This window comes from Thamnophis elegans, chromosome Z, assembly GCF_009769535.1.
Source record: "Thamnophis elegans isolate rThaEle1 chromosome Z, rThaEle1.pri, whole genome shotgun sequence".
Taxonomy (NCBI): Eukaryota; Metazoa; Chordata; class Lepidosauria; order Squamata; family Colubridae; genus Thamnophis; species Thamnophis elegans.
In genome coordinates, this window is record NC_045558.1 from 130,457,028 (window position 1) to 130,529,116 (window position 72,089).

Consider the following 72,089-nt stretch of genomic DNA (forward strand, 5'->3'; position numbering starts at 1 on the left):
TAACACAGGAATACTTCTTTAAAATATTTAATGATTTTAAACAAGAAATTAAGGAATTTGTATTGGAACTATATGATGATTTAAAGTCTAAAATTAATCAAATGAAGGCGAATACGTTCGCAGCCGTGTCTGCCCTGTCAGATTATTCTGCTGAAATAGAGAATAAATTGGAAAGCTTGGAGAAGGCTAATTTTAATTTGACTACTAATATTCAAATATTACAACAAAAAATTAGGGACACTGAAGAACAGCTCGTGATGATGAATTTTAATAGGAAGGCATTTGCAATAAGAGTTAGAGGATTCCGTGAAAAGGAGCAAGAGAATCTGAAACAGACCTTTGCTGAAGCCTTCAGCCATGCGGTGGGAAGCCCGGGACTTAACTTTGATTGGCAGATTCGGAAAATTTATCGCCAGAACTCATTGGTAGCGGAACAGCGACAGCTCCCGAGGGACATAATTATATATTTCTCCACAAAAGAATCCAGAAATGCGATTGTGCAAAAGTTTCATAATAACAGTCTCCGAGTTGATGACCAGGACCTGATTGTCTTCAAAGATATTCCTTTCCAGATGTTGAGAGCAAGAAGGGACTACGCCTTTTTAACCAAAGAGCTTAGGAGTCAACAGATTCGATACAGATGGGAGGCCCCTGCCGGCATTACGGTCACATTTGAGAATCAAAGATTTCGTCTTAACTCTGTTTTGGAGGCCCGAGATTTCTATCGTAGGACTTTGAAGGCGGGACTTCCTGACTCACTTGGAAGAGAGGAGGAGAGACAAGCGGAAGGAGAAGGCAAGCGGCAGGCCGCGTGGATGCAAGATGGAGGGGGTAGCCTTTCCTCCCTCGGAGAAGCAGAAAAACGGAGATCGAGAATTTAGACATTTTAAAATATTTGCCAAAGTTGTGGACTAAATGGGGGTTTGCGACCTCTCTCCGGTAGAAAAAGCGGACTAATTCTTATTAGAAGGGAAAGTTGGGTGAAATTACTTTGAGCTAGATCTTAAACTAATGTCAGCATAAATTTGATAGTGGTAAATATTAGACAAGCAAGGGATGAGGGTAAAATATATGCGGAATGATTTACGTTGTTTAAAGCTTATTAGAAGAGGAGAAGCCGGTTGGGATTATCTTAAGATAGATGTAAAATGAATGCGGAATGAATTATGTTGTTTAAATTTTGTTAGAAGGGACTACTTTAAAATAGAAGGTTAACTGACTCTTGCTGAAAGTATTATTTGAATATGTGGAATGATCCATGCTATTTAATTCTTATTAGAAGGGAAAGTTGGTTGAAATTACTTTGAGTTAGATCTTAAACAAATGTCTGCACAAATTTGTTGGTGGTGAATATCGGACAAGCAAGGGATGAGGGTAAAATGCATGTGGAATGATTTACGTTATTTAAATCCTATTAGAAGAGAAAGTCGGTTGGGATTATCTTAAGATAGAAAATGATTTCTGTGTAAAGTAATACTTGATCTATGCTGCTTAAACTTTACTAAGAAGGGGAAGCTTGGTTAGATTATTTTGAATTATTGTTTGGAAAGGAGGTTAAGAAAGATTATTTACGCTGTTTAAATTTTATTAGAAGGGAAAGCTTGATTATTCTTCTGTAAAGTAATATTTGAATATGTGGTATGAACCACGTTGCTTAAATTTTATTGGAAGGGATCAATTTTGGTTAGATTGTATATTGATGTCTACACAAATTTGTATAAATGTTTATCTGAACATAAGGTTAAGGAAAAGGAACGGGAGAGTCTACAGAAAGTTGGGGTAAATAACAAAGAAGTAAGAGACGAGAATAAAATATAGATAGAATGACCTATACTATTTAAGCATAGATAAAGATGGGGGGCTGAGCTCAACACAAAGAGTGGTTTCTTTTTTTTTCTTTTCTCTTTTCTTTTCTTTCTTTTTTTTTTTGTTTTTCTTTCTTTTGATATATTATTTTTAATCCATACGAACATAAGATACTTTAGACAGAAGGTAGTGCCAGGTGTGGGCCCTGGGAAGTCGGGAGGATTAGGGATGGGGATTTGTGGGGGTTGGGTGGGTGGGTGTTAACATAGTCTCAATAAGAACAAGAATGTATTTATATACGGTGGGTTTTTTTTTTTTTCCTTTTCTTTCCTTTTTCTTTCTTTATATATATATATATATATATATATATATATATATATATATATATATATATATATATATATATATATATATATATATATATATATTTCCTTGGTTTATTTTACTTTTTATCAGATTAAACAACACTCGAATAAAGGCATACACCAAGGAGGGAGGTAGAGGGAAAGAAGAGGGAGGAGTAAGGAAGGAGTAAGGGGAATGTAAGGAGGGTGTGTGGGGAGTAAGGGGAGAAGGAAGGTTTGAGGGGAAAGGGAAGTAGGAGGGGAGTGTTAGAGGGAGAAAGGAAAGTTGGAGGGGGTAGATGGGGTGTATGGAGGATGGAAGTGTTAGGTGGGGTTGTGAATGAGTTGTGTTTCCTTTTTATTTTTTCGTTTTATTTCTTTTTTTTTCTTTTTTTATAGCAAATACCCTGTATATAAGTGATTGCAAATGGAATGTGAAAAATGAATAAAATATATTTAAAAAAAAAACAAAACATTGTTTTGTGTCTTTCCCCCCCTTATCTTATGGTACATGTATTCACCTTTCCCTTTTAAGAGTAAAAAAAACTAAAAGTAGCCTAAAAAGTAGAAGATGAAAAAAGTATGGAAAAAGTAGAAATGAATGAATGAATGAATGAATGAATGAATGAATGAATTTATCAGCACAAATACAACACAAATGTAACAAATGCAACAATAACAAATATTGGGTTTCTGTCTGGATGGTCTCTTATGATGAGCCGATGGACAGAGAATGGAAGCAGTGAACTTCCTCCCATATTTGGGCATACCAGGGGTTGTGACTTTAAATATATACCTTTCTCCCTGTCTCAGCTGATAAGGAGAGGAACTATGTGGCTTAATGGTTAACACATCTGCCTAAGATGCAATACAACACAGGTTCCAATCCCAGTAAGGGTATGGCTAGCTGATGAGAGCTAAATAGCTTGAAATAGATCTATACTAGTCTCCCTTTATTTATTTATCAGCACAAATACAACATGTATGTGTGTGTGTGTGTGTGTGTGTGTGTGTGTATACACACACACACATACACATACATACACACACACACACACACACATATATATATATATATATATATATATATATATATATATATATATGTTTGTGTGTTTGTGTGTGTGTGTGTCTGTGTACTGTATATATGTGTGTGTCTCTCTCTCTGTGTGTGTGTGTGTGTGTGTGTGTGTGTGTGTGTGTGTGTATGTATGTATGTATGTATGTATGTATTGTGTCACAACCCATGGTATACCCAAATATGGGAGGGAGCATACTGCTTCCCTTTTCTGTCTATCGGATTGCTCTGGGAGCCATCCAGGCAGAAAGCCATTTTTTTATGTTGCCTTCTTATCAGCACAATTCTGATTTATACATACATACATACATACATACATACATACATACATATTGATGAGATTTTATAGATTTACTATAGTAAACGGTATATATGAAAAAAATGAGAAGCATGTAAAGAATAGACTTTCTTCACAACAACTATAGTAAATCTATAAAATCTCATCATTTCACTCCTTTAAAAAACTTAAAGAAGATAAAATACAAGAACATGGGGAAAAGTATTAAAGTCTGATGAGCACATGTGGGTGATCTCAAATCCTCTCCTTGTCCAGAGAGGAATTATCAAAGATCCTGTCTACTTTCTTCCATAAGTTATAGGCCACATTAATTAATTAATGTTCTTGTTAGATCTTATATTTGAGGCTGATTTTGTGTTATTGTAATGTAGGTACTGATGAGTCCATACAAAATGTTTGCATCTACCTCTGTTCATTTTTTGAATGTATTGTTTTAAAACAGAGTAGTTCATAGCCATTGTTTAACTATGCAAACTACTAAATCACTGCATTCTTTCTTAGTTTTCAGTAAGTTTTCATTCCTTAAGTTTTCATTAACATCCTACCACCATGCTTCCTCTGCACTCTCTCTCTCTCATTTTCTTTCTCTTTCTTCTTAATCCCCCCTATTCTGTTTCTCTAATTAACACAAAATATTCTCTAATTAACACTAAATATTAAACCATACAATAGGAAGTAATATGAGGTAAGTTTATAAATATTAGTCTATCTAGTCTGGTTCATTCAGAAGCATTTTCTGACAATCACATTCATTCTCTTCTTTATTATGGACAGTCCCAGCCACTTTCTCTCTGTAATAGCAAATGTCATTCAGGATATAGTAAGAACAAATTAGAAGGGAAGCCATTTTGCTGCTATGATTGCCTTAAGTGTCCAGAAGGGAAGATTGCCAACCAGGAAGGTAAGAGTTGTCATATACTGTAGGATGCTAATATATTACTTGAAGTTTGGGGATCATCCCTCACTTAGAAAATAAATTATTGCTTTTGCTTATGAACTGTATAGCATGTAGCACTACTGTTACTAATTAGTTTTCCAGATGAATTTTGATTTCACCTCTCTGCCAGTTTAACAACCAGTTCAGTGATAATGTGCTTCGCACATGCCCATTCTACGTGTGCATGCACCTGATGCACGCTCCCCACACGTGCATAGTTTTAACAAAATGTACCTTCCATGCTACTTCTGGGGAGTAACACAGCTAGGGCATGGCAATCTGCTGTGCTGTGTGAATCAGCTGAGAGGGTATAGGTAAGTAAAGGGCAGGGATGGGTGGGTGAGCCCACCTGATCATTAGAATGAACTGGTTTCCTCCCCAGCTGATTGTCGGAGCTACCAGTTTGCCTGACCCGGTCCGACCTGGCTGAATCTCACCCCTGACTATGCAGGTTCTTGAACTACATCTATTAGCATCACGAGCAAGGGTTTGCATGCATGTCCTCTCATCTGTTTCAAAGAAAGAAATAAATACAAAATTATTTCAACTAAATTGGTACATAGATGACTTATTCTCTGGAAATAAATACTGTGGGGGTAAGACACCGCTAACACCTCTCGGTGTGTGTGTGTGTCTGTGTGTCTCTCTGTGTGTGTTTCAACATAACTCTAGAACGTCAGGGCTGCTGAAATGAAAACGACTGTATTATATCTATAGTTGCAAGTCACAGTACTTTTGACAGTGATAATGTGCATTTTGGATTCAAGTTCTGTTAAGATAAGCCTGTTGTACCTTAAAATGGCTTGTCCTGTACAGCACAGTGGAGTTGCCATAGTAATGGCTTCACAGTACTCCACAAGGGGGCTCCCTCTAATATATGATTGGGATAAATACATATCTAGGCTTCACCAGGTTATCAGTTAGTGACTAATAAAGCACAAATTCATAAATATAATACACCTATGTCCATGTCAACCAGAATTATTAAAATCAATGTTTATCTACAATCATGTGTAAAACAACAAGTTATTCTTTTTCTTTTTGTTTTCATAAATGAACTTAACCTGCTCCCATTTGGCCTCCCAAAATTCTTGAATGGCAAATCTTCTCTTAGTCCTTTCTGACTGCAGAAACTACAGAATAGTTTAGGAAAATTACAAAACTTCATCTTTTAGATATTAAGCTAGCTGCCCTAATCACAGGCCTTTCATTTGCTCCTTTTAATGCATCTCCAAGACCATCATATTTCTAATCTGATTTTCTTTGCAGACATGAATGATTGTTTGGAATGTCAACAAGATCAGTATCCAAATCAGAATCAGGACTTATGTCTCTTCAAAGCTGTAACATTCTTGATGTATGAAGAAACTTTGGGAATAGTTTTGACCAGTTTTATTCTCTTCTTTTCTTCAATCACTGCTGTAGTTCTTTGGATATTTGTTAAGTATCAAGATACTCCCATAGTCAAAGCCAACAACCTAACTCTCACCTATATCCTCCTTGTTGCTCTCATTTTGTCTTTCCTTTGTTCTTTATTATTCATTGGCCAACCTTCCAAAGTGATGTGCATCCTTCGTCAAACTGCTTTTGCCATTATATTCTCAGTGGCCATTTCTTGTGTTTTGGCCAAAACCATCATTGTGGTTATAGCTTTCATATCCACCCAGCCAGGTTCCAAGATGAGCAAATGGGTAGGGAAAAGACTAGGCTTCTTCATAGTATCTTGCTGCTCCTTTATTGAGGGTATTATATGTGCTACATGGCTTTCCACCTCTCCCCCATTCCCAGATGTTGACATGAGATCCATGGCAGAAGAAATAGTTCTGGAATGTAACGAAGGATCTGCCTACATGTTCTACTGTGTCTTGGGATATATGGGCTTCCTTGCCTTTGTTAGCTTTACAGTGGCTTTCCTGGCAAGGAAATTGCCTGATGCTTTCAATGAAGCTAAGTTTATCACCCTCAGTATGTTGGCCTTCTGTAGTGTCTGATTGTCCTTTATTCCAACATACTTGAGCACCAAGGGAAAATATATGGTTGCTGTGGAGATCTTCTCAATTATAACTTCCAGTGCTGGTTTATTGATTTGTATCTTTTCCCCTAAATACTACATTCTTATGTTGAGGCCTGATCTCAACAAGAAAGAACAGCTAAGAGTAAAAAATATAAGGCAAGAATATAATACTGGATAGCCTTTCCTTTTTTAAAAAAAGAATCACCAATCCTATACTCATGTATTGTTGTAAGCATTGTTGAACTTTTTGGAGTATATTCCTCAGTATGTGTGAATAAGGATGTTGGAATTATTTATTGCCTAGCTTGTAAACAAAATGTCAAAAAATGGAATTAAATAGAATGCCTTGAAGATTTGAACAGGGCACATTTTCAAACATTCCTTGGAACTTGCAATTCTGTAAAAGAACCTGCTGGCGTGTGGAATTCCATGTTTTTCATACAAGCTTCCAGGTTCTGTAGAAATTCTTTTTCATTTCCATACCTGCTTTAAGAACCCCAGAAAATCAGAATCTAGGACATATACTTCTATCCACAAAATGACTCTACAGGACACTGCACACGAGAACAACTAGACACAGTTTAGTCAAGGACAGTTTTTTTCCCGAATGCCATCACTCTGCTAAACAACTAATCCCCACAAAAATGTCAAATTATCTACTGGCTGTATTACCATTATTCTAATCTTCCTTCCTAGTATCTATCTCTTTTCACTTATGACTATAACCATGTTGCTTGTATCCTTAAAATGTACATTGTTTTATTTGTTTCTTAGTATAAATTGATTGCTTATTACTAACCTATGACTATCACTAAGTGTTATATCTTATGATTCTTGATGAATGCATTCTATTTTATTTTCCTTATGTATATTGAGAGCATATGCACCAAAGACAAATTCCTTGTATGTCCAATCACACTTCGCCAATAAAGAATTCTATTCTATTTTATATTGAGTATAGCTGGTTGGTAATACTTTATCTCAATTTGAAAAAACAAACATTAAACTTTGACTACTGAATAATACAGCTCTGCCTTTCTGTTACTTCAAGAGCAACCAATTCATAAATGGAAACCAAGTACATATTGTCAAAGATTATAAGTTTGAGGTTTAGGTCATTTTAGCATCTGTCAATCTGTCTGTATCCACCATTCTCAATAAATTTAATTTTTGATATAATTGTTAGTTATACACTTTTTGCCACATAAGCTGTTATCTTCAGGTCATTGAAAATACTGAGAAGATGATTGATATTAAGTCAACTGAGTTGACAAAAGGACAAACCCACATCATATGAGTAGAAGTTGTTCTTCCAACCTAGTGCAGTTTCGAGCTAACCCTTTAAAATATTGCTTACATTATCTAAGAAATATAAAATAAACACTTGGATTGAATTAATGCTAAGAAAAGAGGAAGAAGCTGGAAATGGAAGAAAGCAAATAGAATGAAGAGCAGGGAGGTGAGTGTCATACCTGGAATCTTTTGCATTGGGCCTTCAGGCCGGCCACATTTAATGTTGTGAGAAAATGGGAGTGGGGATTATATGGAGTATGGCAGATATAAAGTCATAATAACATTCCTTTCTCAGAGAGTCAAGGACACCATGCCCTGCACCTGGAAGGATATGACTGGGAGGCATCTCCAGTTGGGAAGGTGCCTGATTGGGCCATGTGATGGACATGTGGGTGCTGGGCAGGGATTTGGACTTTCATTTCGGTGGGGAAAACCTGGAAACTTTCAGATTCGGGTTTTCCCAATATGACCTCTCTAATAAAATGGAACTTTGAGGAACTTCAAGCCTCAGACTCTTCTTTTGTTGGGGGTGTTACTTGACAGTAACCCTGACAGTGAGAATAACAGAATAACAGAGAGTTGGAAGAGGCCTTGAATATCTTCTAGTCCAATTCCCTTGCTCAAGAAGGAGACCCAATACCATTCAGTCAAATGGTTGTCCAATCTGTGTTACCATTAGAAGACATGGGAGACCAGATTTGAGGCAGATCATCATTGGGAGAATATATCTATGCATTTACTAAGAATTGACAATGACTTGGTAGCACAAAATAAATCAAATTAGAAACACACTGATTATTATTTAAAATATTTAATATAAATATTAAAATTGTAATATTAAAAGATGTCCAGATTTGTCTGATATGTTAAAATATGCATGCCAACATATCCAGTGCATTCTTATTCTTTCCATATTAGTTTAGTTTAGTTTAGTTTAGTTTATTTGTATGCCGCCCTTTTCCCTGGAGGGACTCAGGGCGGCTCACAATCAAAAGGAAGGGGGGGGGGACAGACTTTTACATATAAGACAGTACATGGTTAAAACGCAACATTCATACCATTCGGGCGGGTTACAATCTTTAGCCCCAGGCCTGACGGGATAGCCAGATTCTAAGGGCTGTGCGGAAGGTCTGGAGGGTGGTGAGGGTACGAAGCTCCAAGGGGAGATCGTTCCATTGGGTTGGGGCTACCACCGAGAAGGCTCTCCTCCGCGTGGTGGCCAGTCGGCATTGGCCAGCGGATGGAACTCGGAGGAGGCCTAAACGATGAGATCTAATGGGTCATGTGGAGGTGATCGGTGATCGGCAGTAGGCGGTCTCTCAAGTACCCAGACCCACTACCATGAAGGGCTTTATAGGTGGCAAGTAGCACCTTGAAGCGTATCCGGAGATCGACAGGTAGCCAGCGCAGCTCGCGGAGGATAGGTGTTACGTGGGTGAAGCGAGGTGCACCCACGATCGCTCGCGCGGCTGCATTCTGGACTAGCTGAAGTCACCGAATACTCCTCAAGGGCAGCCCCATGTAGAGCACATTGCAGTACTCCAGCCTAGAGGTCACAAGGGCACGAGTGACTGTTGTGAGAGCCTCCCAGTTCAGGTAGGGGCGCAACTGGTGCACCAGGCGAACCTGGGCAAATGCCCCCCTGGTCACAGCTGACAAATGGTGTTCGAAGGTCAGCTGTGGGTCCAGGAGGACTCCCAAGTTGCGGACCCTGTCTGAGGGGTATAATGTTTGACCCCCCAGCCTGAGAGATGGAATATTTGCCAAATTGGCGGGAGGGAAACACAACAGCCACTCGGTCTTATCCGGGTTGAGCACAAGTTTGTTGATTGATATTAATCAATCAATCAATTAGAATAGAGCTGGAAGGGACCTTGGAGGTCTTCTAGTCCAACTCCCTGCTCAAGCAGGAAACCCTAAACAATTTCAGAAAAGTGGCTGTACAGTCTCGTCTTAAAAATCCTGTGTTGAAGCACATGCAACTTCTGAAGGCAAGCTGTTCAACTAGTTAATTGTTCTCACTGTTAGGAAGTTTCTCCTTAATTCCAGAAGCATGAAGACACATTACACAGAGAAGTCTCCTTTGTAACTTAGATAAACTGATACTAAATAAATGTCAGTGTTTTATATTTCTTTCAGTTCTGTTTTCTTTCTTATTTTGTAGAACTTTTGATTACATATTGATAATATCCTCAATGTAATTACTAATTTAAAAGGGACACACTGGCTCGGTGGCTAAGATACTGAACTTGTCGATCAGCAAGGTCGGCAGTTCCGTGGTTCGAATCCCTAGCACCGCATAATGGAGTGAGCCCCTGTTGCTTGTCCCAGCTTGTGCTAACCTAGCAGTTTGAAAGCCCATAAAAATGTAAGTAGAAAACTTTGCTGGGAAGGTAACAGTGCTCCGTGAACCTTCGGCATTTAGTCATGCTAGCCACATGACCACGGGGACGTCTTCGGACAGCGCTGGCTCTTCGGCTTTGAAACGGAGATGAGCACCGCTCCCTAGAGTCGGGAACAACTATCACATATGTGCAAGGGAAACCTTTAAATTTATCTTTAATTACTAGTTTAATTATACTTCAATGTCCATTTTCAATTCCAGGAATCTGATTGAACCACTTCAAAAAGGGTTATCACCTAATTCCCTGGAAAACAAAAAGAAAGATTTTTGATGGGAAATATCCAATGAGCTTTCCTATTTATGATGTATTTATAATGTTCAGTTGGTAATTCTTCCTCTATAATTATCCATTTAACCATAATAACTTCTGAGTGCCTCATGGCCCTCAAGCAGGTTGAACAGAAATGAAATACAACAAAATAAAAAGGTAATGAGAAAATGCAACACAATATTCCAAACTGGATTCTGAACTCTGAACTCAATATTCCAAACTGGGTTCTGAACTCTGATCATTGTGACTTATGCTGGGACTTGGCCCATCTGAATTAATGAAAGACAGATCTGGGAGACATGAATTGGCTTAAAGAAAAGCTGCTTCATTCAGAATGGTGGTATTTGAAGCATTAATTATAGTGCTTTTACCCCGAATGGTGTGCATGATTTCCAATGCTAAATGCAGCATAAGTGAACCTCTCCCTTTTCTTCACCAGCAATATGAACCTGGGGACTTCGTTGTCATAGGCATTTTGTCTAAGATCTACATATTCTATACAGAGATGGACTTCAGTGAAACACCTTCTAGTAATCTCTTTGATGAAATCCTGTAATTTTATTTGAAACACAGATACACATATTCATATGGAATCTTGTCTGAGATGGTTTCCTCATAGGCAGTGAATAACATTCAGAAATCAGAAAAAATTATATATACAAATTTATATTTGTTGAGCTGTGACTTCCCATCACCCTAACATTTTGTGGGTCCAACAGATATTTTCAAAGAAGGGAACACATCTGTGTCCCTTTCATAAATCTAGATAATGAATTATATTTTATTCAATATATACTAATGTTTAGAATTTTTTACTGTAATGATGATCAGGATAAAATTGAAAACTAAACAGATAAAAATAAAGAATCTGGCTAAATTGTGATTTCATGTTAATATGCAAAAAAAAATAATGAACAAAGTATTTTAAGAAACCACTGTGCTGGTATGTGCTTCAACACCATGTATTTCAAATATTATGTGCTCCAAAGTTATTTTCCAGTTGAAAATAGCATTACAAAAGAATTTATGCAGGGGGAGGGGGACAGAAATCATTAGTTTAACCATTACATATCAAATGTTTACAGTGCTGAGCTTGTAAAAATTGGTGAGAAACGTCCAGCTGAAAGTGACAATATTTCCCCACATTCATGGACATGAATACCAATTCTTTAAAAATCTGTTACACTTGAACTCTGCTAATTGTCATTTCTTGAACTATGTGTATGATTTTCCTTTCAGAGTGATGACACCAATGTATCAGCAATTCTTAGCTTTGCAATTTGCAGTCAAGGAGATCAATGAAAACTCTCACATTTTACCCAATCACACCCTGGGCTTCCATATCTATAACAGCTATTTTAATCCCACGTGGACCTATCGTGCCTTGTTAGAACTGTTCTCCAGCCAGGATAGATTCATCCCAAACTACAGGTGTGACATGCAGAAAAGACCAATAGCTGTCATTGGAGGACCAACATCTGCAGTTGGAGACCACCTGGACACCATCCTATCCCTCTACAAGATGCCACAGGTACAATGCCATCAGAGAAAAAATGAAGTTTTTGAAGTCATTCATTTTTTCCTTCCTGTAATGTTCGTTTGTCATGGGGTGAGAGAGTCAGGGAATAAATGAGTCCATTGTATCTTGCAAAGGCTTAAACTATTTAGTTTGCTTGATTTAATTAGTTATATATTATTAATAGACTTACTTAGGCCCAGTTTATTCTTTTTATTGTAAATTGTTTACCTGTTTGATATCATTCTTTTTGGGTTAGAGATGCTTAGACTTCTCATAGACTATCTTACCTGATATTCCTTGTTTTATATCTCCACTTATTTCAAGGGTTATTATATAAACAAACTGTGAAATAAAATAACAGAGTTGGAAGGGACCTTGGAGGTCTTCTAGGCCAACCCCCTGCCTAGGCAGGAAACCCTACACCACTTCAGACAAATGGATATCCAACATCTTCTTAAAAACTTACAGTGTTGGGGCATTCACAAGTTGTTCCACTGATTGATTGTTCTAACTGTCAGGAAATTTCTCCTCAGTTCTAAATTGCTTCTCTCCTTGATTAGTTTCCACCCATTGCTTCTTGTTGTACCCTCAGGTGCTTTGGATAATAGTTTGACTCCCTCTTCTTTGTGGCAGCCCCAGAGATATTGGAACACTGCTATCATGTTTCCCCTAGTCCTTCTTTTCATTAAACTAGACATACCCAGTTCCTCCAACCATTCTTCATATGTTTTAGTCTCCAGATCCCCAATCATCTTTGTTGCTCTTCTCTGCTCTCTTTCTAGAGTCTCCACATATTTTTTTACATTGTTGCGATCAAAACTGAATGCAGTATTCCAAGTATGGCCTTATCAGGGCATTATAAAGTGGTATTAACACTTCACGTGATCTTGACTCTTTTCCTCTGTTTATGCAGCCTAGAACTGTGTTGGCTTTTTTGGCAGCTGCCAAAAATCATAGCATCAACATTATTGTTATCTTAAATTTTAAAGTAATCCTTTCTCTTACATGCTCTTTATAAAAAGAAAGAAATGAAAGAAAAATGTGAAATAAAATGAGAAGAAAAATGCAGTTTGTAAATTGAATTGTGGAGAAAAAAACCCAGTTAAAATTCATAGGGTATAAAAATAAATATACTAGACCCAAACAATCTGCAAACGAATCGACCACTGAACCTGTTGCGTGCACTTTATTATCTCTGAAAGTAATTGTTTTCAACATGTATCATATTCAAAACTAGAGATTGCACTCTAAGTTCTGCTTTATTAATAAGATGCACATATAGTTGTTTCATGAAATGCAGGATGATCTGATGGAAACATTACCACTGAATCAATTTCATTAGAGCAGACTTTCTTAGGCAGGGACTGACAAAACGTCACAATATGTAATTAAATTCTACATATCTTCTGCTCATGTATTTCCATGGAAAACTAGACATTTCATAATTTCTCAGTTACTTCCCTTAACACTTTCACTGTCATATGCAAAGTATGGCTACAATGGAAGCTTTAAATCACCATTTTAATTTCTAATCCCTGGCTTTTGTTTTGCCTAACCTTGAAGATGATTTTCCCTCTATCTTGCTTTTCCATCTCTTTCTTCAGTTCATCTATGGCTCAACTCCGGAGATAAATAAAAAGGTGCAGGTTGTTTTACATCAACAGATGTTCCCAAATGTGCACCATGAATACAATGGAATTCTTCAATTGATGCTCCACTTCAAGTGGACGTGGATTGGGATGCTATATTCAAATAATGAGAATGGTGAAAGGTTTGTGCAAGACGTTGTACCCCTGTTTTCCGTGAGTGGCATCTGTTTTGCTTTCACTGAAACTTTGCCAGTAATTACTTATTCCAATAATATTTTCTCTTCTGTGGAAGCTGGGATTGAAACTTTCAAAGTTATTATGAGAAGCTCTGCTAATGTAGTGTTAATCCATGGCGAAGCTGAAGATATGATTATTTTGAGGATAATCCCCACCATATCCCAAGTGGAAGATGTACCATTATTGGAAAAAGTTAAAGTGTGGGTGCTGACAGCTCAGATGCATTTCACATCACTTCCCTTCCAAAGGAATGACGACATAGACTTCCTCCACGGTGCTCTCTCCTTTGCAATTCACTCAGGGGAGGTTTTGGGATTCCAGGAATTTCTTCAGATGAGAAAGCCTAACATGAAAAAGGAAGATGCCATTATCAAGCTCTTCTGGGAAAATGCATTTGAATGTTCCTTCACCAACTCCATGAATGGGGAGGAAGATTCAGGCATCTGCACTGGTGAAGAAAAACTGGGAAATCTTCCTTCAACTGTATTTGAGATGGGCATGACTAGCCACAGCTACAGTGTCTACAATGCAGTCTTTGCAGTGGCACATGCTCTGCATGACATCCAGGAATCCATATTCAGATACCGAGCAGGAGATCGTGAAGCCAAACTAAACCTTCTGAAACAACATCTATGGAAGGTAAAGCATTACTTCTAAGTAATTCTAAGTCACTTCTAAGCAAGGATACTGTAAATTGCAGAGCACTGATCATATCGAAGAGCCGAGGTGGCGCAGTGGTTAGAGTGCAGTACTGCAGCCACTTCAGCTGACTGTTAGCTGCAGTTTGGCGGTTCAAATCTCACCGGCTCAAGGTTGACTCAGCCTTCCATCCTTCCGAGGTGGGTAAAATGAGGACCCAGACTGTGGGGGCAATATGCTAACTCTGTAAACCGCTTAGAGAGGGCTGAAAGCCCTATGAAGTGGTATATAAGTCTAACTGCTATTGCTATTGCTATTTGCAGGTAATCTACTAGATCCTAGATTGTGGAGAATGCTATTCTTCAAGACTTTTTACAGCCTAAATTTATCTAGTCATCCTTTTATTTTTTATGGTCATTTTATTTATTTTGTCAAACATGAATTAGATAACAGATATAAGTATAGACATGATTATGAATACATGAAATGAATACAAATATTAGGACAGGGACGGTAGGCATTCTGGTGCGCTTATACACACCCCTTAAAGACCGCTTAGGAATGGGGTGAGTGGAGTTTGGGGAAGAAACCATACAATCAGGTAGTGCATTCCAGGCATTGACCACTCTATTACTGAAGTTGTATTTTGTGCAGTCAAGTTTGGAGCGGTTTACCATACGTTTGTATCTATTGTGAGCTCGTGTGTCGTTGTGGTTCAAACTGAAGTATTCATTGACAGGTGGACATTGTAGCAGCTTTTAGGTACTATACCTAGTTCGGATTGAAGATGGTGACATTCTAAATTGTCTAAGCCCAAAACTCTCTACATATCTCTAAAATTATGTTTTTAGTGTGAGTGAGCTATGTGATATGTTTCTGATTATTTATTTCATTCCACTTTATATTGCAAGCACGCTGCAGTTTTGCAAAATGTATCCTAGTTCCAATTATTAAAATATTACAGTTCCAAGCACTTACCAAATTCATTTTTTTAAGGAAATCAATTTAAAGAAAAGAAAAAAGATGAATACTACTAACTGCTAGAATAAAATTGAAATTTGTCTTTAGCTTATCTCAAATAGTTAAGCAAGATCTTGTAGTTTATTGGATAAATTGGAAAAACAAGTATTATATATTTGTTGCAAAATTCAAAAACAACTTTATTGATGAATTTGATTGATTATGTGCTATCAAGTAATTGTCAATGTTTACCCACAATGTAGACAGGTTTTCTCCAGGATGAATTATCCTGAATCTTACCTTTCAGGTCTTTTATTAGTGCACCCATTGCAACTATAACTGAGTGCAACTACTTTTCTACTGGTTTTCATCTTCATTTGTTTATTTTCACCTTTCCCAGTATTCACATCTTCTTTAGGAAGTGAGATCTTTACATAATATATAATAATTTCTACGTTACAAATATTCTCCTTACTCAAATGTGCTTGAAACAATTATACATCAATCATTTAAACCTAGTGCCTGACCACTTAAATATGAGTCAGCATTATGTGGCTGTCAAAGTTCCGACCTCCTAATTAAATCATGAGTCTCAAGCCAAGCTTCAAAAGAAATGTAGTTATTTATTAGGAGCTTCATGTTGGCACGATCCAAGTGAAGTCAATTATGACCTCACTTAATTCATGCTTTGGCTCTGACCCTGTTTCCCCCTCCCTCCAAGATGTGTCATCAGTCACATTCCCCAATGAAGCAATTTTGCGGATTATAGAAGTCACTCCCTCCGGTCACCGTGGATCCCCTTGAAGATGACCTTGATGTTGCCACTGGAATGTGCTTCATTTTGACTGAAATGGAAGTTTTTCGATGCAGCTGTGAAGCTCAGTTTTCCCATCCTGCTGCCTATGGCAACTTGAGAGCAGGTCAAGAATGTTTCACGAGTTGACAGTGGCAGCACCAAAAAAGCTAATGCAATCCTTGATTGCATAAACAGAAGCATAACAATAAAATAAGTATTAGTACCATTTATAAAGCCTTAGTAAGACCACACCTGTTATATTGGATCCAGTTTTGGTCAACACATTACAAAAAGAATGTCAAGACTTTGGAAAAAGTCAGAAAAGAGCAGCTAAGATGAATAAAGGACTGGGGACTAAAGCATATAAGGAATGGTTGCAGGAATTGGGTATGGCTAGTCTAGAGAAAAGAAGGACTCAGGATCACATGATAACAGTGTTCTAGTATTTGAGGGGCTGCCACAAAGAAGAGGGGGTCACCTTTTTTTCCCCAAAGCACCAGAAGGCAAGACAAGAAACAACGGAAGGAAATTAACCAAGGAGAGAAGCAACCTACAATTAAGGAGAAACTTCCTAACAGTGAGAACAATTGACTAGTGGAAGACCTTGCCCTCTGAAGTTGTGAGTGCTTCACCACTGGAGGTTTTTACTGGACAGCCACTTGTCTTAAATGGTACAGGGTGTCCTGCTTGAGAAGGGGGTAGGATTAGAAGACCTCCAAGGTCCCTTACAGCTCTACTCTGATTCTGATTCAAATCATTTTAGGATTTTAGGATTTTAGGATTTTATTTATGATTTATAGGCCGCCCTTTTCCCTGAGGGGACTCAGGGCGGCTTACAATACATGGGAAGGGGGGTGCAAAACAAAAACACAAGACAGTGCATAAATAAAAATAAAACAATAAAACACAACTTTCATTCAACATTTGGGTGGGGCGAATTAGAATCTTATCCCCAGGCCTGACAGGATAGCCAGATCCTAAGGGCTGTGCGGAAGGTCTGGACGGTGGTGAGGGTGCGAATCTCCACGGGGAGGTCGTTCCAAAGGGTCGGAGCTGCCACTGAGAAGGCTCTCCTCCACGTAGTCGCCAGTCGGCACTGACTGGTGGATGGAACTCGGAGGAGGCCTAATCTGTGCGATCTAATCGGTCGAAGGGCCGATTTATTTTTCTCTTGAAATAAATTAGAATCAGGGATTTTTTATTCTCAGTTTTTATCTGTTTGTTTTTCATAGATTTGGTACTTTTATTTAATTGTGCTGCTTTGTAGGTTTTATTCTAAAGCCTATGCACTAAAACTACAAGCATAATCATTCAGTATTACCTTACTTTTAGACCCCTTGTTAGGGGTATCTCTGTTGGGAGACAGAAAGTAGTGCAGCGGAATGTACAGCTAGAGAGAAAAAATGTTGCTAGTAGAAACACACGAATAGAGTTTCAGACACTGCTAGTAAAAACAAGTAGCTTTACTACTGATAATTGCTTCACAAGCAGTGATAGTAGATAGTAGATATTAGTCCAAACACAATTCAAAGAACAAACAATAGCTTACAGTCGCAGTTCACATTCCAGTCATCAAGTCATCAAGCATAGGACAAGCAGAGAGAGAGAGTGAGTTCTCTTGACTCCTTCTTATAGTAAAGTTAATTACACCTGATAAGTACATCCACTCATTTAAAGCAACAATGACCTAGTGTTGTTGTTATTGTTGTTGTTGTTGTTTGTGTGTGTGTGTGTGTGTGTGTGTATCCTACTCAACACTAGGCGTATACTCCCAACACCCCTTAAAACTCTTAAAGGAGGGGTGTCAAACACAAGACTCATGGGCTATATCTGGATCCAGCCAATGGGGCCATTCTTGAAAATGAAACAGGCTGGCCCATGTTGCTTCAGCCTGGTCTATCTGCATCACTTGGGTCTGAACTACCCAATGTCAAGAGGAAACATCAGGCCTGTGTGGCTTCAGCCTGGTCAACCCAGTGTAAAGAGAAAAAATTGGGACGGCGTAGCTTCAGCCCGTTCTACCCAATGCCAAGAGGAAACATGCCAGCAGTTATAGGAGTGGTGTCAAGCTGGCCATGGCCACCTGGTTGGCTATACCCACCCGCGTCAGCCATGCTGAGTGAGTAGCATCAAGATGACCACACCCACCCAGTTGGCCACGCCTGCCCATCCCCCCAAGGTCACCACAGTCTCAACACGGCCCTCAATGAAATTGAGTTTGACACCTGTTTTAAAGGGTTTGTTCTCTGCATTCTGCAAAGAGCAAGGAACATTATTCTTTATGTACTCACATTTCTACTGTGCTCTCTTTGTTTTCTTCTTCTTTCTTACATTTAGCTCAACCAATTTGTAAGGAAGGTATCTTTCAATAACAGTGCAGGGGAAAAGGTTTCCTTCCATCAGAATGGAGAGTTAGAGGTTGGGTTTGATCTTATGAACTGGATCATATTTCCAAATCAGTCTTTTCTGAGAGTCAGAATTGGAGGGATCAATGGCATGGATTATCAAAAGATAACGTTTTCTTCTCCTGAAGAATCTATTGTGTGGCCTGGGAGATTTAACCAGGTAAGGTGAAATTTTAGATTGCTTTCCATAATTATTCCACTGCTGAAAGCCCTATGAAGCAGTATATAAGTCTAACTATTGCTATTGTTAGAAATATTTACAGATGCAACATCCCACCTTTCATTTATGTTCAGAAATAAAACCCTCCATGGCTTTTTCTATTTCCATATACCAGAGATGGGTTCCTAGCAGTTTGGACCGGCTTGGCCAAATAGGTAGTAACTTGGCAGCCTGGGTCGCTGGAAGCAGCAGTGACCCAGGCCTGCCACACCCCTGAACCTGCCCTCCTACAGGTTCGCCATCTTGATTTTTGGTTCTGTGCATACGCAGAACAATTTTCATTGCAGAAATGTATTTTTTTCCTTTTTTAACATTTTGTGCATGCACAGATTAAGGGGACTTAGCTTTAAGACACAAATCCCTGATTGGATTATGTAAATGAGAGAGGAAAGTTAGACATGAATCTGATCTTGTTTTTGATGTTCTGGTTTCTCTTTCTGGTTTCTCACAAAGTGTCACAAATAAATCAATATGCAAATAGATAATGAAGGCACAATCTTGTCAATTTAAAGCATTCTCTCCTTTCATAATGGATAGGTCCAGCCACTTTCTCTGTGTAATAACAAGTGCCACTCGGGATACAGTAAGAAAAGGATAGAATCAAAGCTATTTTGCTGCTATGATTGTCTTCAATGTCCTGATGGGAAGATTGCTAACAAGGAAGGTAAGAGATATGCAAAAAGCTGACAAACCTTGGCAGCAATCCAGCCTGCCAAGTTAGTTAGGTTCTCTTTAGTCAATGTGTTGATTTTTGCAAGAGGGGCGTGTCACAAGCAGTCTTTTTTATAGTCTCGGGGGGAGCCTAATGACCACCAGCTGAGTGCAATTACCTCCTGTAATTGCATAATTGTTCCTGACTTTGAGTATCTCTTCGATGGCGTGCATCCAGGAACAACTCACTGCTGGCTTCTGGATCACTCTCCCTTGTCTCCTCCCCACTGGTCCAAGGCTCAGGCACCACCTGGTGGCCAACCAGTCTCTCTGCACCCTGCTCGGAGTTGGAACCCTATCCAGGGTCCTCCACATCCTCCAGGGCCAACTCATAGGGCCCCTCGCTGTCAGAGTCTGGTGGCAGCTCCAACGGCTCCTGCTGGGCCACAACACATATGTATAGTTGAAATAGGGATTGGGTGTCAATAGAACTTAAAATCCCAGAGAAAAAGGCCAGAAAAAAAGATGGCAATGAATCATGCTTCATGCATGCTGTGATGTTGACTGATTCTACTTACCAAAGAAAATAGGTAAGTATGTAGTGTTGCAATTCTACCAGACATGTGAAGAAGAAAAAAGGGCATTGGAAGAATAGCTGAAATACAGTGAAGAAGATACATTGAAGTCAGTATGCGAGCTTTACTTAGAACAGCTTACATCCTCCAACAATACCTTTAACTCCATCAAAATTAACATCCGCCTATCCCATGTTCTTGTGAAGGACTCAATAGGTGGATGAAAATGCCAAATTCAGTCAAAACATCTGACTGACTGTGCAATGAACCATAATATAAATAACATTTCCCTATTCCAGATCCATGGGAAATACTCTATAGATGGACAATGATGTCAAATCTAATCAAAACATGTGGCTAACTATGTAATCCACAATAACAATTTCAACTGCAAATTAAAACAAAAGCAGAGATCACATTGGACTTCTTTCTATCCTTATTATCAGGGATGACCTTGGCTTTCTAGAAAGAATTCTGTTATGGCTACATATCATCTAACTCCATAATACCCCCCCTTACTTTACCACAATAAAAAACGCATAGTAGAATAATAGAAAGTGTGGCAGGTCAAAGATCCAAAAGATAAGATGGCTGCAGACCTGACACTTATATTATTTGATCTTCTAAACTCCTAAAAAGTAAAATGACTCTTAATGTTGTGATTTTTACCTTGTGAGTTAAGACCCATTACTGAATTCTGGACTTTATCCAGATGACTTTTGGAGTTCATTTACTGTCTAGTTTACCTGCATTTGATAGCATCATCAGAAAGGGTCTGTAGGCATATGTTCTCAAGGTATCATGAATAATTACAAAATAAGAATTCAAATTCCAATTACAAATACCACCAGTTCATAAACCTACCCATCATGACTTCTTTTTAATATACCAAAAGCAAATATAATAATGTTGATTGGTTCTAACGAAAAATTTCCAGTCATTCTCAAATTTCATTTATTTGAAATGCAATATATGTCCTGCCTTATTAGCATGTATGGCTGTGAACGTTGGACCATAAGAAAGGCTGAGCATCAAAGAGTTGAGGCCTTTGAACTATGATGCTGTAGAAGACTCCTGCAAGTCCCTTGGACTGCAAGATGATCAAACCGGTCAGTCCTAGAGAAGATCACCCCTGACTGCTCTTTTGAAGGCCAGATCCTGAAGATGGAACTCTAGTACTTTGGCCACCTAATGAGAAGGAAGAACTCACTGGAGAAGAGCCTAATTCTGGGAAAGATTGAGGGCAAAAGAAGAAAGGGATGGAAGAGAATGAGGTGGCTGGATGGAGTCACCAAAGCAATAGGTGTGAGCTTAAATGGACTCCAAAGGTGGTAGAGGACAGGAAGGCCTGGAGAAACGTTGTCCATGAAGTCGTGATGGATCAGATATGACTTCTCAACTAACAATGTTAGCTATTACTGATGTTAGATACATGTGCAAATTATAGAAATTTGTTTGGTTTTCAGATTCAAAGTCAACAAGTATTATTTGACTCTTAGTTTCTTATTTAATTAGTGAATGGGATTTCAGAACTATCCTGCTTCTAAAATATTTTTTTTTCTTTTTTCTAGACATGGATGACTGTTTTCATTGTTCAGAAGATCAGTACCCAAACAATAGCCAAGATTTGTGTCTCCCAAAAGCGTTAACCTTCCTGATGTATGAAGAAATGTTGGGCAGCATTTTAGCCAGCTCTGCTATTTTCTGTTCTTTCATTACAGCTGTAGTCTTCTGGATTTTTATTAAACATCAGGATACTCCTCTAGTTAAAGCCAATAACCGTAACTTGACCTATGTTCTCTTGGTGGCTCTCTTGTTATCTTTTCTTTGTGCTTTGTTATTTATTGGCCAACCATCCAAGGTGACATGTGTCCTTCGTCAAACTGCTTTTGGAGTTGTCTTCTCAGTGGTCATCTCTTGTGTTTTAGCCAAAACTGTCATTGTGGTTCTGGCTTTTATGGCCACCAAGCCTGGGACCAAGATCACCAAGTGGGTAGGGAAAAAACTTGCCATGTATGTAGCATTTAGTTGCTCCTTCGTTCAAGGAATTATATGCACAGTGTGGCTGATAACATCTCCTCCATTTCCTGATGCAAACATGACTTCAATTGTGGAAGAAATAGTCCTGGAATGCAGTGAAGGATCCAACTACATGTTCTACTGTGTCTTGGGCTATATGGGCTTTCTTGCCTTTATTAGCTTCATAGTGGCTTTCCTAGCAAGAAAATTGCCTGATGCTTTCAATGAAGCCAAGTTTATCACCTTCAGCATGTTAGTCTTCTGCAGTGTCTGGTTGTCCTTTGTTCCAACATACCTGAGCACAAAAGGGAAATATATGGTTGCTGTGGAGATTTTCTCTATCATATCCTCCAGTATTGGAATATTGATTTGCATCTTTTTTCCCAAATGTTTTATTATTGTATGGAGACCTGATCTAAACAAGAAAGAAAGACTAAGCACCAAAAATCGTTAGAAGAATATAAATCTGGATGGCTCTTAATTCTGTTGAATTAGTCAATAGTGTTTTAGCTATGTATTGAGGTGTGTGTGTGTGTGTGTGTGTGTGTGTGTGTGTGTCAGAGTTTGTTACATAAAAATCAAACCCAGAAAGCACACACAGATAACTGATTCAGTTGGATTCATTAACTTCTTTATTTACATATTAACACATGAAGATGTGTTACAATACCAATATAGGTTTTCTCCAACATAGTAGTAGTTACAAGCAATAACAGGCAGCAGCGGAGAGGAGTTTTCAGTTCACAGTTCAAAGCAGACAGAGATCAGTCTTGTTTCAGTTTCAATTCTCAGCACAGACTCAGACCTGTTTAAGCTCCCATTGGCTGACTTAGTTGCTATGCCTATTCATTGGCTGACCTTATTACCATGTCTCTCCCAGTCATGAACATTCTAACAGTGTGTGTGTGGTTATACTTGTATCTATGCATATAATACATATCCCTTTTCATACTATGAATGGAACGTGTCCTCAATCTCAGGTCCTCTATTACAGGTGTGTGAATTTGAGGGTTCTGCATAATACCTTCCTAGACTGCATTCTTCTGATGTTCACACAGGAAGTTCTGATGATGTTTCTGAGATATTTTGAAGCCACTCTCTCAGTGTAGGAGTCACAACACTGAGCTTATCGATCAGTTCAGTGGTTCGAATCCCTAGTACAGGTCTCTTGCATGAGCAGGGGGTTGAACTAGATGACCTCCAAGGTCCCTTCCAACTCTATTACTGTTTACAGTACTTGTTAACTTTGCCTTTTATTTTCTATCTCCCTTTCATTCATCCTTGAGCTTCTCATTCTCCTTTTTCCTGATGTTGCTGTGAGTTGGTGTCATGAATAGAATAGAATAGAATTATTTATTGGCCAAGTATGATTGGACACACAAAGAATTTGTCTTTGGTGCATGTGCTCTCAGTGTACATAAAACAAAAGATACATTCCTTGTGAATCATAAGGTACAATACCTAATGATAGTCATCGGGTACAAATAAGCAATCAGGAAACAATCAATATCAATATAAATCGTAAGGATACAAGCAACAAACTTACAGTTATGCAGTCATAAGTGGGAGATCTCCCACTTATGGGAGTGATAGGAATGATGAGAGGACTAATAGTTATGCAGCTACATCTACCACCACTGCTGTCTTCTGGTCCCTGGCCTGCTGATTAGGCAGTATTTGCCTGACCATTTGGATCTGGAGGGTCTCACAGAATCTTAGCCGTGTTATTCTCCACAACATTGTATGGAACATCCCCCCATCCCCCGCCCAAAAAAATCTGGATTTGTGGTTTCTGTATGATAGACTTCTCCTTCTATGTATCTGGTGCTTAGTGCTTGTCCTTGTATTGCTATTATCAGTTCCTCAGGACTGTCATTGGTTGGAGATCTCTCTCTCTCTCTCTCACACACACACACACACACACACACACACACACACACACACACCGAAAGAGAGGGGGAGAGGGAGAGAGAGAGAGATTTAATGTAATATCATTCTTGTTGCATTGTTGTTTTTGTACACTGCTTTGGCCTGTGATTGATATAAGCTTTTTAAAATGTCTGGGGCACTGCACCAAAAGCTTTCACAATTGCAGGGTTTATTTGTTTGTTTGCTTTCCTGAACATCCATCCATCCATCCATCCGTCCGTCCGTCCGTCCGTCCGTCCGTCCGTCCGTCCGTCCGTCCATCTGTTTTATTTATAGGTTACCAGATTTCTATATAACTTTTGACTATTGTTATTACCCTATGGCGATGATGGCTAACCTTTTCGGCACCGAGTACCCAAAGCATGTTCGCACACCCCTAATGCAATGCACATGTGACCCACTCATGTCGTGCCTCCATACATGTGTGCACTACCCCCTGCATGCCCCCTGCCCCTCTGTGTATGTGCACACGACCCCTGCCCATGTGAGCATGACACTCACATGTGCACCCCACCCCCTGCACAGGCACTCATCTCTCCTGCTTGTGCCCCAATCCTTGCACATGTGCAGCAGAGACCTGAAAACTAGCTGGCTGGCAGGAGGCGTGCACACATGTGTGTGGCTGATCTGATCTAGGGCAGCGGCTTGTGTGCCTGCAGATAGGGCTCTGTGGCATGTGTGCTATAGTCTTGCCATCACCGCCCTATAACATTGTTACATAGCCAGGAGACTATGTATAGTAATGCATACTAGTCGTTTGGCTGCCAATTTATTAGCTCTGTTATGGTAAATACTTGTGTGCTTCCCAAGGTGCACTACAGGAGGGTGAGCTAGGTTCACACCAGAATTAAAGATGAGCAGCTCTTCCTGAAGAGTCATCCTAATGTCCCCCTCCTTTCACCAGAGGCACCTTGCAAATGAAAATCACAAGCAGGAAGATTCAGTTCCCATGGAGCCAAGGTGGCACAGTGGTTAAATGCAGCACTGCAGGCTACTTCAGCTGACTGCAGTTCTGCAGTTCGGCTGTTCAAATCTCACCGGCTCAGGGTTGACTCAGCCTTCTATCCTTCCGAGGTGGGTGAAAAGAGGACCCAGACTGTGGGGGCAATATGCTGACTCTATAAACTACTTAGAGAGGGCTGAAAGCCCTATGAAGTGGTATATAAGTCTAACTGCTATTGCTATATTCAGAATTGGCAGGAAACTGACCACCTGCACAAAGCATCAGTTCATCCCCCCCCCCCACTAAGCGCTACCTATTTATCTACTTGCATATAACATTTCATTCAAACTGCTAAATGGGCCGAAGCTGAGGCAAGTGATGGGAGCTCACCCCACCATGCAGTGCATCACCAGTGTCATGAAGCCATTCAGCCACTCTGCTGGATTACACCTCTGCTGCTTACAATGGAAAACCTGACAGATAAAAAAAAATGCAATTGACTAGAAATCTCAAATGGATAAAGGAGCAACTTTTATGCCACCAAGAAATTTTTGTTTTATGTGTATTCAATAAACTCTGTTCTCCAATTTGCTCTAAAACAGTGGTTCCCAACCTCTTTCTGGCCATGTCCACCTAAGCATCTTTAAAATCCTGATGCCCCCTGTGACATGTAATTCTTACTTTACTCAAAAAGTAAACTCTACTCACATGGAGGAAGCCGAAAAGGCCATTAACTTAGTTTAAACAAAGTTCAAATTGCCCCCATTAAAAATCAAATTGCCCCCCCCCATGGGGGAAGGGCTCCACATTGGGAGCCACTGCTCTAAGGCATACCTACATAGAAATACTACCAATGCAATTGAATATATTTTAATCTTCTACTATATAGTAAACTCTTGAAAAATTCAGAAGAATATACCTTATATGTATATACTTACATTTCTTTCCTACTGCCCTATTATCCAATTCTTACTGTATTCAGAATCACTAGCATCTTATAAAGGGCATATGGACAAATAAAAAAAGTCAAAATAGTGACTACATTATAAAAAAGAACCTGAAACTTTGTATGTATGTTACATTCCCTATTCAAAGAAATATTGGTGCTGAAATTGCAGAGTTACACACTACTTTTTTTTAAAAAAAAAACCTACCATCCTCATCAATATCTCTGTTTCTGATCATCTTCCTATCACACTGAAGTAGACCAGTGTTAAATACCATTTTCTCCTTCACCCCCCCCCCCATTTCAATAAGCCCAAGATAGATAAGGTAAATTGAGCTATGTGTTCTAATCCCAAAAGAGGTTTTTTTTTAATTATCCACATTTGTGGCTTTTTCAGTAAAGAACATATAGGATCTCAATTAAGATGTAACACATATTTTCTTATCCATTGCTTTATTTCATTTATTATTTTTACTTGGTTCTTCCCCTGCAATTATGCATTTGAACCTGAGAGCTGCAGAGATCCCAAATGATTTGTGAGAATCACCAATGCTGAAATGCAATGCAACAAAATAAAATAAATTATTTTCATTTGTGACAATAAAATAGAACATTGTCTGGACTGCTCCCCACCTGGGGTTAAAGATAGTTAAGGTGCTGAACTTTGATAATTGTCCCTTTCATCCAGTAACACACTGTCTGGGGACTTAGATTAGACTATCAGAATTAATGAAGGACAGTGCTGCGAAGATGAGCTGACTTAAAGAAGAAATTGCTTCATTCAGAATGGTGGTATTTGAAACAATATTTTTAGTGCTTTTCCCCCAGGTTGCATCCAACATTCCAAGGGCTAACTGCAGCATCAGTGAGCCATTGCCTTTCCTCCATAAGCAATACCAACCAGGAGACCTCATTATTGTTGGCATTTTATCTAAGATCTACATATTGTCTTCCGTGATGGACTTCAGTAAAGCACCCTCTAGCGATCTCTTTGATGACATTCTGTAAGTTTATTTTAAAATACACACACATATTCCTTTCTAATGCCAATTGAGATGGTTCGCTCTCTGCCTGGGTAATGACATTCTTTCTGATTATATCATGAAGGAAAGATGGCATAGTAAGAGTTAGTTAACCTCAGCAAAACTTCTATCAAAGGAAACTCCTACGAGTCAAATCCATGGGCTTTCAAAGAAGCAAGCATTTTTTTAATGTTAAAAAATAATAATTCATTTCTTTACAAACATACAAATGCGTGAACAGTGTGGCACCTGAGTGCCATACATTCTAATACATATAAAACTAATAGAATGTAGTTATTACTTCCAACCAACATATATTTCTAATAGTAACACATATTTATATAAAGTTGCAATCGGTCATTATTTGATTATTCCATGTTTTCTCTTCTTATTGCTCTTATTTTATTATATAAAAGTGTATATACTAATATTCCCCCTATCTCTTATTTCTATCTCTTATTCTAACTTTAAATCATACCATCCTTTGTTAAAAAAACCATTTTCTTTCTATCCTACCTAACTTCTAGTCATATGATCTACCTACAAAAAAAGGGAAAGAAATCAAAAAATCAAAACACCAAAAACAAGAAATCATCTATCCACCATATCTTGCCCATTTCAATATTTTAATTGCTATGCTCTTTTTTTTACTTGTCTCCCATATTCCTTGATCTTGATCTCTTTCTACATCTGCTTCTTGGCTGTTCAATCTGAGTTTTTTCCCCACCTCTATCCTTCTCCATTTTTAATTTCCAAGAAGCAAATATTTTTGATTATCTGTAATAATATACAGATCATGTCTTTAGTAAGTGAAAATCAATGTTCAGTTCACATAAACTAATGAGTGATCTGTAAAAATAAAATAAAATTAAGACTGGAGTTTTCACTGGCATATTTGAAAATTCCCATAATTTAATATTGGGATTAAAATAAAATAAAAGAGTAAAAAAGGGAATGGGGAATTTTGGTAAATTATGCACACATGGTTGGGAAACCTTTGTAATATCCTGAAATGAAATAGACCAATGTTGTATTTGGCATTAAATGTTATTTGACATGTAGTTTTTTTGTTTTTTTTTAACAGGGTCATGACACCAGTTTATCAGCAATTTCTGTCATTGCAATTTAGTATTAAGGAGATCAACGAAAACCCACAGATTTTACCTAATCATACTTTGGGCTTCTATATCTATAATAGCTATTTTAGTGCAAGTTGGACTTATCGTGCCTCATTAGAATTGTTCTCTGGTCAAGGGAGCTTCATCCCTAACTACAACTGTGATGCGCAAAGCAGACCAATAGCTGTGATTGGAGGACCTACTTCTGCTGTCGGATTTCATTTAACAACCCTCCTATCTGTTTACAAGATGCCACAGGTACAAAGCTTTATTGGAACATAGGCCTTTTGTAAGTCTTTCATTCATTCATCTTTTTTTTCCTTATGGCCATGCCTATTGTACAGTACAAGAATTCCATGTATGCTATAACTGGAATACAGAGGTTGGACATTAAAAAAAAGAACCTGGGCTTCAAAGGAACTTCTACTCTTGTGATTGGGAAACTTGGGGTGAGATTTAGGGTGAGGGATGGGGTGAGGATTTAAGAAACTGAATAGACTAATTACAGATTCCAAACATTGAACATGTGTTTGTTTTTGCTCTTGCCTTTAATGAAGAAAAAAATGCTAGAAATTATGAATGGGTACCTGAAAATTAAACAATGGAGACATCCTCTTATCATGCTGTCAATAAGCATCTGTGTATAATTTAGAGCATCAACCTATAAAATTCTACAAGGCTTAGCACCAAAATGTATCTACAGTGTCTTTCTTTAATCATTCAAGACAAAGGCCTTCCAGAAGGTTTTGTGATATCTTAGTTGGATTATAGATGGTCTTTGTTATTTATTTAGCATGCAGAATAACAGAGTTGGAGGTGACCTTGGAGGTCTTCTAGCCCAACACCCTCCTCAGGCAGAAAACCCTACACCACTTCGGACAAATGGTTATCCAATCTCTTATTAAAAACTTCCAGTGTTGGAGCATCTGATTAATTGATTAATTGTTCCCCTGATTCTAACTGTCAGGAAATTTCACCTTAGTTCTAGATTGCTTCTTTCTTTGATGAGTTTCCATCTGTTGCTTCTTGTCCTACCCTGAGGTGCTTTGGAGAATAGCTTGACTCGCTCTTCTTTGTGGCAGCCCCTGAGATATTGGAACACTGCTATCATGTCATCCCTAGTCCTTCTTTTCATAAGGCTAGACATATCCAGTTCCAACAACCATTCTTTATATGTTTTAGCCTCCAGTCCCCTAATCATCTTCATTACTCTTCTCTGTACTCTTTCTAGAGTTTCAACATCTTTTTTACACTTTTTACAAATTACATTTAATTGTATTCAATGTACATTATTTTATTTATAAATCCTGTAGGGGATGAATGGATGGATAGTTGGATGGATGGATAGATAAAACCAGGATGTGAAAATAATATATTTAAGAAAATATTGAAAAGCTATTGATAAATTCTCCGAATATGAAACTTTCATAATTGTTTTCAAATGTAATATTACTTTAGCATATACCAAATTGGATACCACAGGAACATGGTACCTATATTCTCCTCCACTGACATAAAGTGAGAAATGATGTCATTATGTGGATGATCTCTTGCAAAATTCTAATATAGTGTTTATTTTGCTGATGTTAATTTGAGTAAAAGATTGTTTCTTATATAGTCAAATGCATAGTTAAATTTCTTCCATTTCTTCCTGTTTATTTATGTAATTTATCTCCTGATTTCATTCCCACATTTTCTTCAGTTCGTCTATGGCTCGGCTCCAGAGATGAATATAAAAACACAGATTGCTTCCTTTCAACAGATGTTCCCAAATGTTGATCTTCAATACAAGGGAATTCTCCAGTTACTCCTAAAATTCAGGTGGACGTGGATTGGGTTGGTTTATATGGATAATGAGAATGGTGAAAAGTTTGTGCATGATGTGCTTCCCATGTTTTCCCAGAGAGGTATCTGCTTTGCTTTCATTGAAAAGTCACCAACTGTTTCTTATTCCAATGACATTCTTGATGCAATGGATGCTGGGATTAACTTGTTCAACGTTATCATGAGGAGCACTGCAAATGTAGTGATAATTCATGGTGAAATTGATGACATGATAGTTTTGAGACTATTTCCAAGTCTGTCAAACTTGGAAGGAATACCACTTTTGGCCAATGTTAAGGTGTGGGTTATGACCGCACAGATGGACTTCATGTCGCTTCCCTTTCAAAGAAATGAGGAGATAGACTTTCTCCACGGTGCTTTATCCTTTTCAATTCACTCAAAGAAGGTGTTGGGATTCCAGAAATTTCTTCAGATGAGAAAGCCTGACTTTGACAAAGAGGATAGCTTTGTCAAGCTCTTCTGGAAGAACGCATTTGAATGTTCATTCTCCAGCTCTGTGATAAATGATGATGAAGAAGAAGTCATGTGCACTGGAGAGGAGAAACTGGAGAATCTTCCTTCATCTGTGTTTGAAATGGACATGACTGGCCACAGCTACAGCATCTACAATGCAGTCTATGTGGTAGCACACGCTTTGCATGCCATGCTGTCATCTACATTCATATTGAGAGCAGAAAACCATGAAGCCAAACTGAACATAATAAAAAAACAATTCTGGAAGGTAATATCTTGAGGAATCTAAAGGGCTTTTTAAAATTTATTTATCTAAAAATCATTTTCTCTTTAATTTTACTGATCTGAAATTACTTTTAAAATTAGATTAAAGTACTGTGTATTGATATGAGATAAAAGGTAAAGGTTCTCCTCCCACATATGTGCTAGTCATTCTAGGGGTGTGTGCTCATCTTGGTTTCAATGCCAAAGAGCCAGCACTGTCCAAAGACATCTCTGTGGTCATGTGGCTGGCATGACTAAATGCTGAAGGTGCACGGAATGCTGTTACCTTCCTATCAAAGGGGGTTCCTATTTTTCTACTTGCATTTTTCTACTTGCATCGAACTGCTAGGTTGACAGAAGCTGGGACAAGTAACAGGAGTTCACTCCATTACGCAGCACTAGGAATTCAAACCACTGAACTGTCAACCTTTCTGATTGACAAGCTTAGCGTCTTAGCCACTGAGCCACCGCATCCCTTAATATGAGATAGAGTGATATGAGATAGAGAGATAGAGTGCCCCAAAATTGGGATGTTCTAAATCATTTTTACTTGATAAATTCATTTTTTTTTCAGATAGCAGTATTATACATATGTACTTCCAGCTACCAAAATTGATACACTTTAGTTTCTTACAATTTCAATTTTTTTAGACTGCATTTAAATTGCAAGTTTGTCCCTCCAAAATATATTGCCCCAATAGTTTTATCCACACAGTAATTGTTATATTCCTCTAACCCAGTGGTTCTCAACCTGTGGGTCGGGACCCCTTTGAGGGTGTCGAACGATCCTTTCACAGGGGTCGCCTAATACCACCAGAAAACACATATTTTCGATGGTCTTAGGAACCGAGACACCAATTTTATGTTTGTGGTTCACCACAACATGAGGAACTGTATTAAAGGGTTGCAGCATTGGGAAGGTTGAGAACCACTGCTCTAATCTATCTTTTAGTATGGAAAGTTTGAAATTACAACTTTTAAATTATTTTTAATTGCTTTTAAATTTATAATAAAAAGGAGAAAAGCACAAAAATAATAGTGATGGGGATAAATTGTCAAAAAGAAGAAGAAAAGAACAGGAAAAAGTGTTTTAAAAACAAGTGAAAATATAATAAAAATATAAGGAGGTGGCGGGGTGGCACAGTGGTTAAATGCAGCACTGCAGGCTACTTTAGCTGACTGCAATTCTGCAGTTCAGCTGTTCAAATCTCACTGGCTCAAGGTTGACTCAGCCTTCCATCCTTCCGAGGTGGGTAAAATGAGGACCCGGATTGTTGGGGGCAATATGCTAACTCTGTAAACCGCTTAGAGAGACTGAAAGCCCTATGAAGCGATATATAAGTCTAACTGCTATTGCTATTGCTATTGCTATAATATGGTATGTTATTATATCAACAAACAATACAATTCTATATATACTATTCTCATGAAAATATTATTCAAGTAGTTGTATAGGATAGGATAGGATAGGATAGGATAGGATAGGATAGGATAGGATAGGATAGGATAGGATAGGATAGGATAGGATAGGATAGGATTCTTTATTGGCCAAGTGTGATTGGACATATAAGGAATTTGTCTTTGGTGCATATGCTCTCAGTGTACAAAAGGAAAATAAAATACATTCATCAAGAATAAAAAGATACAGCATTTACTGATAGTCAAGGTTACTAATAAGCTAATCAAATCCTACTAGGAAACAATAAAAACAATATAAATTGAAAGATACAAGCAACATGGTTATAGTAATAAGTAGAGAGAGTGAGATACTAGGAAGGAAAAGAAGAAGAATAGTAATATATTCTTAGTAAATTATTGACAGTGTTGTGGGAATTAGTTGTTTAGCAGAGTGATGGCATTTGAGAAAAAACTTTCCTTGTGTCTAGTTGTTCTGGTGTGCAGTGCCCTAGAGCATAGTTTTGAGGGTAGAAGTTAAAATAATTTATGTCCAAGACGTGAAGGGTCTGTAGATATTTTCACAGCACTCTTTTTGACTCGTGCAGTATGCAGGTCCTCAATGGAAGGCAGATTGGTATCAATTGTTTTTTTCTGCAGTTCTAATTATCCGTTGAGGTCTATGCTTGTCTTGTTTTGTTGCAGGTGGAGGTGCAGATGACAGACTCAATAATTCCTCTGTAGAACAGAATCAGCAGCTCTTTGGGCAGTTTGAGCTTCCTGAGTTGGCGCCGAAAAAACAGTCTTTGTTGTGCTTTTTTGATGATGTTTTTGGTGTTAGATGTCCATTTTATGTCTTGAGATATGATAGAACCTAGAAACTTGAAGGTCTCTACTGTTGATACTGTGTTGTCTAGTGTTGTAAGAGGTGGTAGCAAAGGAAGCTTTCTTCTAAAACATATTTTTCTTCTAAATATAGTTCTATTTTATTTACTTGTTTTATATAAATGAACAGCATAATTCATTGTATTTGATCATACTAAAACTATATCTATAGGTATCCACTCATAGGTGGCAAGAACAATCAGGTCTTCAATATATTGAGTGAAAGGGGCCACCAATTTATCTTTTCAAAGCTGCAATGTCAATCTTTTGGCTCTAGTGAGATCTTACTGAATATACTGGAAATCATAACTTAAATAAATAACCTATTTTTGTAACTTATTGCTTTCAAAAGCATGCACTAATTTTCAGTAAGAAATATTTAATGATATTGCATTAATATGGGGACACGGTGTCTCAGTGGCTAAGATGCTGAACTTGTTGATTGGAAAGGTCGGCAGTTCAAATTCCTAGCACTGCGAAATGGAGTGAGCTCCCATTACTTGTCCCAGCTTCTGCCAAACTAGCAGTTCGAAAGCACATAAAAATGCAACTAGAAAAAATAGGAACCACATTTGGTGAGAAGGTAACAGCGTTCCATACGTCTTCAACATTTAGTCATGCCAGCCACATGACCAGGGAACTGTCATCAGATAGCGCTAGCTCTTCAGCTTAGAAATGGAGAGAGCACTGTCCCCTAGATTTGGGAACGACTAGTAGGTATGTGCAAGGCAGGGGTGGGTTCCTACCAGTTCTAACTTCTTCTATAGAAGAGGTTCCACAAATCTACAGTGCCGTTTAGAACCGGTTCCAGCTCCCTCCCCCCGCCCGTCTGCATATCATCAAGATGAAGAGCAAGAGGAGGAATTCTGGGAGTTGAAGTTCACAAGTCTTAAAGCTGTCAAGTTTGAACACCCCTGTTTTTTTTTTCTAAAGGGTCAGGGGTGCAAGGATCTTGTAACTTGACAGCTTTAAGACTTGCACACTTCCATACCAGAGTTCCTGAGCCAACATGACTGGAGGAAGAATTCTGGGAGTTGAAGTCCACAAGTCTTAAAGCTGTCAAGTTTGAACACCCCTGTGATTTTTTTTCTAAAGGGTTGGTGTGCAAGGGTCTTATAACTTGACAGCTTTAAGACTTGTGTCTTCAAATGCCAGAGTTTCTGAGAGAACATTTTGGTTGCTAAGCAAGAGCGTTAAGTGAGTTTCATCACATTTTACAAGTTGGTATGCCCACCTAGTCACATGGCTGGCAAGCCACTCCCATCCGGTCACATGGCCAGCAAGCCACTCCCACAAAGCAGGCCACACCTACAGAAAAGGTTCTAAAAAATTTTGAAACCCACCACTGGTGCGAGGGGAACCTTTACCTTTTTATTACATTCCTTGCTAGTTTTCTTAAATCTATTCAAGGATTTAACAATTGAATTCTACAAATAAAACATAGGTTTATTTAAACTTCTTAATTTCTGTGGTTGTTTTTTTAAATCAGCTCAACCATTTTGTGAGAACAATTTCATTCAACAATAGTGTGAGGGAAAAAGTTTCCTTCAACCAGAATGGAGAGTTGGAGGCGGGATTTGATATTATCAACTGGATCACTTTTCCCAACCAGTCTTTCCTGAGATTTAAAATTGGAGGAATAAAGACAATGGACTCGCAAGGAGAAATGTTATCTTTTTCTGAAGAATTGACTGAGTGGCCAAGGAGATTTAATCAGGTATGGCCCAATTTCATTCCTTTAAATGAAAAGTAGATTGATAATAAATGTTGGCCATCTTTTTTTCACTTCCTTTTTCTCTGGAATATAAGAAAAAGGCTAACACATTAATAAAATGCAGCGGGAAACAATGCACATCATAGTAATTATGAGCTCCACAATATTGCCTTATGTCTTGCTTTTCCTCCTTTTTTATAGGTCTGCCATACAACTCTGGTTTACTTATTCAACTGAAATCTCAATAACAAATGTCAAGTGAGACTTTATTTAAAGGTCTAGAACAAGAGTGTCAAACTCAAGACCCATGGGCCAAATCTGGCCCATGGGGTGCTTAGATCCAGCCCATTGGGTCAGTCTATAAACAGCAAAGGACTGGCCTGCAGTGCCTCTGCCAGCAAAAATCGACCTCAGAGTGGGAGCATGCAGCCCCCCCGTGCTGTGTTTTTGGCCGTGATGGCTTTCTGCGGCCCTCTACCAGTGAAAATAGGGCTTGGGGCATGTGTGACCTCCTGCTGGCAGAGGGCTGCAGGAGGACATTGCAGCCAAGAATGGGAAGCAGGGGGAGAACATGCACCTCCCCAAGCTCTGCTTTCACTAGCAGAGAGCTATCAAAACAAACTAAAAACAAAACAAAAGGAGAAATGTTTCCCCTTTTGCATTTGAGCAATAGCAATAGCAATAGCAGTAGACTTATATACCGCTTCATAGGCCTTTCAGGCCTCTCTAAGCGGTTTACAGAGAGTCAGCATATTGCCCCCAACAATCTGGGTCCTCATTTTACCCACCTCGGAAGGATGGAAGGCTGAGTCAACCCTGAGCCGGTGAGATTTGAACCGCTGACCTGCTGATCTAGCAGTAGCCTGCAGTGCTGCATTTAACCACTGTGCCACCAAGGGACAGGAAAGGAGAAATGGAAAGAGGAAAGACAAAGACAAAGACAAAGATGGGAAGATGGGAAGAGAGCAAGGAAGGAAAAATAAGGAAAGAGGGGAAAGAAAAAGAAGAGAGAATGAAGAGGGAAGGAAAAAGAGGGAAGGAGGGAGGGAAGGAAGGAAGGAGGGAGGGAGAGAGGGAGATTATAATGAGAATAGGAAAGGGTCTCAGGGAAGCCCTGCTTTAGCGCTTGGCCACCATAAGTGCCCCCAACACGAGTCCCGTGTCATGCCCACCATGCCCATTCCCCCCACAAGCCCTCCAAGGTCAAACACAACCCTGATGCAGCCCTCAATGAAATCGAGTTTGATGCCCGTTGTCTAGAAGAAGGAGAAATATAACTCCATTCTAAGTATTCCAAGAAAGAACCCTCTCATATCTGGAATAATATCCCTAACATATTTCATAAATTTATCTAATTCTACGCAGTGCATTATCACTGCACTGCCCCCACCACAATCTCTATTTTCAAATTAGGACATTTCTAGTTATTAAACTTCCTCTTTCATTAACACCAAAATTTAGACACACCAACAACAGCAATAGAAGGTATGGATGATACTTGTAAATGTTTCACAGAAGTCCAGTTTTGTTTAATTAAAAAGATTCTCTTCTTCCCCTTCTGAACAGACCCAACCTCTTTCTCAGTGTAATGACAAGTGTCCTTCGGGATATAGTAAGAGCAAAATAGAAGAAAAGCCATTTTGTTGCTACAATTGCCTTCAGTGTGCATATGGAAAAATTTCTAATCAGGAGGGTAAGAAAGAGTCTGTGTAAAGTTTATGAAAATGATGTTATAGGAAAAAATGCATAATAATAATTTCAGGGGTGATGTTTATGTTATTTTCCCAGTAACTTTGGAAATTAGATAAATGATACATTGATGATTGATAAGAAAGAAAGAAAGAAAGAAAGAAAGAAAGAAAGAAAGAAAGAAAGAAAGAAAGAAAGAAAGAAAAGATAGATAGATAGATCATAGAGCGAGATGATAGATTGATTGATAGATAAGAGATGAGGGAGAGAGAAAGAGAGACAGACAGACAGACAGACAGACAGACAGAAATAGACAGACAGACAGACAAACAGACAGACAGACAGATAGATAGATCAGTTGTTACCACTTTTTAAATTAAGAGAAATAAAGTACTGACATAGGTGCAAAATTAAAATCTCTTTTGAATTTCCATTTAGAATATTCTTCTCATTTCATCATTTACATCACATGTTCCTTCTCTTACTTTATGAAACACACTTAAGACATTTTCAAGTATACATTTTTGAATATACTTTTCAGTAAATTTCCTCTACATGTTTGAGTTTTTTAAAGTTACATACTGCATTGATGTTGCAGAAAAATATTAAAAAAATAAAATTTCTAGTTCTATTAATTTATGAGAACAAAATTTTAATTATTTTTAATCCTTAGCATGGAACCTTGGGAATGCAGCTTTAAATAAACTATACAAGGAGGTTTGCTTTTCATATCTTAAGCCAGAAGACAGTAAAAGTTTTCTTTTGATTCTTTTGTCACAATTTCAGTATTTATATCTAAACCGATGTTATCTTTTTGTAGACATGGATGACTGTGTTCAATGCCCAGAAGATCAGTACCCAAACAAGAAACAGGATTCCTGTATCCCAAAAATTATAATATTTCTGATGTATGAAGAGCAACTAGGCACCATTTTGGCTATTTCCACTCTTTTCTGTTCTTTGACTACAGTAGTAATTTTTTGGATATTTATCAAGAATAAGAACACTCCTCTAGTTAAAGCCAACAACCAGAGTCTCACCTATGCTCTCCTTATTGCTCTTTTTTTATGTTTTCTTTGTGCTTTGTTATTCATTGGCCGGCCTTCCAATGTGACATGTGTCCTTCGTCAAACTGCATTTGGCATCATCTTCTCAGTGGCCATTTCTTGTGTTTTGGCCAAGACCGTCATTGTGGTTGCAGCTTTCATGGCCACCAAGCCAGGATCGAAGATGACCAAATGGGTGGGGAAAAGATTAGGCATGTCCATAGTATTTTGCTGCTCTATTATTCAAATTATGATTTGTACTACATGGCTGACAACTTCTCCCCCATTCCCAGATGTTGACATGAATTCAACCACCAAAGAAATCATCTTGGAATGTAATGAAGGCTCAATCTTCATGTTCTACTGTGTCTTGGGCTTTCTGGGGTTGCTTGCCTTTGTCAGCTTCATAGTGGCTTTCCTAGCAAGAAAATTGCCTAATACGTTCAATGAAGCCAAGCATATTACCTTCAGTATGTTGATTTTTTGCTCAGTCTGGGTATTGTTTCTTCCCACTTATCTGAGCACAAAAGGGAAATATATGGTTGCTGTGGAGATCTTCTCCATTATAGCCTCCAGTGCTGCATTGCTAATTTGCATCTTTTCTCCTAAATGCTTTATCATTGTTTGGAGACCTGACCTGAATAGGAAACAGCAACTAACAAAGAAAAAACTATAGAAGGACATCCCAAAGATGCTTTTTCAGAGGCAACTGTTTTTTCTTTGAAGATGTTTTGCTTCTCATCCAAAAAGCTTCTTTAGGTCTTGGATGAGAAGTGAAATATCTTCAAAGAAAAACGAAAAGTTCGGTTGCCTCTTGAAAAAGCACCTTTGGGACAACCATGACCCGGTTGACTAAGAATCTCCATAGAGATATAGAAGGACACATGTAGCCCTTTAATCATTTTTAATTTGATTGTAGTGCTATACCCACAGAAGAAAGCCCTATTTAACTCTGGATTCTCTGCTTTGGTCAGTATTGCATCCTTCTTGCAATTATTGCATTCATCTCCAATAGTTCTCAAATACAACACAAAGTGTTGATATTCACCTATAACAGGGGTCAGTAACCTGCAGCTCTGGAGCCACATGTGGCTCTGCTGCAGCTCCCTGTCACCGGTCTGCTCCACAATTGATAGGGTTAGGGCTTTTGGTTAGGACAGGTAGAAGGAAAAGGATGCCATGCTAGGAGGAGACTTATTGTGGGGGAACCTGATTTCCAGTCGGCTCCAGAATTTAATTGGGGACTTTTGGTTAGGACCTTTGTGGCTTTTTGAGTGTTTAAGGTTGCCGACCTCTGACCTATAAAAACCTACATGTCTTGCATCCCAGCTATATTTTGCATGGTTACCTTTGTGATAATTTTAAGTAGCTTGCCTGTTATTTACCAGAGGGAAAACTAAAGGTCCCCTTAATCCAAAAGAGAAAAGAAAAAAAATTGGGAGAGCATTCCTCAGATAAAATCCACTAAGTCCAGACCCCCAAAGTAGAAGGAGTTCTTGACTTACAATCATTCATTTAGTGAACTTCAAATTTACAACAACTTATGACCATTTTCACTTATGACTCATGACGACATGATCAAACTTCAGACACTTGGCAACTGACTCATATTTATGGGGTCATGTGACCACATTTTGTAACCTCCAGCAAGCAAAGTCAATGGGGAAACCAGATTCATTTAACAACCATGTTACTAATTGAACACTACAGTGATTCACTCAACAACTGTGATGGGAAAAGTCATAAATTGGGGGGAAAATTCTTAACAAATGTTTCACTTAGCAACAGAAAAGCTCAATTGTGGTCATAAGTAACTGTAGTTACTTTTAGGAAGGGAGCCAATGTTTCATTTCTTTGACAATCTTTCTGAATCAAACATTACTATTCAATTTTACCTGGGTTTTCTGCTACATTTTAAGAGATTTCTTTCAATGATTGTTTTGTGGTTGGAATCTGTTTTTAGTATACAGCATTCTGTTAATATATTTAAAACAGCAATGGTTTTTAGAACTTAGCAGTTACTGTCTCCACTTTGGGGCTCAATTCTCTAGAAATTTAATGACAACTCAGAAGTTTCACATGCAAAATGGCATCAGACAAATGCAACATATGTGTAATGTCACACAAAGAATGTATTATAAAATAAAATAATTAAGCTAAATTCTTGTTTTGACAGTACAAACAGCTACTCTCCAGTTTTTCCATTAAAAATGTTTAACAGAGACTGTTTCTTTTTTTTGTAGCAAATTTTTTATTATTTTTTCCCTTCTACAACATCTTACAGTCATTACATCAACATTGCTGTGTCATCATACCTGTACATGTATATAATATTTCGCTTCCATATTTACACACTTTTTACACACACACACAAACACACACACACACACACACACACACACACACAGTTTTTTGGCTTAATTAATTTTATTCCTGTTTTGCAGCCATTTGTACCAATTGTTGCAAATTTCATAATATTCCGACTCTTCTTTATCTTTTAATTTCAGTGTTAATTTGTCCATCTCTGCACAATCCAAAGTTTTTTGTTATCACTAATTTGTCCGAGGGGGTATTATTTTGTTTCCAGCATTGGGCAAATGCTATTCTAGCTGTGGTTAGCAGATGTGTTAATATGTACTTAATTTTCTTTGCATATTTCCCTTTGATTATTCCCAATAGAAAGATTTCGGGTTTGTATTTTATCTGTTCTCCTGTAATTTCTTGCAAACAGAGGCTGTTTCTAATTAGCTGTTCATCACGTCCTGTGCTAAGCACATTGGGCAACAAGTATACTCCATAATTTTTGGACTGTAGCTACAGTTTCCACATCCTTCTGTTGCAGCAGATTTGAGGTTTGCAATCTACTTACGAAAGACAAGGAGCCAAGACCACAAGGTTCCTAGAGAAGACAGGTTTATTTGGACACGTCCAGAGTTCAGTGGATTGACACCAAGACTGAACTGCCGGGGCTATCCCCTGGCAGAGATTTTATACTTTTTAATTAAACATTACAAATCAGGAGGCATTAGAATAGGCAGATACATTTTAGGGTCATAACCCTGCTGAGATTAGTAAAAAGACATTTTTGGGAAAATTACAAATACATGATTCTCATAAAATTCCAAGTTACAATAGGGAAGTGAATCTTGGTTACTCATGAAGCAAACAGGATATATTGCTAAAATATTGCTAAAATATCGCTGATTGAAAGTTAAAATATTGCTGACTTTAAGCTGACATTTAAAGCATGCAGGCTGTCATGATCATTTTTAGTTGGTTCCTTACACCCATGCTTTCCTGTTTCATTCTTGTGCAAAGCTTGCATTTATATTCCCTTAATTTTTGCAAGAGGAAAAAGAGAAAGTCCTAGGCCAGTAAGTCAAAAGTTAGCTTTGATTTTGATATTAAGCATTTTAAAGGTTATAATATTTAGCCTGTTAGAATCACCTAACCTGGTCAACTATTGGTGGGTTTACCTGCGCACCCCCCCTGCATCATTCCCCCCTTTTGAAACTGCACCCAATCTTAAAGATTACTGTGTAGTTTCATAAACATCAGGCTCCCTATTGACCATGAGACCAACATATTCATTTTCTTCCTCTGTGTGTGCCACTAGAGTCAGGATTTTGGCAGTGGCCCGTTTCTCCACCAAGAGGGATAAAGAGTTGGTGATAGCACGGACAAAGATTGGCATGATGCAGGGGATGATTACACATCCTGCTGCAATTAGGCCAATCAAAGCAATGATGGCCTGCAATCCAGGCAATTTTGGGAACCAGGAGTTAAAAGATGAGGTGAGATCAAATCCTTTCCATTCCTGCCCTGGGAAATGAGTGAGTTGTCTCATTTCTGTGGTGAGCTGCTTAATGACATTTCCAGTCTCATCAATTTGAAGGCAACAATTAGACAAGTTGAACTTCCCACAGACCCCTCCTTCCCTTGCGAGGAGGTAATCAAGAGCCAATCGATTTTGGTACACTGCAGTACGAAGTTTGTCAGTGGCGGTGGAGAGGATATTCAAAGATTTATCAATCCTTTCCCCAGCCAAGTCCAATACTGCCTGCAAGCGCATGATCCGGTTGATCATGTAAATTGGGGTGCGGTAACCCCAAGACCCATCCTCAGCCCAAGTGGCCCTCCCATAGGTGCATACGATTCTCTCTGAGCTCCATGTGTCTGATTTCTCATATTCAGTCAGTTCCTTACAAGGAAAGTTAGAGAAGGCTGTGTCCACCTCCCTCTTCTGATGGATGGGGCCCACTGAGTCATACACCGAGACTCCTAGCACCTGTCGTGATTGGATGGGCAACAAAAAGAATGAAGGTTTTATCCATCCAAGAACACAGGAGCCCGCCCAATCTGCAGGAGGGATTTCATAGGCCAGGGTGCCACAAATCCAATACATGTTCTCTGGGGCTTCCCATGGGCCCGATGGAGACTGTGGCTCTTTCAGGTATTGTAGGAGTGTGAGATCAAATTTGGGGGGTTGCGAGAGATTGGATGGTGATGACCACTTAGAATAAGTGTCATCCCATTCCCCCAAACAAATTAGGTGGCCCACAGGATATGATCCATTACGAGAGAAACAGTTTCGGCCTACCAAATTTGTAGTGAGGGTCCATATAATACCTGTATGCTGAGTCCATTGGGTGAGGTTGCCCTCGAGGGTCATGTTGTTATACACCTCTGGGTCTGCCTCCAGTGCTTCCCATGGCCATTTTTCCCCCATGTTTGTTCCTCCACAAACAAAGCAATTTTTAACAGTTAAGGCTTTGGCCACTTCCTCAGCCATTTCTACAAACAAGTTTACAGCCTTAGGATTAAGGGGGAGGGGTTCTTCTAACTTTCGGAGGTTATCATATACAGACCATCCCAATGACTTTACCTCCCCTTCCTTTAAACTTTCCACCCGTATTGTAATGTACGCCAGGGGGTCAGACCCGTCTCCATCAATACCTATCCCATAACTTTCTTCTGCTGGGTGGTTGCGGGACACTTCAAAAGCTACTGAGTTTGAATTTGGGACTCTGCGAAAATTGGAGATATATGGACATCCCAGAAGGGGAGAGGTTGGATAACGTCCTCCTGTATCTTGACAGACACAATCCCACCCTCTGCATGGATTTCTTTTGTCCATTCGATCTGCACAAGGAGAATACAGATCCCGACTGGGATTCTGGCACCCTAGACAGTAGGCATGGGATCGGGGACAGAGATACTTATGATTGTTATAATAAGTTTGTCTCCATCCCTGACTTCCACAACCCCTGTAAGCCACCCTATCCATGGCAGCACATACACCAAACGTTACGGTGATGGGCTGCTGACCCTGTTTCAAAACAGTGACTGTGGTGAGGTGGTAAATCTGAGATTCCTTGGGATTGTCAAGCAGGGCCAGGCCGGCCCACACAGTGACTTTGAGATGAACTGGAGTGGTTGGTTGATAACAGACAAGCTGGTTTTTCTGAATGCAGTAATTATACATGGTACTATTGGATACACACGTTCTTTTTTGAGGTGTGCAATCCACTGGGGCCTGACTGTGGTAGATCATTGTGACAATTGTGCGAGACCCTACCTTAGCCTTGGTAAGGCATGGGCCACACTCATCCAGCCCTGGTGTTGCAGAGAGATAACACACCACCCCCTCTGATCCCTGGCATTGGCTATAGATGCGGGGTTGCTTTCTTCCAAAGGTACAATTTGGGAGATTAAAGTTTTGGCAAGATTTGGGTTTCCCCATTTTGAATTTCAGGGTGTTTCTTTGTGGTCCCAGCAGGCATTCAATGCATTCCAATGGAGAGGGGGTAATGGCCACTCATGTAGCCCTTGGTGCCCTGGGGGCGCCCTTTTCCTTCCCATCTGAGCCATCCTTCCCACCTTCTGGAAGGGTGGGTGTGGGACGGAGGTTCCTACCTGGTTGCAAGAGTGGCTCCACAACCACCGTTCCCTTTCCCTTTGTATTCAGGGTAACTGTAGCTGTCCTGCTGAGGATCTTACCAAGTGCTCCAGCTCAGCATTGGTATGATTCCAAGTAGTTGGGATGAGTTATCCAGACCTCCAGGCAACTGGCTTTTTAACTATGGTTACGTATTATGCCTAGGCACCGGGACTCACTCAATTCCTGAGGTTTCATGCTTGACAGATTCTCATCTTCTGACCACCATTGCAGCAACCACCCATTTCCTACATCACCAATGATTTGACAAGTTATTCTCACCATGATTGGAAGCTAATCATAAGTTATGTCATATTCCATTTTCAGACTGAAATCAAGGGGTGCCCGCTTCCCCTGAGCCCTTGTCCTTTCTGGAAAGTGGTCTGGGAAGGGTCTCTGAATGGGCCTTTTGCGATGGCACATAATGGTTGAATTATAGTATTTGTTTGGTGCCCAAGATATGACATTGGCGTCCATTCTACACTGCCAATAGTTCCCTGTCTCCTCTGAACAGGGTGATAACCCTTCCTCTGGATGGCAGTTTAATATCCAGCGTTCATTATAAGAAAAATGCAATCCCTGTTCACCCTGATAGAAGCAATTCTTGCAAAGGGGAAAAGGCCCTGGACCCATTTCTTCTAGTATTGGCTCAGAAGTTACCTGTGGAGGGGAGTCATTTGTAGAGGTGAGGGGCCTCACGTCTGGTTGTTGCAGGGTACCCTCATTATTCTCATTCCCCCCTTTAGGAAAGGATGGAGAGGGGGGATTGGGTCATTGTAAATAGTGGGAACCTCCCACACCACCATTGGGGCGGTCCTGTCCAGGACTGCTGTATAAAGATAAAGAGATTTAAGGATAATAGAAATGAATAGGAGAAAAATCACGATTAGAATAGCTGGGATCAGGCCGTTCCTAATGCATGCAGTTTGGTGTAGGCGTTGGTTGGGTTCCATGGTTGGTCCTCGGCATCGGGTGGGGGAGGAGCTTCCACGGGAGACACATCCAGATGCAATGGATGTCGGCGGCACCTGGAGCGACACCTGCAGAGGGTGCTGGTTCTTCACTACCTGTCGTAGAGCGATAGCTTCTGGTGTATCAGCAGACAAGGTGGCGTCCTCCCAGTGCTTCTGAAACGTGAGGTGTAGAGGCTTGGCAGGGTCCCTGGAGGCAGTCCAGCACGTCTTTGCAGCCAATTTGAGATGAGTCCAATGAATCCAAGGCTGAATTTCAGCTACCTTAACAGCAAGGGGAGAACAAATAACAACAGTATACAGCCCACACCATTTGGGTCCCAATGGTACTTTCTTCCAGTCCTTCACCCAGACCTCTTGTCCTGGGCGGAAATTGTGAACTGGAGTTACAATTACATGAGGACGACAAGACAAAACATATTTTTGCAATTGATGGACAATGGCATTCAGGCCTTGCAACTGTTTGAGTTTCATTGCATCTGCAACCTGAGGGGTGGGCAACACCTGTGGGCTAATCAAATTAGGAACCCTCCCATACAACAACTCAAATGGTGAGATACCCAACTCCTTGCTGGGAGCGCACCTTACTGCCAGCAACGCCATGTTGAGGGCATCTGGCCACTTGAGATGGGTTTCCTGACAAATTTTGGCCAATTTATCCTTTATGGTTCGATTAGCTCTTTCAACTTTTCCCGCCGATTCCACGTGATACGCACAGTGCAACTTCCAAGTAATCCCTAACATTTGAGCAATTTTCTGAGTGGCTTTGTGGATGAACTCAGGCCCATTATCCGAGGAAATACGTGAGGGCAACCCATATCGTGGAATGATTAAGTTTAACAGTGTTCGGGTTATCTCAAAAGCTTTTTTCATTCTAGTAGGAACACATTCAGGCCACCCAGTGTATGTGCAAACAACAACTAACATAGCAGTGTATGATCCCACTTTTGGCATGTCTGTAAAATCAATCATTAAGGAATCAAAAGGATAAGCCCCCCTAGGTTGGTGTCCAGGGGGAAGACCTGGACCCTGACGTGGGTTATTGGCAGCACATATCTGACATCGAGAGCAAACAGCAGCTGCCAAACTAGACAAGTTGTTGATATAGACCTCCCGAGTCAAGGCTTTTTCCAAAGCTGTTTTCCCTAAATGCAAATGCCTATGCAGGGAAGAGACAGCATCCCATGTCAACTGCTGGGGAACAAACACCCTTTTGTCCAGCAGAACCTACCACCCATCCAGTAGTTCTGCCCCTATTGCTTCAGCTTGCTGGACTTCTGAGTGGCTATATGATGGGGGTTTGTCTTCTTGGGCTGGGGTCCACAGAGTGAGGCAGGTGGCCTGTAGAGAAGGTGGATCCAAAGCTGCTGCTCTGGCAACCTGATCAGCTTTGTTGTTCCCTCTCTCAGCTGTTGAAATCCCCTTTTGATGACCGTGTACATGCATAATGGCAACTTGTTTGGGGGCCCACACACTGTCCAACAAATGCATAATTTGGGGGCCATATTTGATGTCTTTTCCTCCTGCTGTGATGAGGCCCCTTTCCCTATATAAAGCCCCATGGACTTGGACAGTGAGGAAGGCATATTTGGAGTCTGTGTAAATGTTGACATGTAGACCCTGTGCCAATTCTAGAGCCCTGGTGAGTGCATGTAGTTCTGCCAGCTGGGCACTGGTTCCTGGAGGTCGGGGCCTGGCTTCCCACACATCATCAAGAGTGACTACAGCATAAGCTGCTTTCCGCATGCCCTCATGTAGAAAACTGGTTCCATCTGTAAAAAGAGTTGCATTTGGGTTGGAGAGGGGTTCATCCTTCAAATCTGGGTGACTGGCATAGGTCTCTTCAATGGTTTGCAAGCGATCATGAGTGACTTCAGAGTCTGGTTCGGGCAACAGGGTTGCTGGATTCAAAGCATATGACTGGACAAGCTTGATGAGGGGGTTATGTGTGATAAGCCCCTGGTACTTCAACATTCGTGGATTGGTAAGCCACAAATGACCTTTTTGGTCGAGGACAGCCCGGAGAGCTTGGGGGGGGGGGGTGTAGGTATTTAATTGCTGTCCAAAGGTGAGCTTATTGGCTTCCTGGGTAAGTAGGGCAGTGCCTGCTACAGCTTTAAGACAGGAGGACCACCCTTTTGCCACCTGATCCAACTGTTTGGACAAATATGCAACAGGTCGATACCAGGTTCCCAACTTTTAAGTCAGCACCCCAACAGCCATATTCTGTTTAGTGTTGACAAACAAATGAAAAGGTTTATCCAAATTAGGGAGTCCTAGACTTGGTGCTTGAGTCAAAGCATGTTTCAATTTTAAAAAACTGTTCTGTTCCTCCTTCTCCCACCTCAAAGGTTCCTTTTCATTCCCTTTTGTAGCTTCATAGAGTGGCTTTGCTAACAATGCGAAGTTGGGAATCCAAATGCGACAAAATCCATCTGCCCCCCCAAAAGCCCCTTAATTCCTTCCTATTCCGTGGGGCTGGCAATTGACAAATGGCTTCCTTTCTCTCATGGCCCAAAGTTCTTTGTCCCTGTTGGATGTCGTAGCCCAAATACCTAACTTCCAATTGGACTAATTGTGCCTTTGTTCTAGATGCTTTGTAGCCTTTCTCCTGTAGGAGGAGCAGTAGGGCTGCTGTATTGGCATAACAGTCTTCTTCCGTCTGTCCTGTGACTAATAGATCATCGACGTATTGCAATACAACATCAGGGGGGGGGGGCAGATTTAAAAGTTCCAAGTCCATAGCTAATGCAGCCCCGAACAAAGTTGGGGAATTTTTGAAACCCTGAGGGAGGCATGTCCAAGTATACTGCTGTTTCCTGCCTGTCCCTGGACTTTCCCACTCAAAGGCAAACAGATGCTGACTTTTCTGATGAATGGGGATTGAAAATAAAGCATCCTTTAAATCAATAACTGAAAACCATTTGGCCTCTGGTGGAATAAGTCCAAGTAGCACATAAAGATTTGGCACAGTGGGATGAATTGTGACTGTGGCTTGGTTAACAACACGAAGGTCTTGAGCCATGCGATAACGTCCCTCTCCCTTGGGTATAGGCAGAATGGGAGTGTTCCATTTTGAGTCTATTGGCACTAGAATTTTATAAGTCAGATAAAGCTGAATGACTTCCTGAAGGGCTTGTACAATCATTCTGGGATACGCCCTCTGACAGATGCGTACAGTAAGTCTCATTGCCAGTTCCTCAACAATGATAGGAGGGTGGTGAGCAGCAAAACCTGGGGGATTGTCTTCCACCCATAAACCAGGAACTTCTCCATTTTTCTCCCGGGGCTTCCCTGACCACCATAATCCTCCAAGCCTCTTCGGTGGGCATTTCTAACTGCACCTTGCCATACTTCATCCCCATGGATCCCTTTTCATCAAAGAATATCTGTGCTCTCAGTTTACAAAGCAAGTCTCTACCCATGAGTGGAAAGGGACAACTTGGGAGATGAACAAATTGGTGAGTAAGCGTCTTGCCTCCTGTTTTGCAAAGCAGAGGTTCTAAAAGAGGTTGATTTTGTGGGGTTCCTGCTGCCCCTTGGATGTTGATAGATTGAGAAGAGATGGGGCCCAAGGGTTGGGTCAATACAGAGTGAGTTGCACCAGTGTCCACAAGGAAGGGGATATTTTTGCCTCCCACATTAATGCAGACCATAGGTTCTGGGAGGCTGGGTGAACCCAGTTGGCTTCAGTCCCATTCCTCAACTTCTGCTAGTCCGATAAGGGGAGTGCTGGGTGAAAACCCCTTTATTCCTTTTCGTTGCATGCCATCAAAGGGTTTCCTGAATGATTCACGTCTCTTGAGGAGATTGGAGCGGCTGGGCAGGGGCGGGAGATCCCTGGACATCCTAGGATGGGCATTTTCCCTCTTCCCAAGGGGTGGGCACTCTCGTTGTGGGCACTCTCCCTTCCAATGTCCATATAGAAAACAAATTGCACATTGATTTTGTCCCAAGGGTGAGGCTATGTCCCTCTCTCTACTTCCTCTTTTCCCACCTGGCATGGTCATTATTGCCGCGGCGAGCAGCTCCGCTTTCTTCTGCATTTTCTTATCTTCCTTCCGTTCCTCTAATAAATCTCTGCTGACAAATGTCTTCCTGGCCAGTTCCATAAGCTCACTGAGGGGTTTCCCCAGTGCCCCTTCCAATTTTTGCAGTTTGTGCCTTATGTCAGGTGCTGACTGAGAAATAAAAGCCATAGCTAGCATCCGAGCATTCTCAGGAAGGGTGGGATCCATTGGAATATACATCTGATAGGCCTCAACTAATCTAGCATAAAAAGCCTCAGGACTTTCAGTAGCTCCTTGAGTGATTAGGCTTGGTTTTGACATATTGGTTGCTGGTTTCCCTCCCAGCCGGACAGCTCTCACCACTAACTGCTGATAATTGAGTAGCAAATTCAGCTGGTGAGAGTCATAGGGACTCCATTTCGGGTCCCTTGAAGGGAAACGTTGCTCAATAAAGTCAGCCAGAGTAGTGTGAGCAGGGACATCAGGTTTTAGAATGTTAGACACTGCAATTCTGATCTTCTCCCTTTCTTCAGCTTTAAAAAGGGTAGCCATTAGTTGTTGAAGATCTAGCCATGTAGGGTGATGAGTGTCCACAATAGTTTTTACCAAATCAGCCACCTCGTTTGGCTTAGCACTATAAGGCCCATAGTGAAGTTTCCAATTAAGTAGGTCAGAGGTGGTAAAAGGGACATGTTGGAACAGTGAACCTGTAGAAACCTGGGAGGGATCATTGGGATCTACTGAGAATTGGTCGACTCTTCTCAGTGGTGCTGTCAAAATAAGAGCCTCTGTTTTTGCTCTGGTTCTTGCTGACACTGCACTCAACTGGGACACTTGGTTCTGGCTCTCCTCCCACAGCCCCCAGTAACTGCTCTATATCTTCTTCTTTCTTCTCCCAAAATTCTGGTCGCTGTGTGTCTGGTGAGCTCAGAGGGTCCACATCCCCTTTTCCTCCGCAAGACCCTAATCGTGATATCCTAGAGATTACAGCGTCCAGCCCTTGCTCTATCCCTTCTACAAGCATTTGGCTTGTTGATGCCCTAGAGTCTCCTGAGCTACTAGGTGTGGTTCCCCTTGAGTATGATTGTGATAAGGATTGTGGTGTTCCTGGCAAGATTACTCCTGGTGGAGGCATGTAAGGTGGTGGTTGGGGCAATTCTTCTGGGGCACTAGACAAGACTGGTGGTTTCTGCTTAGGACTTTTGGGGAGTGTAACCCTAACAGCCATAAGAACACACTGTTGGTTTTGGCATTTCTTTAACCAAGCTGGAGGTCTCCTCAACAAATTATACCACACATCAATATATGGGGCTTGATCTGGATGTCCTAAATCAGGATCAAACACCAACCTATGGACTTTTAAAGCTATGTTGGGGTCAAAAGTACCTTTTTCAGGCCATCCAAAACCAAAAGTGGGCCATTCAGATTCACAAAATTTCCTAAGCTCATGTCTGTTCCACTTAATGCCATAATCCTGAGTCATATACCCTTCCTTAAAATGGTTTAACATACATTGTAAGGGGGTCAAGGGAACACTACTACCCCCACCCATGGTCCTCCCAGGGTACCAGACAACAAAAAATTAACAATCACCCCACACAGGCTCTGACCCAGGGTACCGGGTAAACACGGCTACCGTAGGGAAATGCAGTAGCCCCCCCTCAATCACACACACTCATACACTAGACAATCCACCCCCAAAACTTTCCACCTAGCGAGGGAGATCAGGCCTCACCTCCGGCTCAACAAGGAGTCCGGGCCCAAATAGGGAATTCCCACAGTACTTGCCTCTTGTACTTGGCTTCCCTCCTGCGATGCTGGCCAGCCTTTCAGTCACCTGGTCTCTGGTCCTTCTCTGGTGGTTCTTGGAATCACCAACCGCCGCTGCCGGAGCCCTCTGTCACTGGGAAGTCCCTCGGATCAAGGGTCCATTGGCACCAGGGAGGTTCCCCTGACCAGATGAGCCCCGACACCGGGGTGGGGCATCCCAGAGGGTTTGAAAAAAACCCTTGGCTCCTGGCTGGCTCGCCAGAAATGTTGCAGCAGATTTGAGGTTTGCAATCTACTTACGAAAGACAAGGAGCCAAGACCACAAGGTTCCTAGAGAAGACAGGTTTATTTGGACGCGTCCAGAGTTCAGTGGATTGACACCAAGACTGAACTGCTGGGGCTATCCCCTGGCAGAGATTTTATACTTTTTAATTAAACATTACAAATCAGGAGGCGTTAGAATAAGCGGATACATTTTAGGGTCATAACTCTGCTGAGATCAGTAAAAAGACATTTTTGGGAAAATTACAAATACATGATTCTCATAAAATTCCAAGTTACAATAGGGAAGTGAATCTTGGTTACTCATGAAGCAAACAGGATATATTGCTAAAATATTGCTAAAATATCGCTGATTGAAAGTTAAAATATTGCTGACTTTAAGCTGACATTTAAAGCATGCAGGCTGTCATGATCATTTTTAGTTGGTTCCTTACACCCATGCTTTCCTGTTTCATTCTTGTGCAAAGCTTGCATTTATATTCCCTTAATTTTTGCAAGAGGAAAAAGAGAAAGTCCTAGGCCAGTAAGTCAAAAGTTAGCTTTGATTTTGATATTAAGCATTTTAAAGGTTATAATATTTAGCCTGTTAGAATCACCTAACCTGGTCAACTATTGGTGGGTTTACCTGTGCACCCCCTCCTGCATCACTTCCATTTCAAGCATTTCAGATCTTCCTGAAATGTTTGAAATGAAAAATCAGCTCTTGGTTAAAAAAAAAAATATTTGCAGTGAAATGTTGGACTTCAGTGAACAAGACATAGATAATAGAGCTTATAGCTGATGAAAAATAAGTGTTAATGACCAAGGCTCTAATTTGGGCATGAAACACAGATAGCATCTTTAAGTAGAAAGAAGCTCTGCAATCACTATAGGTTTTCAATTACAGGTAGTCTTCAGCTTACAACCAATCATTTAACCATTGTTTGAAGTTACAATGATCCGCACATTGCACAAACCAGAAGTAGGGCTGAGAAAATATGTGCAGACCTCTTACATCCTGAACATAAAATGTTTCAACTTCTCCCCCCCTGGATGCCGCTATAGGGCATTGCATGCCAAAACAATTAGACACAAAGGTTTTTGTCCGATGCCATCACTCTGCTAAATACCAAATTCCTGCAGCAGTGTCTTAGACCTAAATATATTTATCCATTTAGTAGGCTGTATTGATATTATCCTTCTCATCTTCTCATCTTTCCTACTACCTTCTCTTATTGGTATCTATGATTTATCACTTCTTCAGTAGTGGGTTGCAGGCGGTATACCCTGGTACAGGAGTACCGGTGCTTGCCAGGAGCACCGGGCACTGTTCTGGTACGATGCTTCAGAGGCCCACCACCCGCCCATCTTCCTTACCTGTATTTGAGCTCTTTGGCACTTGGTGCACGTGCACAGTGTGCAAGGCACCTGTGCAATGCTCCGTTGAGCAGCTGGAGCATCATGGAGGCTCGCAGACCCATCGAAGGAGATAAGGATGCATGTGTGCACTGCGTACGTTCATGTGGTGGACACTGGGCCCTGTTGCACCATACTGGTTGCATCGGGATCCGGAACCCACCACTGCACTTGTTGTATATTATAATTTATGATTGTAACTATGATCATATATGACCAGGAGTGGGTTGCTTCTGGCATTATTGTGCAAAAAATACTGAAAGCTTATGTACTTTACACTGAAACCTTATGTTTGTATGTACATTGTATGTTTACTGTATGTTTGTAGTTTGTACGTACACTGAGAGCTTATGCACCAGAGACAAATTCCAATCGCACATGGCCAATAAAAAAATATGTTCCATTCTGTTATGTCCTGTCCTGTCCTGTCCTGTCCTGTCCTGTCCTGCCCTGCCCTGAACTACCCTATCCTACTTTGCTCTGTTCTGTTCTTTATCAATTTTGTAATTACTCATGTGATGCCCTCTTATAGCTTTTTATAATATTTTTTTTACTTCTTGAATATTTTAAAAAGTTGTTTCTATGGCACCCACAGTCACATAATGTGGTATATATGTGTGATAAATCAAAATCAGACTTTATTAAATCATTATTGAACTCTCATGGGCTTATTTTATGATATTTACTAACAATCAATTAAGACTAAATCTTACAGAACTGATTTTTTCCACCAGATTCAAACTTTAATTAATGTAGAATAACACCCCCTGTAAATAATGGCATGTATTTATTATAATACTAACACCCAAGAAGCAAATTTAAGCAAGATAAATTACATTAAGAATTTCCATGAGGCACTTTGATAGATGAAGAAATCATTTGTTGTACCCTCAAAAGATATGAGCTAGCCAAATTCCAAAAATTTTTTGGTGGGGGAAAATTGTTGAGCACCTAATGGTAAAGGTTCCCTCGTTAGTCATTCCTGACTATAGGGGGCAGTGCTCATCTCCGTCTCAAAGCCTAAGAGCCAGCGCTGACCAAACATGTTTCTGTGGTCATGTGGCCGGCATGACTAAATGCTGAAGACACACGGAACACTATTACCTTCCCACCAGAGGTGGCTCCTAGTTTTCTACTTGCATTTTACATGCTTTTGAACTGCTAGGTTGGCAGAAGCTGGGACAAGTAATAGGAGCTCACTCCATTACATGGCACTATGGATTTGAACCGCTGAACTGCTGACCTTTCTGATCAAGCTCAGCATCTTCATTGATTATCTAGACCCTTTTCAATCAAGTAATAGCCCATATCATAGCCTGAGATCATTGGTTACTCTACTGAAGGAACTTTATCAAGTCCTGTATGGAATTAGTGCCCAAAGTCTTTCTTTAAAAAAAGAAAGAAAAAGAAAACCTCTCTTCTTTGACCACTGTTTAATGGTATTTTGCTCCTTCCTTAGTGAATGATTCTACTCTGTGGTAGTAGGAGATGAAAGGTCTCTTATAAGCTTGGCTTATTAGAATTGATCGTTTCCCCCTATTCCTTTTCAAATACATGAACTTTCCAGGAAATATCATTTGATATCTGAGTTGATGATACCCAATTTCATACCATCTCATAGGCTTTAAAGGAGAAGCTATCAGTGTTGTATCATGTAGAACACTGATGCCTGTAAGGGTCAAGACTAGAGAGAACAGAAGCTGAAGAAGATAGATTTGATATTTGTACATTGATATTCTCCAATAATGCCACTTGTGTCTCTGGAAAGGTAAGGGAAGAACAGATTTGTCATTTGGAGATTCATTCTGGACTCACAGTTGCTACTTGAAATGTGGATGGAAATCATGACTAAAGGACTTCATTTCTGGCTGGTGCACCAATTCTTTCTCTATCTGATGCAGGTGAAGCTTGCTACATATACAATTCTATGCCTTTGACAAGGGGCAGCATTTAAAGACTCCTCTAAAGTTACACCTAATCCAAACTTCTGCAGTCTCTGAGATAATGGACTTTTAATGTTATGATGATATAATGGATATTTGACAGCACCTATATTGATTGAGTTCAGCTAAAAGCAGATAGATAGATAGATAGATAGATAGATAGATAGATAGATAGATGGATGGATGGATGGATGGATGGATGGATGGATGGATGGATGGATGGATGGATGAATAGATTATAGAAAGATAGACATACATCTGACTGGTATAAAATGCCAATGAGGTATAAATATCCACTGAAGTTGTTGTTGAATTATAGGGTGTTTTTTTTTAAAAAAAGGATTGATGTACAGCATCATTTTTAAAATAATTATTTTACTATTATCTGGAATGTGGCTAATATTTTATTTTTTATTTTTCTTCTTATGTAGATTGTATATTATTTTATTTTAATTTAATTTAGTTAAACATATTGCATGTTTCCTTTTAATATTTTGTGTATTCTCAACACCTGTGAGACTATGGTAGAATATCAAACAAACAAATAATCTGTAAATTAATATAAGGCCATGTTGTTTTAAAAGAAGATTTTTTTTTCCTGTCTGCATATAAATGTGGAAAAATTCTTCATTTCTTTTAATTTTTCACTGCTGTCAATAATTACAGGCTGCTGTACACGTGTTTACACTGCCATAGTTTCCTAGGACTTGAATTCTGAATTGTTGTTCTTTCAATTGTCATTATCAATTCCCAGATTATTGCTTCAACTTCATCTCCTAGTGGGAAAGTGCAAGTAGAAATATTCTTAATGAGGTAGAGCTTGGGGAATCTTCAACTGGCTTAAGATCAGACACTTTTATATATTATGATGATATTTTCAGTCTTGGTCTTAGTGCTTTTGCCTGAAAGGATGTCCATGATTCCCAGTGCTAGATGTAGGACTAATAACCCTCTGCCTTTTCTTCACAAGCAATATCAGTCAGGAGATTTCATAATTGTGGGCATTTTCTCTCAGATCTACCTCTACTGTAGAATGATAGACTTCAGGAAACATCCATCTAAGAAGCTTTTTGGTACCACTGTGTAAGATGTTTTACAAAGAGACAGGAAAAGAGAAAGACGAAAAGGACATAGAGCAGAAAGAGGGAGGGAGGAAAGGAAGGACAGTCTTTGTATGTAGGATGGACAACAGATTATAAATAATTAGATGATGGATGGATAAATGGGTGGAAGGATGGATGGAACTGGTAGATAAGTTGTAGATTGATAGAGGGTGGATGGATGGATGGATGGATGGATGGACGGACGGACGGACGGACAGACAAACAAACAGACAGACAGACAGACAGACAGACAGACACCAGATATTATGAAAATTAAACTGAGTTGACCAATACCATACATGATATTTTGGGAAGTATGTATTTTGACAGAATATATAATGCTTATTTTAGAGTCATAACTCCAATGTATCAGCATATTCTCGCTTTAGAGTTTGCCATCATGAAAATCAATAGAGATCCCTCTATTTTACCAAATCATACCTTGGGCTTCCATATTTATAATAGCTATTTTGATCCAACTTGGACATACCGAGCCTCATTGGAGCTCTTCTTTACAAAGGGCCAATTCATACCTAACTACAACTGTGATGCTCAAAACAGACCAATGGCAGTCATTGGAGGCCCTTCATCTGACATCTATCTATACATGGCTAATATCCTTTCCCTGTAGAAGATGCCACAGGTATGCTGCTTCCTTGGAATTAAGGAGATAAAAATCCATATAATATTTTTTTTCTGTATAAATATTCACATACAGGTGAATTTTGGAGTGTTTTGGTTTTGCCACAGAACCTTAATTCTTTAGCTTTTTGATGTTTCAAGGTGCTGGGAAATTAATGGGGACATTATACATTGCCCAGAAGTAACATTTTATTGGTTATTTCAGGGAAACAGTTGTTAAACACAAGAAAGAGTGTGATCAGAATTTCAATCTGGGTCTGGTAACACTTGTGCCTTGAAGATTATGCTTTTCAAACTTTACTTAAGGCATGATTACAACTATAATAAAACTGTATTTTGCTGTGTTTTTCAGCAAAAACAATATTCTCCAGAGTATAAGGGTCACCCAACCTAGTATTCAGATTTTTTTTAAAGGACTTACTATTGATTTTGTTTCAGTTTCACTCTGGCCTACTAATGTTCTCCTTGGAAATAAAATGAACTTCTCTGGAAATATTGCATTAGTAATATTGAAAGAACTGGAGGATCATTTTTCCCAATTAAATAACATATTGTGAATTAATATTTATCTTGATGAAATTTAAGTTGGAGAGTAAGTTTTTCTATGGTGGCATAACATGATATGATTCATCTCTGAATTGTGAACTGGTGTTCTAATGCATCTCTGAACCAATGACCTACTTTGGTGATGCAGCTCAGCCTTAGAAGTAACAGCATGGCAATCTCCATGCAGAGATGGAGAGCTGCTGATTTAACTTATTTTCTTAAGTCATGACTAAAGCTGAACATTCCTGCTCCATTAATCTTCCAGTTTGAATATGAATGTGAAATTTACATGGAATTTGGCTTCAGCTTTTAATTTAGTGGACAAAATTGCACATCAACTTTTTACTTTATAGTGATTTTTCCCCTTTTATTGTTTATCTCTTTGTTTCTAGATATTGTAATATTTAATTTGAAGTGTACAAATTGAATTAAATATTTAAATGATATAGTTTGTGCTCTTCTGACTAAATCTTGTGTCTTGGAAATCCCAGACATGGAGTTTATTCTATAAATTTTTCTATGGTGACATAACATGATATGATTCATCTCTGAATTGTGAACTGGTGTTCTAATGCAACTGTCAACCACTGACCAATTTTGATGATGCAGCTCAGCCTTGGAAGTGATGGCATGACAATCTCCATGCACAGAGGGAGGTCTGCTGATTGAACTTATTTTCTTAAGTTATGACTAAAGCTGAACATTCCTGCTCCACTAGCTCAGCTTGAATATGATTGTGAAGCTTACATGGAATCTGGTTTCAGTTTCTAATTTAGTGGACAAAATAGGGAAAGAATATGATTGCAACTTTACAGTGATTTCACTTTAAAGTGATTTTTTACAGTGATTTTTTTTTCTTTTTATTGTTCTCTCTCTATTTCTAGATATTGTACGGTTCTGCTCCTGAAGTTAGCACAAAAGAACAAGCTGCATTTTACCAACAGATGTTGCCAAACATGGACATTCAGTACAAGGGAATTTCTCTGTTATTGCTATATTTCACGTGGACATGGGTTGGGATGTTGTTAGTAGACAACGAGAGTGGTGAAATGTTTCTGCACAGGGTGTTTCCCATGGCTACCCAGAGTGGCATCTGCTTTGACTTCATTGCAAGATTTCCCAAACCTGTTAATTCAGAAAATGAGAAAAAGATGGCCAAAATAGGACTTAACATGTACAGATTGGTTATGAAAAGTGATGTCACTGTGGTGGTAATTCACGGTGAAAGTGGTAACATGATGACTCTAAGATTTCTTTCCAGTAAGTTAAAAGATAATGATTTCCCACTATGAAAAAAAGGGAAAGTCTGGATTATGACAATACAGATGGATTTCACATCACATCCCTTTCAAAGAAATAAGGACATGGTTTTCCTTCATGGGGCTTTATCTTTTGCAGTTCATTCAGAGAAGGTACTGAGATTCAAGCAATTTGTTTAGATGAGAAACCCTATCTTGGAAAAGGAAGGCAGTTTTATCAAGACCTTCTGGGAAAATGCCTTTGGGTGTTCCTTCCGCACCTCTGTAATACAAAAGGCAAATGGGGCCACTTGTACTGGAAAGGAGAAACTGGAGGTCCTTCCTACATCTGTGTTTGATATGGAAATGAGTGGCCACAGCTACAGTGTCTACAATGCTATCAATGTGGTGGCACATGCTTTGCATGACTTCTATTCCTCTATAATGAAATACAGAGCATTTGGGAAAATCAAGGGGAAACTTTTGAATCAACATTTATGGAAGGTAAAATCCCCAAAAGACAAATTACAGATGTCTCAATCTTTCTTCCTACTATATTTCTTTAAAAAAATCATTCCTCCAAATATTCATTTGTACAATAGGCGAAATGATGCAGTTTTGATGAATATGAATTTAGCTGTTTATTTTTTTTACAATCTAAGAATAAGTAAAAAATGTAAAATACATTTTATAAATGTATCCATATGTAATATTATGTAAACATGAAAAAAAAGAAGAAACCATGTAAAGTTAAGAATTCATTAGAGTCACAAAATAGTTTCTATAAGTTAAAGTTAGATATAAAAATGTTGCTTCTGCTTTTCAACACCTGCATATTGATAATTTAGTAAGACTAAACATGATTTCTTTCTAGATGACATGCATATAATTTATTTCAGAACATTGTATTCCATATATTTATTTGGACATCCAAGATCAATATGTTATGTTGCTCTTTTGGTATTACTTTTTTTGTTAGATATTTTTTTCTTATATGTTTACTGAAACTTTTAATTCTGAGAACATTCTCAAATCCAAAAACATACTCAAAATTCAATTTCTTTTAAAAGAAATCCATGGACCACTTGTCATTTCTGTACTGGAAACTTTTAATAAATTTATGGAGGTCCTTATCATTACAATTTTAACATTTTTTAAGGTTCTGCAACATTTTTCTTCATTTTCTCTTTTATATTCTTCTCAATATAAACTGTTTCTCCATTATTAGAACTATTTTTTTTACAAATCTGCTAGAAATAATTAGTCTGCTTTTAATTGCGGTACAGTCAGAGCTTGTATTTAATTTTATTTCCTTTGTTTCATTGTGGTGCTATGAAGATTCTGTAATCATAATTACAAAATGTAATGTAGTTTATTATTGTGGTTATTATCTTTCATATTTTACAAACCTTGAAAGGATTTCTGGCCTCTATACTTGGGGAGAAAGAGTGCTGTTCAATAGCCTGATACATATCTCTACTTGGCTTATTTTCTGATTTAGCTTAACTACATTATCCGAAGGATTGCATTTAATAATAGTGCTGGGCAACAAATTGGGTTCAATGAAAATGGAGAATTAGAGACTGGATTTGATATTATCAATTGGATCACATTTTCATATTTGTCTTTTAAGAAAGTCCAAGTTGGAAGCATAGACCTCAAGGACTCCAATGAAAAAATGGTCACCATTTATGAAGATGATATTGTGTGGCCAAGCAGATTTAAGCAGGTATGGACCACTCACATTGAGCTCAGTCCAGATTTCACTACTTCTAAAGCTCACTTTAGAGCCACACTATTTCACCACAATTACCTTCAGAAATAGAATTATATTCTCTCTCTAAAGCCTCTCCAGACAGTTTTTTTGTTTATTCGCATGAGAATCATTACAGTGAAAATAAGGCAAAACATTAAAAAATATAAAATACAATGTTAAAATATGTACAAATTAAAAGGACCTTGTCCAGAAACAAGTACCACAACCACAAAGAGTAAAAGCAACAGGATATCCCCATTTGTTCAGAGTGTTTCTGGATCTTGTTGTTCCCATGTACAGTCTACTCAATGGTTTCCATACTTCTCAATTTTTGTCAGACATCAGCTCTTCCATTACTTCCACCCATTATTAGTTCTTCCTAGATTTCCATAAATCTGCTTTCAAATTCTTCAAAGTCATACATCGACGTAAAGAAGATTTTCCTGGATTTTAGTTTCTGCTGAGATGGTTAAAGGCTACAGAGAAGGTCTTGTCTAGATATTGATAATTTGAGTCACGCAAACCCAAAATCTGAGAGATAATTTTTTATAAAATATTTTATAGATGGTATTTAGATCCTTAAAAACTGGCTTGTATGTATACGAATTTACAACCTAAATGCTGGAGATGCTACATATTACCATATATGGTGGACTTGTAAAAAGGTTAAAGCATTCTGGATAAAAATATGGTGGATTATGCAAAATATTTTTTAAAAGAGGATAAAGTTTACCCCTCAGTTTTTCCTGTTAGGTATAACTACTGATTGTACTGTTATAGAGACTAACTTGATTTTGCACTTAATAACGGCAGCAAGACTGTTGGCGCAATACTAGAAGAAGGAAGATTTGCCTACTATTCAAGAATGGATATTAAAAGTAACAAACTTAGCAGAGTTGGCTAAAATATCAGCATATCTTAAGGATCACTTAGATGAGAAACATAAACTGGAGAAGATGGATTGACTATATTCAAAATAAATATGAGACTTAGAAATTCCAGATAGTTTATGACTGAAAAAGTGAGGAATGATATAATCTGTTTAGAGTTAGCCAAACAAAACAGGAGTTAAAGCACAAATGAAAGATGATACTAACTTTCTTTTAGTTTAGTTTAGAATATGCTTGTTAAAGATATATACCCTGTATTTCCTCTGGGATGTTGGGGGGGGAGGTTGGAGGGGGTTGGGTTCGGGTGGGGATGGTGGGGGAGGGGAGGTAAATATTTGTAAAAGCTTTTTTTAAATTTTCAATAATAAAAAAGATAATTTGAGTCTATTTCTCTGTATGCTGCTGTTAAGACGTTCGAGTGTCCCTTGGACCACAGCTGGCTAATCCTTTCAATCCAGAAGTATCCAAAACATGTTCATTTCCACCTGTGACACTATGTGTATATAGGCTAGCTGATAGACTTACGAAGTCATTCATTGGTGATCACTTGGATACCGTCTAAGGTAGATGAGTAAATGGAGAAAAAGGAGTAGGAAACAAAGAAAGTTCACACCTTGGATGTAACTTCCATGCAAAAATCTTCCCATTCACTAAAGGCCTTACAGATGTTCAAAAGCAAAGAAAGGCAAAGAACATTTATAAATCAAAGGCTCTGTAAAGTGATCTTTTTATTGGAGACAAATTAAGTATTGTGGTCTATATGTTTGCACTGAGGCAAAAAGCTGTTCAAATCATTTTAACCCAAAACCAGGCTTTGCTGTCTCACATTATTATATCAAAAGAAAAAAAAAGTATAGTTAAAGACTCTGAGATGCCATTTTTCCAAAGATGAAGCTTTCCAATTTTTTTATTTTTATAATTTATGGACAGACCCAGCCACTTTCTCTGTGTAATGGGAAGTGTGATTCAGGCTACAGTAAGATCAAAATCGAAGGGAAACTATTTTGCTGCTATGACTGTCTTCGATGTGCAGAAGGGAAGATTTCTAACAGGGAGGGTAAGAGATATTGTATATATCTACCTCACTGAATAAATTGGATGACAAATGTACTATGGAAAAATTTCTGTTTTCTGCCAGTGGTTTCACTTGGCACATTAGATTATAAAATAGGGATAAATAATTGAATTGTAAGCATGTTCATTATTGGTAAATGTACGGAGCTGTTTGGCATACTTTTGACAAACATGTATGCTTTTGACATACATTTTTCAGAAATTAATTGAACACTTGTACAGTTGGTTTTTATTCTTTCAATGCAACTTTAAAATAAATACTTTCTATCATCCATAGACATGGATGAATGTTTTCAATGCCCAGAGGATCACTATCCCAATGAGAAGAAGGTTTTGTGTCTCCCCAAAATTGCAACATTCTTGAACTACAAAGAAACCTTGGGAACAGTTATGGCCAGTTCTTCTCTTTTCTTCTCTTTAATCACAGTTGGAGTCCTTTGGGTCTTTATTAAGCATCAGGACACTCCCATTGTCAGAGCTAACAACCGAAACCTCACATATGCCCTCCTTATTGCTCTCCTGTTATCATTCCTTTGTACTTTGCTATTCATTGGGAAGCCTCAAAAGGTGACATGTCTCTTTCGTCAAACTGCCTTTGGCATCATCTTCTCAGTGGCCATTTCTTGTGTTTTGGCCAAAACCATCATTGTGGTTCTAGCTTTCATGGCTACCAAGCCAGGGTCCAAGATGACCAAGCGGGTGGGGACAAGACTTGGCATGTTTATAGTATCCTGCTGTTCCTTTATTCAAATTAAAATTTGTGTTATATGGCTGATCATCTCTCCCCCATTCCCAGATGCTGACATGAAGTCAATAGCAGAAGAAGTCATTCTCGAGTGCAACAAAGGATCTGCCTTCATGTTCTATGGTGTCTTGGGTTATATGGGCTTCCTTGCCGTTGTCAGTTTCACACTGGCCTTCCTAGCAAGGAAATTGCCTGATGCTTTCAATGAAGCCAAGTTTATCACCTTCAGCATGTTGGTCTTCTGCAGTGTTTGGTTGTCCTTTGTTCCAGCATATCTGAGTTCGAAAGGAAAATATATGGTTGCTGTGGAGATCTTCTCCATTATAGCTTCCAGTGCTGGATTACTGCTTTGTATCTTTTCTCCCAAGCTGTACATCATTGTGCTGAGGCCTGATCTAAAAAAAAAGAGCAGCTCAAAAGAGAAAAGGACAGAATAGCCTAAATTCTTATCGCTGCTGCCTATTTTGCATCAGATATAAGGAAGTGTGGGGCATGTGGTCTTGCAGTTAAGGCACTAAGTTAGAAACAAGTGAATGTGAGCTTTACTATCACCTCAGGAATGTAGCTGTTCTTGGGAAAATTTGAGGAACAAGTAATATTAGATGTTTGCTGCCTTGAATTATTATATAAAATAATAAATGGGCAGAGAAATTAAAACAAATAAATATTGATTAATTAATCTTCCTTCACAATTTATGTTGGGAGTATACTCTTAGTGTTTGGTAGGCAATATAGATTCGTATACAATAACAAATGGTTAATGTTGCTTTAAATGGGTGAATGTACTTATCAGCTGTAATTAACTTTGCAATAAGAGGGAGTCAGGAAAGCTCACTCTCTCTCTCTCTACTTGTCCTATGCTTGATGACTACTTGCTCGCTTGATTACTGGAACGTGAATTGTGATTGTAAGCAATTGTTTGTTCTTTGAATTGTGTTTGGACACACATCTACTATCACTGCTTGTGAAGCTATTGTTAGTAGTAAAGCTACTTGTTTTTACTAGCAGTGTCTGAGACTCTATTCGTGTGTTTCTTCTACTAGCAACGTTCCTTCTCTCTAGCTGTACATTCTACTGTGCTACTTCCTGTCTGCCAACGGAGATACCTCTAACAATTTATCTCACTTTTTCAGTTGAAATTGTACTTAAAAAAACCAATTGTTTATCATATGTATATAATATAGGTTCACTAAAAGTTTTAAAAAGTTATTTAAGTAGAATGGTAATGTATTTCAAATAACTGCATCTTAAAGAAATGTCTTAGATGCGTAGGCCTATTATCTGGCTTATTTAAAGAACAAAGTAAATATCTACAAATCTTCTCCTCTTGATTTCCATTGGGGGAAGGTGCACTTCCCTATTCTCTGTCCAAAGAGAGATTGGTACCTTTACTGATGAAACAATTTTCATGTTTGTCCTATGATGATGGAAAAGAGTAGAATAGAAGAAAGAAAAAAAGAGTGGGGAAACTTGTTGTTTTTGCATGCATTTTAATCAGTAGAAGCAATTATTATGACAACTGAAAGATCCCAATCAACCTTTCAAAAAGGGAATGCTACACACCAGATGGTAGTACAAACCAAGTAAAAGCAAACTCTGCACAATGTGCATCTGATAGAAAAACAAAGCTGAAATAAAATATATCTATATACAGTATTAAGGATCATATGGCTCATTTTTCTCTAGCTCAAGAGTTTATTATCTCCTGTTACTAAAGCCAAAGAGAAAGCAATTCACAAATAATGGTAGGCAAGCAAAGGAAAATGGCATTCCTAAGTTTTGTGTAACCCTTGCATACTAATTTGTCAAAGGAAAGAAGTAAGCATTATGTCCTTTCATTTATGGAGAAACTTTAGCTTTATGTAATGCACTGCCAATATTAACATGTTCATTTGGAAAGCATTAAGAGGCTTCCAGAACAGACCTCCAAAATAAGGACATGGTGGACTTTCTAGCAATCATTCTAATATTAATTCAGTGGGGAATGTTTCTTATCTGTTGTGGTCCACTGTCAGCCTGTGGAGCTGGCGGCAAAGTCAGACAGTGAGGATGTTGGAGAGGAACATGGGCCCTGGAGTGTGGGGAAGGCTTGGATGAGGGCTCTGTGTCTGAGGCAAAGAGGGGACCAAGGCTATCTGATAGTTATTTGCTGCCTCAGGAGCCTCGGAGCCTGACATCAGTGAGTCAGAATAACAGCAGGAGCCTGTTCCCAGTGTGTGCAGAGCTGCACACACAGGCTCAACTTGGGAGTAAGGCTTGGAGTTGATTGCCCCTCCCCCATAAGACATAAAAGAGGAGAGAACGAGATGTGAGCTTTTGCAGGAAGCAATTAGTTCATCAGGTTGGGGCAAGCTTTGAAAAGTTCTGTTTGACTGTGCTAAGCTTGGCCTTGGAAAACTAATTTGGCAATTAGGTCTCTGAAAGCATTCCCAGGGAGATAAGGTGGATGTTTATCAACATTCTGATGAAAGACTGTGGCAACTCGAGCAGACATATGTCAGAATCTTCACAAACTGTTTGTGAAGCCTTGCATGGTGTGAATGATCATAATTCCCAGCTGTATGAATAAAATATGGTTTTGGGGACTAAGATTGTGATATATGCTTTCTCAGGAAGCCTAGGTCATAACATTATCTCTATTGCAACAACCTAAGATTTATTTGTCAGAAAAGGTTGACCACAACTATAGATTCCCACTCTCTCGGCCTTCCGGAAAGCCACTAAAACCTGGCTATTCCGGCAGGCCTGGGGCTGTTGACCTCATGAACGAGGTCCAGCCCCACCCAGATTGAGTGTATGGTGTGTTGCTTTTAAATCTGTTTTCTCTTTCCCCTTTTTTAACTTTTTATCTTTTTAGTTTTGTATGTTGTAAGCATACAACATACCCGGAGTCCTACGGGTTTAGGCGGCATATAAATTTATTAAATTACAATTAAATTACAATTAGATCAGTTCCACAGCTGGTCATGCAACTCATGAAGAATATAGGAGCCGAGGTGGCGCAGTGGTTAGGGTGCAGTACTGCAGGCAACTCCAGCTGACTGTTATCTGCAGTTCAGCGGTTCAAATCTCACCGGCTCAAGGTTGACTCAGCCTTCCATCCTTCCGAGATGGGTGAAATGAGGACCCAGACTGTGGGGGCAATTTGCTGACTCGATTTGCTAAAAATCTGTAAACTGCTTAGAGAGGGCTGAAAGCCCTATGAAGCGGTATATAAGTCTAATAAATAAATAAATAAATAATAGATAGATAGATAGATAGATAGATAGATAGATAGATAGATAGATAAAAATATGAAAATCTTAACCAGACCATATAAGGGGTGAGGTAGACCAGACAGGAAACATGTCCAGATGATCTAATAATTAAGCAAAAGTATCTGAGAAAGAACACAGCAACATTAACCCTTAACCCTTGACTGTTGTAACTTGGAGATATTTACAGTCTGGTTTCTGATCTTGAATATTTGTCACTAGCAACTATAGCACATTAGCCAAGACTGTTAAAGATGAATCTCAAAGAGGAATTGCTACATTCAAGGTGCTGGTGCTGGAAGCCATGTTTCTGATGAATTTGGGTCAGGTTTTATATATAAGATTCCCAATTCTAAATGCAGCATCAGTGACCCTCTTCCGTTTATTCACAAGGAATACAAACGAGGAAACCTCAACATTTTTTTATATATAGTTTTTATTTTATGTCATTTTCATAACATATAACCCATGTATACTATTACATAACCAACATCGCATTATATTATTAAGTGTTTACATCAATTCGTCTTACCATCAACTCCCAAAAACAATTATTGGCTCTTCTGCTCTCCATACACCATATTGGTACCTTATCCACCACTTTCTTCCCCCTCTCTCCTCTTCCCCCTACCTCTGTCATCCTTCTTTCTCTACTTCCCCTTTCTCTCTCCTCCTCTCTCCCCCTTCCACTCCTTCTTTCTCTCCTTCTCTTTCCCCCTGCCCACCCTCCTGTCTCTCTCTTCTTCTCTTACCTCTCTTCTCTACTTCACATTCTTCATCTCATTTACTTGGTGTATTTCAGCCTCTAAGCGAGCTCCATTTTATGTTGATGGTGTTTATAATTCCTTTTCAATATGCATGTTTAATTTTGACATATATCTTCTTCCTTTTTTTAAAAAAAAGAAAAAAGTATACATATATAGTAATTGTATTTTTAAAACCACCACCCCTAGCCTATTTTTGGCCAAGATGTAGCCCTGGTTACAATTCCAAGCTATTTTCATCATTACATTTATATTTATGCATCCTTACATGCCCCACATTTGTGATTCTGTCTTTATAATCTCAATAATTTCCCATTGTAAGTATATTTCATGTTCCCTCTCCATTTTTTCATATCTTGGCTTAGGTTATCCTTAATTGTCTTTAAATAACAATCCTTACTGTTCAATTTTCATTACAATTCCATTAATCTACTATATAGAATAATAAATGGTACACATCTCACTTTGTTCATCCTCTTAGGAGGAAACCTCAACATTGTAGGCATTCTGTCTAAGATCTATATATTTTAGAACATGATGAACTTATTTGAACCAACCTCTAGTAATCTGTTAAGCGTCCAAAGATTTTTCTGTTGCAACTATTTTCATATCTCAGCTTGCCAACGAACCATGTGGGGAGGGAAAGGGAGATAGAATATGTCCCAGACATCAAGATGTCAGCGTAAGAACAAAGGACATTCCAACAGGTGTTTACAGAAACTGAAAAGACTTCCCCACATCAATATCCGGAGACCATATTGGACGATGGGACCTGAGATAATTGGGGTGGTGGTAGGATTCAAACTTTAACTATAGGCAAAGATCCAGACTTGGTTTTGCCATAAAACATGCCCAAGTAATGTACTCAGTAAAGTTTTGCATAGAGAGATTGGATTGTCTTGATTGTTTGTTTGTTTGTTTTATTTAGTTTGTAAACATGTACAAGGTTACAGTATAAGTATAAACTTAAATATGAACACAGTAAATGGGTACAAATAAATGAAGACAGTAGGACAAGTACGGTAGGCACTCTGGTGTGCTTAAGCATGGCCCTTACAGATCTCTTAGGAATGGGGTGAGGTCCATGTTGACAGTCTTAGGTTAAAATTATGGGGGCTCAGGGATGTAGCAACAGAGTCAGGTAGTGCATTCCAGGCATTGACCACTATGTTGCTGAAGCAATATTTTCTGCAATTGAGTTTAGAGCTCTTTACCTTGAGTTTGTATCTATTGTTTGCCCATGTATGATTGAGGTTGAAGCTGAAGTAGTTGTTAACAAGTAGGGCATTGTAGAAGATAATTTTATGCTTATGTCAGACTGCAGATGGTATAGTTCTAGGTTCTCCAAGCCCAAAATGTCAAGTGGCATAGGGTATTCTATTGTGAGCAGAGGAGTGATATACCTCTGGACTGTCTCAATTGTATTAATATTCAATATACAGTGCTGATTCCAGGCAAATGAGCTATATTCAAGAATTGGTCTAGCAAAGGTGTTGTATGCCCTAATTTGCAATACAATATTACAGGAGAAGTTTGCTTTACTTGGATTGACATAGGCTTTTTGATGACATTCTGTAAATTTATTTCTGTATACTTAAGTAATACATGAGTCTAATTTTATACTTCAGTTATTTTCATGCAATTAATCTTCCCTCAAATTATATTCGGCAGTCTTGTCTCATTCTTTCGTTGACCTGGACAAGAATATCTCTGTCTTTTCTGGACTAGTCACCTAAACATAGTCCATACCTAAAAATGGTCGACACAATTAAAAATCTTTGGATAATCAATGAATCACAGACTGACTTTGGGTGGGATATTTGGGGGCTTTTTTTGCATCAGCAATCATTATTTTCTTTTACAAAACCATCTTGAATATAAGGCAACCTCCTTTATCAAGGCAGCAAGCATATAATATTACAAATGCTTTTCAAATTTTCCCCAGAACAGCAACATGCCTGAGGTGATAGTAAAGCTCACACTCTCCTAGTTTCTAACTTCGTGCCTTAACTGCAAGATCACGTGGCTCCACACTTCCTCATATCTGATGCAAAATAGGCAGCAGTGATAAGAATTTATGTTATTCTGTCCTTTTCTCTTTTGAGCTGCTCTTTTTTGTTCAAACCAGGCCTCAGCACAATGATGTACAGCTTGGGAGAAAAGATACAAAGCAGTAATCCAGCACTGGAAGCCATAATGGAGAAGATCTCCACAGCAACCATATATTTTCCCTTCGAACTCAGGTATGCTGGAATAAAAGACAACCAAACACTGCAGAAGACCAACATGCTGAAGGTGATAAACTTGGCTTCATTGAAAGCATCAGGCAATTTCCTTGCTAGGAAGGCCAGTGTGAAACTGACAACGGCAAGGAAGCCCATATAACCCAAGACACCATAGAACATGAAGGCAGATCCTTTGTTGCACTCCAGAATGATTTCTTCTGCTATTGACTTCATGTCAGCATCTGGGAATGGGGGAGAGATGATCAGCCATATTACACAAATTTTAATTTGAATAAAGGAGCAGCAGGATACTATAAACGTGCCAAGTCTTGTCCCCACAAACTTGGTCATCTTGGACCCTGGCTTGGTAGCCATGAAAGCTAGAACTACAATGATGGTTTTGGCTAAAACACAAGAAATGCCCACTGAGAAGATGATGCCAAAAGCAGTTTGACGAAGGAGACATGTCACCTTGTGAGGTTTCCCAATGAATAGCAAAGTACAAAGAAATGATAACAGGAGAGCAACAAGGAGGGCATATGTAAGGTTTCGGTTGTTAGCTCTGACAATGGGAGTGTCCTGATGCTTAATAAAGATCCAAAGGACTCCAACTGTGATTAAAGAGAAGAAAAGAGAAGAACTGGCCATAACTGTTCCCAAGGTTTCTTTGTAGTTCAAGAAAGTTGCAATTTTGGGGAGACAAAAAACCTGCTTCTCATTGGGATAGTGATCTTCTGGACATTGAAAACATTCATCCATGTCTATGAAAGAAAATATTGATGTTGAAGTTGCATTGAAACAATAAAAACCAACTGTACAAGTGTTCAAAGTGAGGACTTCCAATTAATTTCTGAAAATGTATATCAAACATTGTTACTTGACCTCAACTTATATTTGCATACATCCATTTCTTGCAACCAATAATGAACATGCTTACAATTCAATTATTTATCCCTATTTTATAATCTAATGTGCCAAGTGAAACCACTGGCAGAAAACAGAACATTTTCCCATGGTACATTTGTCAACCCAATTCATTTGGTGAGGTAGAGGTATACAATATCTCTTACCCTCCCTGTTAGAAATCTTCCCTTCAGGACATCGGAGACAGTCATAGCAGCAAAATAGTTTCCCTTCTATTTTGATCTTACTGTAGCCTGAATAGCACTTCCCATTACACAGTGAAAGTGGCTGGGTCTGTCCATAAATTAAAAAAAAAATTGAAAAGGTTTATCTTTGGAAACTAGTCTTTCAGTATTTTTAGAATTATCTTTCCATTATACTTTTCTTTTGATATAGTAATGTGGGACAACAAAGCCTGGTTTTGGGTGGAAAAGATTTAAACAGTTTTTGCCTCAGTGCAAATATATAGACCACAATACATAATTTTTCACCAATATAAATATCACTTTACAGAGGCATTGGTTTACAAATGTTCCTTCATTTTCTTTGCTATTGAACATCTGTGAGGAATTAGCAAATGGGAACATTTTCTCATAGAATTTACATACAAGGTATGAACTCTCTTGGTTGCCTACTCCTTTTTCTCCATTTACCCACCTACCCTAGAAGGTATCCAAGGAATCACCAATGAATGACTTCCTAAGTTTATCATCTAGACTGCAAACACATAGTGTCACAGGTAGAAATGAGCACCTCACTATGTTTTGGATACTTCTGGATTGAAAGGATTCGCCAGCTGTTGTCCAAGGGACACCCAGATGTCTTAACAACAGCATACAGAGAGATAGACTCAAATCATCAATTTCTAGACAAGACCTTCTCTGTAGCCTTTAACTATCTCAGCAGAGACTAAATTCCAGGAAATTCCAGGAAAAGATTTTTTTAGGTTGATGGAAGACTTTGAAGAATTTGAAAGCAGATTCATGGAAATCTAGAAAGAACTAATAATGGGTGGAAGCAATGGAGGAGCTGACATCTGGGTCTGACAAAAACTGAGATGTATGGAAGACAGCACATGGGTACAACAATATCCAGGAATACCATGAGCAAATGGGGATATCCAGTTGCTTTTATTCTTTGTGATTGTGGTGTCATTCAGACAACAAAACATATGTATGCCTCCCCTTTCTACCTCATCCAGTGTACATTTGAGGACCTCATGGCAGTGTTAGGAAACACAATGAATATTATTGCTAGTTTCTGGGCAAAGTCTGTTTAATTTGTACATATTTTTACCTTGTATTTTATATTTTTAAATGTTTTCCATTTTTTAACTATGATGCTTCTGACACAAATAAATAAATAAATAAAACTAGGCTGGAGAGGCTTTAGAGAGAGAATTTAATTCTATTTCTGAAGATAATTGTGGTGAAATAGTGTGGCTCTAAAGTGAGCTTTAGTAGTAGCGAAATCTGGACTAAGCTCAAAGTGAGTGGTCCATACCTGGTTAAATCTGCTTGGCCACACAATATCATCTTCATAAATGGTGACCATTTTTTCACTGGAGTCCTTGAGGTCTATGCTTCCAACTTGGACTTCCTTAAAAGACAAATTTGAAAATGTGATCCAATTGATGATATCAAATCCAGTCTCTAATTCTCCATTTTCATTGAACCCAATTTTTTGCCCGGCACTATTATTAAATGCAATCCTTCGGATAATGTAATTGAGCTAAATCAGAAAATAAGTCAAATAGAGATATATCAATATATCAGAATGTATGATACACACACACACACACACACACACACACACACACAATTGAGAATATCTTGGCAATGTTTCAATGCGGTCCCACTTGCCATCTTCAGGCTGGTGCCTTCATGCTTGTGCGAGCAAAGCGTGATCGGAGCTGTTGTCTTTCTATAAATATTAGTGTGTGTTTGTGTGTTTTTGTGTGGAGTGCTGGCTTTGTTGCTGTAAGAGGATTTTTTAGCTGTGTTGTAATATCTTGATTGATTGATGGAGTTGATGTTTGCAGATTAGTCGGTTGTTTCATAACATCCTGTGTGGCTGAGTTACTGGCTGTGTGCCTGTTCTTTTGTGTTGTAATGACCTGGGTAATTGGCTGTGTGATGACATCCTAAGCTCTATTGTAGTGATATCCTGAGTACTGTGCTGCAACCTCCTGGATGGTTGGCTGCGTTGTTACATCCTGAGCATTTGCGTTGTAACCTCCTGAGTGATGTAATGTCCTGAGCAGATGGCTAATAGGAGAATAAATGCACACATCGCAGAACACAAGAACGCAGTAAAAAGAAAGAAAAAACTTCCTCCCTTTTCCAGCACCTTAAAGTTATAGGACATGAAATTAATTTTGACGGAACCAGATTAATCTCCAAAACTGAACACTTCAACAAGAGAATAATTATGGAAGCCATGGAAATAGAGAAACACCCCCACAACATCAATAAACGTGATGATACCTCCCGCTTACCAGACATCTGGAAACCAGCCCTAGTCAATAAACAAGCCCCACCCACCACCCAGGCCATTACAACACAAAACAACAACAGACACACAGCCAGCACCAATGAGCACCAATCTACCAATCATGATACAACCTCACAGCCAATCAATCCACTAAATGAAACAAAGCCAGCACCACACACACACACACCAAAATTTATAGAAAGAAAGCTGCTCCGACCACACTTTACTCACATGAACACGAAGCCGAAAACACCAGCCTGAAGATGGCGAGTGAGGCCTCGCCAAAACATTGCCAAGGCAATCTCAATCTTACACAGGAAAATATATATATTAGCCTATAGGCCACATACATACATAAGGTTGAAACACATATTACTAATAAAATCCTAAACAAACAATTTAAAATAAGAGTGGGGTGAAATACAATAGTTATAGGATAAGATACAATATAATTTAATACATAAATATGGAAAATAGAATAAAATGACATAAAATAATATTTCAGTGTCACCCTTACAATCTACCCCAATCGGTTCCATGTATGCAGATCTCAACAGAACTCTTTTGTTTAAGTACTGTTCTGTGTTAAATTTTATTTTCAGCTTCTGACCTCACATAAAGTAAGTGTTTTTTATATGGGGATCCCAATGGGTTATTCGTTTGGTATATAGACCAAGGTACCTATCTTTCACCCCCTTATACAAGCAACAATCAAAGAGAATGTGAGCAATATCTTCTACCTCTTCTACTCCGCAAATGCAGAGATGTTCATTGTAGGGTATGAAATGGAATCTCCCATATCTGACCATTGTTTCAAGCTGTTAAAATCTCGCTCGCATAAAT

At 39.1% G+C, this 72,089-nt stretch overlaps 4 protein-coding genes across 4 annotated transcripts in view; 3 read left to right on the forward strand and 1 right to left on the reverse strand.

The window, feature by feature from the left end:
* Positions 1–10,821: 10,821 nt before the first annotated feature.
* Positions 10,822–22,509, forward strand: LOC116521794 (vomeronasal type-2 receptor 26-like). Its single transcript, XM_032236448.1, has 6 exons — positions 10,822–10,997; positions 11,685–11,976; positions 13,569–14,429; positions 18,523–18,750; positions 19,348–19,474; positions 21,608–22,509. Exons 1-6 carry the CDS (start codon positions 10,822–10,824, stop codon positions 22,507–22,509), a joined length of 2,586 nt encoding a protein of 861 aa, XP_032092339.1.
* A 4,321-nt stretch (positions 22,510–26,830) lies between these two features.
* LOC116521795 (vomeronasal type-2 receptor 26-like) lies at positions 26,831–37,980 on the forward strand. The gene is made up of 6 exons (XM_032236449.1): positions 26,831–26,877; positions 27,980–28,271; positions 29,716–30,579; positions 34,345–34,572; positions 36,136–36,262; positions 37,079–37,980. Exons 1-6 carry the CDS (start codon positions 26,831–26,833, stop codon positions 37,978–37,980), a joined length of 2,460 nt encoding a protein of 819 aa, XP_032092340.1.
* Positions 37,981–57,343: 19,363 nt separating this feature from the next.
* LOC116521798 (vomeronasal type-2 receptor 26-like) lies at positions 57,344–62,044 on the forward strand. The gene is made up of 4 exons (XM_032236450.1): positions 57,344–57,646; positions 58,644–58,871; positions 60,719–60,845; positions 61,140–62,044. Exons 1-4 carry the CDS (start codon positions 57,344–57,346, stop codon positions 62,042–62,044), a joined length of 1,563 nt encoding a protein of 520 aa, XP_032092341.1.
* A 5,656-nt stretch (positions 62,045–67,700) lies between these two features.
* Positions 67,701–72,089, reverse strand: part of LOC116521799 (vomeronasal type-2 receptor 26-like) — a 9,691-nt gene continuing 5,302 nt past the window's right edge. Inside the window, exons 4-6 of the mRNA XM_032236451.1 lie at positions 70,257–70,484; positions 68,921–69,047; positions 67,701–68,611 (exon numbers count right to left, since the gene is read on the reverse strand). Coding sequence (XP_032092342.1) covers positions 67,701–68,611; positions 68,921–69,047; positions 70,257–70,484 — 1,266 coding nt within the window. The remainder of the gene's footprint in view (positions 68,612–68,920; positions 69,048–70,256; positions 70,485–72,089) is intronic.

Excerpts from the sequence above, each read along its gene's own strand:
- LOC116521798 (XM_032236450.1), top strand. The coding sequence starts at position 57,344 with ATGAGAAACCCTATCTTGGAAAAGGAAGGCAGTTTTATCAAGACCTTC. Across the intron at positions 58,872-60,718 it reads GGCCAAGCAGATTTAAGCAG|ACCCAGCCACTTTCTCTGTG; the intron begins GTATGGACCACT and ends ATTTATGGACAG. Across the intron at positions 60,846-61,139 it reads GAAGATTTCTAACAGGGAGG|ACATGGATGAATGTTTTCAA; the intron begins GTAAGAGATATT and ends TATCATCCATAG.
- LOC116521794 (XM_032236448.1), top strand. The coding sequence starts at position 10,822 with ATGGTGTGCATGATTTCCAATGCTAAATGCAGCATAAGTGAACCTCTC. Across the intron at positions 18,751-19,347 it reads GGCCTGGGAGATTTAACCAG|GTCCAGCCACTTTCTCTGTG; the intron begins GTAAGGTGAAAT and ends CATAATGGATAG. Across the intron at positions 19,475-21,607 it reads GAAGATTGCTAACAAGGAAG|ACATGGATGACTGTTTTCAT; the intron begins GTAAGAGATATG and ends TCTTTTTTCTAG.
- LOC116521795 (XM_032236449.1), top strand. The coding sequence starts at position 26,831 with ATGGACTTCAGTAAAGCACCCTCTAGCGATCTCTTTGATGACATTCT. Across the intron at positions 30,580-34,344 it reads TAAAAAAACAATTCTGGAAG|CTCAACCATTTTGTGAGAAC; the intron begins GTAATATCTTGA and ends TTTTTAAATCAG. Across the intron at positions 34,573-36,135 it reads GGCCAAGGAGATTTAATCAG|ACCCAACCTCTTTCTCAGTG; the intron begins GTATGGCCCAAT and ends CCTTCTGAACAG.